The 72,089-nt window shown below is 47.3% G+C and overlaps 1 protein-coding gene and 1 non-coding gene across 2 annotated transcripts; one reads left to right on the forward strand and one right to left on the reverse strand.

The window, feature by feature from the left end:
• Nucleotides 1–40,257: 40,257 nt before the first annotated feature.
• Nucleotides 40,258–44,882, forward strand: LOC123110032 (protein NRT1/ PTR FAMILY 2.11). The gene is made up of 2 exons (XM_044530434.1): nt 40,258–40,673; nt 43,065–44,882. The coding sequence occupies exons 1-2, from the start codon at nt 40,502–40,504 to the stop codon at nt 44,714–44,716; spliced, it is 1,824 nt and encodes a 607-aa protein (XP_044386369.1). The 5' UTR covers nt 40,258–40,501; the 3' UTR covers nt 44,717–44,882.
• Nucleotides 42,850–42,922, reverse strand: TRNAR-CCU (transfer RNA arginine (anticodon CCU)). Its single transcript has one exon. It is a non-coding gene; the product is annotated as a tRNA-Arg (tRNA).
• Nucleotides 44,883–72,089: the final 27,207 nt, after the last annotated feature.

A 72,089-nucleotide genomic window follows, 5' to 3' on the forward strand; every position in this document is an offset into this window, starting at 1 on the left:
GGCACGGACCCCGTCGCCGAGCCAGAGCCAGACGGGGCACACGACAATGAAGGGGATCACGTCGACGAGCCAGAGCGCCAGCAGCATCCCATCAGGACATGCGCGCGCGACGGGATTGTACAGCCCAACAAACTCTACGAGGACTACGTGCTGCTGGCTCATGACGACGAGCTCTACCTCGGCAAGATCAACGAGCCCAAGACCTTCGCTGAAGCAGAAGAGGAGGGAATGTCGCGCCATGCAATGGACGAGGAGATGGCGTAGATCGTCGCCAACAAGACGTGGCGACTGGTCGATCTCCCTGCTGGCCACAAGCCAATCAGCCTGAAGTGGGTGTACAAGGCCAAGCGCGACGCGACTGGAGTCATCCAGAAGCACAAGGCCCGGTTGGTTGCAAAGGGCTTCGTCCAGAAGCAAGGGATCAACTTCGGGGAGGTGTTCGCTCCCGTGGCGCGCCTCGAGTCTGTCTGCCTGCTGGTCGCTCTCGCAGCACACGAGGGGTGGCAAGTTCACCATATGGACATCAAGAGCGCCTTCCTCAATGGCGAACTGAAGGAGGAGGTGTACGTGACGCAGCCGTCGGGGTATACCGTCGCCGGCGAGGAGCACAAGGTGCTCAACCTCGACAAGGCGTTGTACAGACTGCGGCAGGCGCCGCGGGCTTGGAACGAGAAGCTGGACAAGTGCCTGCTCGGGCTCGGCTTCACCAGAAGCCCGGCGGAGCATGCCGTCTAAGGACGGGGCAATGGAGCAACACGCCTGCTCGTCAGCATCTACGTCGACGATCTCATCATCACGGGAAACGACGACGATGAGATCAGAAGATTCAAGGTGGAGATGCAGAAGCTTCTCAGAATGAGCGACTTGGGGCTGCTAAGTTTCTACCTCGGCATCGAGGTGAAACAAACAGCAAACGGCATCTCCCTGAACCAAGCTGCATACGCCGGCAAGATCATCGACATGGCCGGCATGGTCGGGTGCAATCCCAGCCAGACTCCCATGGAGGCGCGCCTCAAGCTCAGCAGGGTGAGCACTACACCTCCCACGGACGAAACGGCATACAAGAGCATTGTGGGTGCACTGCGCTACCTTGTGCACACGCGCCCGGACATAGCCTATGCCGTGGGCTATGTCAGCCGCTTCATGGAGGCCCCAACGACGGAGCACCTCGCCGTCGTCAAGCAAATCATAAGGTACGTTGCCGGGACGCAGCAGCACGGCTGTTTCTATGCAAGAGGGGGCCACTGGAGCTACCTTGGTTGGCTTCAGCGACAGTGACATGGCGGGCGACGTCGACACACGCAAGAGCACGACCGACGTCTTCTTCTTCCTCGGCCGGAGCTTGATCAGCTTGCAATCGCATAAGCAGAGGGTGGTAGCTCTATCCACCTGTGAGGCAGGGTACATCGCCGCCGCGACGGCGGCCTGCCAGGGCGTTTGGCTCGCCCGGCTTCTCGGCGATATCAAGAATGCAGAGGCATAGAAGGTCACACTGAAGATCGACAACAAAGCTGCCATCTCCCTCAGCAAGAACCCAGTGTTCCATGAACGCAGTAAGCATATTGATACAAGGTTTCATTTTCTTCGCGAGTGCGTGGAGGATGGGCGCGTTGAGGTGGAGTTCATCGGCACCAGTAGCCAGCTTGCTGACATCCTGACGAAGGCACTTGCGCACGCCAAGTTTCAGGAACTGCGGGAGGCGATTGGTGTTGTTCAGATTCAGTAGATATTTACGGTTTAGGGAGGCATTGTCAGATAAACCCTGAATCGGTAGCTAGACCGGGTCGGTTTCCCAGGTCCGTTTTCCCTTTCCGCAAGAAATAAGGCACGAGGCCGTGACTTGTGCGTTCCCGAGCACGACTAGTTCAGGAGGTGGCCATGGTGAGCACGCCCAGTCTGCGAGTGTGGGATGGCACGTTCGTTCTATGCGGGTAGTGGTGTGCGCATCGGCCGGCCCCATTTCGATCCAACTGAATAAGAGGATGAGAAAGAGAGAAAAGCAGCAAGGCATTCGTTGCGCAAAACCTCAAGTGTCTACCCTTGTTCATCAGAGCGAGAGAGAAAGAGAGGAAACGAGCGAGCGATCGGCTGACAGTTTCTTCCAGATCCAAGATCAACACGTACGGTAGGCACGCCATGGCTGCCGACCAGGACTGGTCGTCGAAGGTCGCACTTGTTGAAGGCACGGCGGAGGACCGGCTGCCGGTTTTCCTGCCGGGAGATGTTCTCGCCGACGTCCTCCGCCGCGTCCCGCCGTGCTGGGTCGCCGCCTCGTGCTACGTGTGCAGGGTCTGGCATGAAGTGGTCGACAGCCACCGCCTCCTGCGGGCCGACCTGCTCACGCTCTCGTTCGCCGGCCTCTTCGCCCACTTCATGGAGCACAAGTATCCCGAATTCTTCGCCCGCCCCTCCTCCTCGGGAGTTGCTGCCCGTGCCATCTGCGGCGATCTCAGCTTCCTGCCCTCCACCGGCCCTCGTGCCGGCACCATATGGGAGAGCGGCGATGATGGGCATGGCTACAACATCGAGGATCACTGTAACGGACTACTATTGCTCAGCAAAAACTGTGTCATTAACCCTGCCACCTGTCGGTGGAATGCCTTCCCGCCGTGCCTGGCCCAAGATTTTACTAGATGGAACATGTCGTACCTTCGTCATTTGGTCTATGATCCGATGATATCCCCACACTATGAGGTGTTTATGATCCCATGTTTGCGTGACAATAAGGATCGTATCTGTGATGAAGACGAGTTGGACCTCTTGATGGATTGGATGTTGAAGGATGACATAGACCTTAATCCCATGCTAGTTTGCCACCGGTTCAACGAACGAGTCTGTGGACACTGGATCTTAGAAGATATTAACTACAACAGGTTTCGTTCTATTCGTTATCTAAATGACTTCAAGGAAGCACCAACTGAACAGATATATGAATGGGACTCTGACAATGATGATGTTCAAGATTGTCATTACCAGAGTAAAGAGAGGTCATCGGATGAGTTTCAGTGAAACTGAAAAATTGTTTTAGGGGATACCATTAAGTCAGGTTTCGGCACATGCCTGATAATTCTTGGAGGATGCCAGAATCATTCTGGAAGCTTTCTGGAATTTTCTGGGATAATAACCGGATATGCTCCAGAGCTGCCGGAACCACTTTAGATGCTTTTCGCAGATGAAAATCACTAAAACGGAATTGTTTTGGAACGCGTTGAAAATCATTATGGTGGGTACTGGAAATGTTCTAAGCCCACATAAATATTTTCAGTTTGAACGAACGCTGAAAAATGTCGTCGTGAATAGTGAAAGTGCTTTTTGGGATATTTATGGAAAGCCACCTTTTGGGGCTTTTCCCAAAAGGCTTCTAAATGAACTTGGGGACTAAGGAACCCCTTTTTTGGGGCCCCCATGAGGGGTGTCCGGCCACACATATGGAGCTCCATGGAGCTCCACTTGCCTTCACATTTTACCCTTATGAAGGATCCATGTGATGGGTTTTTTGGGTATTTGTCCCCATGGGCTTTTCCTATAAATAGAGGTGGAGTGGTGCTCTCCACTCTCATTCCATTCTCACATACACATGCCATTGCGATGATCTGGCTTCTTCTCTCCCTTCCAGCGAAATAGTTTCGTAGAGCCGAAAGGCTGTCTGGGTTCCAGCAGGAACTAGTTCTGGACGGTGAAGCCCTGCCGGATAGATGACACCGTATGTGTGCAACCCCGTAGAGAAGTTGTAGTTTCGATCTTTGTGCCCGAGGGGCTGTTTTGAGAGTGCCTCCCGAAGGGCTGTCCAAGTGGCGGTCCGAGTTCTGTGAGTCCTCCCGAAGGGCTGTCCGAGTGACCGCCCGAGCTTTGAGAGTACCTCCTGAAGCGCTGTCCGTGACACCATCCGAGGGACTGTCCGACCGCTTCCGGGAGGGCTATCCGTGGGGCAGATGAGGGAGTACATCCTCGCGGTTGGGAGGTTGTAAATCCTAGCTGCGGGGATCTGCACCGCCGATCGTCTCGACTCTACTTCCCGCTGCGCTACGAGTCGGTAACAAAAAAGATCAAACCATGTATGCGTCTCCATAGTGGTCCTGGGCTGGTGCGTAGGTCGGAAAAATTTTATTTTCTGCTGCGTTACCCAACAGTGGCATCAAGAGTCGTGCTTTGCGTAGATGCAGGTTACAATCTAGAATACATGGAGATGTATGGGTATTGCATAATATAATTTTGGAGTAGATGAGATCTATTGTTGAAAATTATTTATGCGGGTGACAGATGAAATCTGTTACCATACATGAGTTCTCTCTCTAAATTAACATTGTTAGGATCTAAAGAGATGTCTTCTGATTCTGTATGCCAGCAACATAATTGACTTGGCTTCTCAACTAGACAGCCCCCCTTGATATTTCATTCACCTCTGTTTCCCATGGCTTGGAGATTAACATCCTGGTTAACCACTGTTGGCATGTGCTGTCCTTTTCAGATGCACTGCACGGCGTGCTGAGACGGTTTGGTGTCATTGGGATTGATGATGCGTGATGATGTCGCAAGGCGCCAAGGAGAGAAGTAGCTCTGAGATCCGAGATTTGCGAGCACCAAATGAAATGGCACGGCGAGAGGGAGGGGCGTGTTAATATGTGCATTGTTTGTTGTCTGGTTGTTTTCTGGCAAAGTGGTAATTGTTGATATGGGTGCTTGATGTAGTGTTTTCTGGCAAAGTGGTAATTGTTGATATGTAGTGTTGATATGGTTGTTGCCTGCTGCTTTCTTTGTGGGTTGGCTGGTGGTGTTGAAGGAAATTCAAGTATCCTTGTTTTGTGTATGTGTTTTCCCCAACCATGCAATGAAATGAATTTTTTGGCGGAAGGTATGAATAGCTCATGTTGTTGCTGACGTATTGTGTGAAAAAATGAATCTCTCAAATGGATGCTTTGGAGTTACGGGGACTATCTATCTGCAACTAGTTGGTTAAATCAGGATGGTGGTGAATATTTATTTTTAAGGCCTGACTCATGCACCAGTTAGGTTGGAAGATCAACATGCATATCATATAGTGTGTGGTTTTGCAAGCAAATATGATGCTAGTAAGTAGATTACTCTACATCAAGAGGCATATGGGAAATTGCCTTGATTAGTCGTCATGTCCAAACCCTGAACACAAGTTAAAATTTGAGGAGCCAAAGAAATTAACAACCTTTTCTTTTGACATGAAAAGGAATTAATAACTTGTACTGCAGTACCGAAGAATTATTGCCAGGCGGCAAAACCATACAAGTCATCGGCCTATCATTTACCACAAATGTCTCCCCCCAGCCACCGAATTTTATTTTTTTAGTTGTCGACCTTCAGTAATCTATCTAGTGAGTAATCATGCATGTCAGCCGCAAAAGAATGCCGACAATCTATCTATCCAGTAAGTAAACAGCCAGCTGCGAAAGAATGCCAACGATCTAATCTACTACTAGTAAGCAAGCATGCATGTCCCTTTCCCATGAGAAATCGTGTGGCACTTAATTCTCTTTTTTCCCTGAGAAATCGTGTGGCACTTAATGCCCATGAGCCAGCTATCGAGGGACTGGCTTGCGCCACCTCACCGATCCGCAGCACTCCCATCCCTCTGTCATGATGCCTTCCATCCAAGGCCACCTCTCTATATATATATACTAGAGACGGTCGCCCATCCGAGTGGGATGCGCGTGTGACTTAGGACTATTATTCACCGTTTTGGGGTCACAAAGCGATTTTCATGATTGCTAATCCCTAGGGTGCGTTTACATGTCTGTCATCAACACTCACAGTTTTGGGCAATTCTGACCCGTTTCATGGACTATTACTCACCGTTTTGGGGTCCCGGAGCGATTTCCTTAGTTCTTGAACCCCAAGGTGCGCTTACGTTTCGGTCATCAACACTCGAAGTTTTGGCCAATTCTAGCCCGTTTCATAGACTATTACTCACCGTTTTGGGATCCCAAAGTGATTTTCATGGTTGTCGAACCCCAAAGTGTGCTTACGTGTGTGTCGTCAAGACTCGCAGTCTGGGCCGATTCTGGCCAGTTTCTTGGACTATTACTCTGTTTTGGGGTCCCGAAGTAATTTTCACTATACGAATCACGGTGTGCGTTTACATGTCGGTCATGAACACTCACAATTTTGGCCGATTCTGGTCCGTTTCGTGCACTATTACTCACCGGTTTGGGGTCCCAGAGCTATTTCCACGATTGACAGTCACCGGGGTGCATTTACGTGTCCGTCGTCAACACTCAATGTTTTGGCCAATTCTGACCCGTTCTGTGGACTATTACTCACGTTTTAGTGTCCCGAAACGATTTCCATAGTTGTCTTATTATTTCTTGGACGGACGAGCGGAGCAGGCGAGCGAATATCCTGTCTGCACCACAGCAGCAGGGAGAATTGACCATTTTATTTTATTTTATTGCTTTTTGCAGGGGAGAATCGACCAAGTTCAAGTTCGGCGAGGCCCTGCCTTGCTGCTCAAGCTCCCCTTTTTTTGGTCCAGGCTTCTGTAAAAAAAAATTGCGAGAACATGCTTCTGTACGTTAACTACTAACAAGGAAAAATAGCCCAGTTGCTACTTGCTATATATACATCCTTTTGTCAAACAAGTGTCGGATTTCTTATGCTCTATAGGGAGGAATTTCAACCGTTGTGTCTTGGAACAAGTAAATATTCCTTTTTCTATAGTATAATGAGCAAGGTTGGAAAAAGCGCTAGACGTAAGCGGGGCGGTTGGCCATCGCCTAGCGCCTAAGCGGCGGTTCAGAGCCCTAAGCGTGGCGTAGGTGGTCCTGTAGTTTACCTGACGACCGGTGTACTTTCGGTTTTATGTGCATCGGCCTGAATTTTGTAAACATGTAGATAAAGGAGGATGACCTTGTGTTCTAACCTCCTGGACATCCTCCCTGAAACGGAGGTAGAGGCAGAACCAATTGTAGCGCGAGGAAAACAAAGGTCGGAGATGAAGACGCAACGCCTTGACGATTGACAACCACAAAGGAGGCGGAAAGGTGGCGAACTAAGCAGCAAGAATGAGTACGAAGTGCGCCGCCCCGTATGTAAAATAATAAAACAAAGGGAACCACTATAAAAAGGGAATAAATAAGAATTTCAGTAAATAAATGTAGAGTATGAATAGTTCGTAAAAAATGCATGGTATGTCATCACCCATAACACCCCAATAATTAACCTACAGTAATCTCATGTTAATGGTGCCATGTCATCACAACTGCTGTTGCTAAATCTCACTTAGATTCAAATCCAGTTCAAATTCAAATTTAAGTTAAAGTCAAATAATTAAGTTATTCAAATCTCAAAAATAAAATGTTTTAAATGTGGAAAATAATTCACAGATGGTGGAGAAGCCACATTTTTATGAAGTGTTTAAATGCCCAAAAATAATCAAAAATAGTGGCTAAACAATTAACTAAATGCCTTTTAAAAATTATAAAATTTCAAAGTAAATTATTTAGGTGTCAAACTTTTTGTGAAAGTGGACTAAATTATAACACTAGTTTAGGACCTGGTTTTTTATTTAATAAAAAATAAAATAAACTGAAAATAATTTTTTTTGAGGTAAACCTAACTTTATTCACTGGGAGTACGGTTTACAGGAATGACGAGTGTCATGGGGTACAAACAGCCACAAGTGGCGCCCCACATCTAACAACGCAGAAAATTTAGCTAAATTTGTGTGCATCAAAATTTAAACTACGGCCTTCAAAGATAAATTTACAACTTGTGAGTTCTCTCGAACGTTCTGAGATTTCCTTAATGATCGCACTGTATCTTCCTTCCGTGCCACCTTTTATCTCTTGCACCACTGATTTGCAATCACAAGCAATGACCACTCTAGTCAGAGACAAATCTAGAGCAAGGGCCAACGCTTCTCGGCATGCTAGTGCTTCAAGAGTCATTGGGTCTGTTATTCCGCTGAAAACCATAGCCGAAGATCCCAGAAAATTTCCCGTATGATCACGGCATACAGCAGCCGCAGCACCCCTTGTACCATCCCTTGTTAGGCCACCATCCACTTGAATCTTTGCTTCACCGTTACCAGGCACATACCATCTGTTTGTGCTTGTTGGCCTTGAAATTTCATGTGGCGTCTCCTGCCTAGTGTCCCTTCTATGCAACTGTACTGAATTCAACTCATAAATATAATTAGTTATAAACGCATGCGTAGCATGTGGACTCTGCAGCACACCTTCATGTATTGCTTTGCGCCTGGCCGACCATATAGCCCACAACGTAACCACGATCTTGATCATACTGTCATGTGGTAGTTCTTCCATCATCTCAAACAGCCACTGTTTGGCATTTGTGTTACCTGCAGCTTGGACGTAATCTGCTACATCCTCGTCGACCAAGGCCCACACACATCTGGCAACAGAACATTGTAAGAGGGAATGTCGCCAAGAATCTTGCATACCACATACTCCCTTCATTCCGAATTACTTGTCGCACGTATGGATGTATCTAGATGTATTTTAGTTCTAGATACATCCATTTCAGCGACGAGTAATTTGGAACGGAGGGAGTAGTTGGCAGCGGTCTCCATCTGACATGTTCCTAGAATGTCTGACATCTTCCGTAGGTATCGAATGCTTGGCCAACCTCCATAAGAAGTTCCGTATCTTACCCGGGACCTGGACTGACCAGAGAGATGTCCATGCCTTGGATTCAGCTTCAAAATCTGAGGACCCTGCATTACCCTCCAACCAATTTTCCCTTCGCCTTTTTGTGTCAATCAGCATGCGATAGGCTGATATGACCGAGAAGTTGCCATTCCTTTCAAAGTTCCAAGCCCAATAATCCACCATCGGACTCGTGCATAAGGGTATACTGAGGATGGCATTCAAATCAGCCGCTATAAAATTCTGCTCCAGAATTCCTCTATTCCATACTGCATTAGTGTGATCAATAAATTCGGTAACCAACGTTGGAGGATGAGCCGAGAGGCATGCATACGGCCTCAGAGAAGCCGCTCTCGGCATCCAATTTTCTGTCCATATGCTTGTGGATGACCCATCTCTCCAATTCGCTTAATTAGCCCCTGACACATGACGTCGCGTTCCTCTAGGATCGCCCGCCAGACTTGGGAAGGCCGGCTTCCCAGCTCAGTGGACAGTATAGTTCCATTAGGAAAATAGATGGCCTTCAACAGTAGAGCACACAAAGAATTAGGATGTCTTAAAATCCTCCATGATTGACGGGCCAGTAATGCTAGATGGAACAGCTCGAAAACGCGAAACCCAAGTCTGCCCATATATTTTGGCCCCGTCATAGTCTGCCATGATACCCATGCCGGCTTCCTTTTCCCTTCCTTACTTCCCCACCAAAATTGCCTAATAAGCTTGTTTAGGTGTTCAGATAGGTCCCTTGGCAATTTAAAGCATGACATTGAGAATACGGGCACAGCTTGTGCAAGTGATTTAACCAATGTAGGAGATATGCCCTAGATACAATAATAAATGATATTATTTATCTCCGAGTTCATAATTATGTTTATGTTCCATGCTATAACTGCAATGATTCTCGAGTCTGCAAAATCCACGAGGCTCGAAGGAAGACTCATATGCACGTGTGGAATAATAAACGGTAAGAAGTATTCCTAGTCTGGCCTCTAAGACTAGCTCAAGTGTTGCATGATGGTTCTGTTTTCCTGATCATGGGCATGTCTATGCCAGCAATTTTGAGGGCACAATATTAAGAGAACAATTTGTTTTGAATCGACCCGGATTGATGTTATGCTATGAGATTCATTCGTCACAAGTTTATGGTAAATAACACAGAGATGGTTAACGTTTGCATGATTCCTTAGACGATGAGAGTATCGAGTTTCTTCATGCTTGCGTCATGAACTTTGGGGTTTGTTAAACATCATCCGTAAATGGGTGGCTATCACGGTGGCTTACGGGTGCATGGAAAAGTATGTCAAGTAACGTAATAGCTCAAGATTGGGATTTGCTCCTCCGACGATGGAGAGATATCTCTTGGGCCCTCTCAGTGTTATGGTATCCATCATCGTCTGGCCAGACACTTTGTGACTTGATCACAGGGATGCCGGAACACGATAACGAGAAAAGAGAACAATGACGGTAACGAGGTAACTGACATAGTAGACAAGTTGTTGATCCACGGGAATGCCACCATGTCTCACCTCGGGTATTTGTAACATATCGCGAAGCAACAGGAATAGCACACGGCAACTCGAGGTTCACTCGAATATTCATTCGTGTGGGTATAGGGGTCAATATGGGTGTCCACGGCTCCGATGTTGATCATTGATCGGAAAGGGTTCCGGTCATGTCTATACTTCACCGAACCTATAGGGTCACACGCTTAAGGGTCATTGTCGGTGTCAAAACCGGCGGATCTCGGGTAGGGGGTCCCGAACTGTGCGTCTTGGCGGATGGTAACAGGAGACAAGGGACACGATGTTTTACCCAGGTTCGGGCCCTCTTGATGGAGGTTAAACCCTACGTCCTGCTTGATTGATATTGATATTGTGGATGTTTACAAGAGTGGATCTACCACGAGATCAAGGAGGCTAAACCCTAGAAGCTAGCCTATGGTATGATTGTAATGGTTGTTGTTGTGTCCTACGGACTAGAGCCATCCGGTTTATATAGACACCGGAGAGGGCTAGGGTTACATAGAGTCGGTTACAATGGTAGGAGATCTACATATCCGTATCGCCAAGCTTTCCTTCCACGCCAAGGAAAGTCCCATCCGAACACGGGACGAAGTCTTCAATCTTGTATCTTCATAGTCTTGGAGTCCGGTCGATGATGATAGTCCGGCCGATGATAGTTCGGCTGATGATGGTAGTCCGGCTATCCGGACACCCCCTAATCCAGGACTCCCTCAGTAGCCCCTGAACCAGGCTTCAATGACGATAAGTCCGGCGCGTATATTGCTTGGCATTGCAAGGCGGGTTCCTCCTCCGAATGATAGAAGATTGTGAACACCAGGATAGTGTCCGGCTCTGCAAAATAAATTCCACATTCCACCGTAGAGAGAATAATATATACACAAGTTCAATCTGCTGACGTTTTTTGCGGCATGGCGTCACGCCACTACCAAGCCATTACTTGAATCGTTTTTTACTCTACCACCTCAGCGCATTTAGCGAAGCGGTTTCCTTGGCACGTCTTGTCGAAGCAGAGATCGTGTTCCCCCTTAATCCGGGATTCTCATCAATACGGACGTGGGTAACCCAACCGCGTCATTGATGGTGACGCTTGGGGGATAAGCGAGTTTTACCAGGCCGGTGGGGGACGCGTAGACTTCGCCTGCCCATATAAGGGATAAGGATTCACCTTTTCACCTACGCCTTCTTCCTCCTTTGCTTATCCATCTCCGCGCACTCGAGCTCCAGCGCCCAAGCCCGCACATCTCGTCTCAACCTTCCCCAGTTATGTCCGGAGCGGGAGGCAAGTGGATGACCTCCTCCGTTACGGAGGAGCACATGGAAAGACTGCGCAGCGCCGGCTACCTGCGCATCGCACTCAAGCGGATTTCGGAGGCGCCATGTTGGGCAAGATGCCCAATGTCCTTTGGTTCGAAGGGGCCTTCATGGAATCCGTCAAGGGGTGGCAATCGGGGTGGTTCTATATCACTGAGCCGCGCGACCCTACGTGGGCGGCGGCCCCCGAGTTCAGATCCGGTATCCCCTCGTAGCTCACCTCCTGGAAAGAGAAGGGCTTGCTGTGGGGTAGTTCGGAGGAGCTGACGGGACTCCAAGCCTGTATCCAGAAGCTGGTGAAGAAGCTCAGGCTGGTTAACGTGGTCCAAGTCATGCTCGTCCGCCGGATTCTCCCATGCCAAGAGCGGGCATTCAATCTGTCGGAGTTCAATCCGGAACAGCACCAGGCGCTGAGCGGCTCTTCGACACGACGTACGAAGGCGCCTGGAGGGTGTTGTTTAAGGGCGCCGAAGCCCCCGCATCCGTGACTGAAGATCGCGGATTTCGCTCGCAGCGCCAAGCCGATGAGGTAAGTGATTCTACCCCTTTACGGGACACTTGCTTTTCATAGTTTGACTCTATGCATGTTTTAATTTCCCCTTTTCCATTGACAGGACTGGATGAGGAAGGCGGAGCAGATTATCTGCCCGGCTCCCATGCCAGAAAACCTAGTAGACGCCCATCTAGCGAGGCTGCTGGTTCCGGCACCGCACGTGGTGCCGGAGAAGAAGGCCAAGAAGGAGGCCACGGGTGCTTGAAAGAGTTCCCGTTTTCAGGTGTCCGACGACTCCGGGGCGGACTCCTCCCCCGAAAACGAGGAGGAGAAAGAGGACTCTCTCCTAGAGGAGGGAGAGAGGAAGAGGAAGGCTTCCCCAACAGGGGAGGCCGAAGGGTCCAAGAGGGGAAGGACTATTCCCCCAGACAGCTCCGCCAACATCAACGTTGGCGAGGAAGAGTGGCCTTCAAGGGCCAGGCCTCCAGCGAGATCGTAAGTATCCGGATTCCTGAGTGATTTATAATTTCTTTTTCTGCGTCACATGGTGTCATTCTGATGCCGCATGATGCCTGTAGTCCGGCCAATGATGATCTCCCCGCTTCGTCGAGCGGGTCGTTGGCTCCGTCGGATGTAGACTCCATCCCGACCGCCTCCACCCCTCGCGACACCGAGGACGCCGAGGTGGGATCCCAAGAAGGGACCCATCAGGGGGAGGCTCCGGAGGCGCCACAAGGCGTCCTCCCGGACTATGCGCCGGACTCCATATCAGAACCCGCAGTGGTTCCGGAGTCCGGCCGGCGGCACCTTCGCAAGAAGGGCAAGACCGTGACGCCGGCGGCTTCCGTCCAACCGGAGGCGCCGGACAATTTGTTGGAGGCGCTCCAGAGCGCTTCCATCGAGGAAGAACACCGCACTATTATGAGTGCGGTGATTCAGAAGGTACAACTTGCCAAGAGCGGGCTGACCGAAGCCTGCAGTAGCCTTCTATCAGGCTTTGAGGTAAGAAGTTAAAAACATGCAATGTAATACCGCATAGACAGTAGCCCCTGATGCTCGGTTCGGTGTTCAGAAAGAAAAGCCGGACTGAGGATCTGAAAAAAAAGAAGATATACGCAGGGTTGCTAAAAAATTATGTCAATATGGGTTGCAGGCTGCGCTGCTGACCTCTGTCGCACTGACTGCGGAGGTCGGTGCTTTGAAGCAGGAGCTCGAGCGGTCCGAGCAAGAGCTCGGCCGCGCCAAGAAGCAGCTCCAGGACAAAGAAGGTGAGTAACACCACTTTGAACTTGTACCTTACAGAAAAGGATTTAGGTTGCAACAAAAAATAACAAGGATAACATGGGTACTGCGGGGGACACGAACGAGGTGGCGACCCTGAAGGAGGCCGTGTCTGCGGCCGAACGCAATGCGGCCACGGAATGGGCAGAGCGAGAAAAGCAGGAGGCGCAGGTGGCGGTGGTTCGGCAAGAGCTCCAGGCTCTCATGGAAAAGCATGAGAGTTTGGAACGTGACTCAAAGACTCGAGAGTCCGAGCTTGCCTCGGCTCTCGAAAGTGCCAAGACTGCCAAGGCCGATGCCCATAAGGCCCTTCAGGAGATTGAGTTGGTGAGGAAGATAGCGGCGGGTAAGGCATTTTTCATGCAAAGCAAGCATGTGAATGTAAATTACGTGTTACTTACCCGAATTCGGAGCTCTCCAGGGGCGTTTGCAGATCTGCCTCGAAGCGTGTCTGATGCCGCCGCATTCTACCGAGCCGAGGAGGGGAGCTCAACGGAGAAGGTCTTCTGGTCTCAGTATGCTGAGGCCGGCCATCCGGTGCCCCCTAGCGACCAGCTGAAGCAGCTGGTCGAGCTCCACAAGGCGGCCGAGCAGGCCATGAAGGGCCTCATAGTCCGGCTGTGGCCTGGAGAGGCCATGCCTGGGAGCTACTTCGGCCTCGTGCGACGGTTGGTGGATGCGTGCCCCTGGGTGGAGGTTATCAAGCGCTCCGCCTGTATTGAAGGTGCTCGTCAGGCCCTTGCCCGCGCAAAGGTGCATTGGGGCAAGCTGGATGCGGAGAAGCTAATCACTGACGCGCCACCAGCGGGCAAGGAGTATCGTACGCCCGAGATGTACTATAAGACTGTCCTGAAGGGTGCCCGCAAGATTGCGGATGAGTGCCCCAGGGATGTAATTATTGAGTAAATTCGCAATGTGTTATCCTGTGCGCTGAAAACTTTGTTCATATGCACTAAGCAACGCTTGTTAATTTAAAATATTACCTTTTGTGCGGCCGTTTATTGAATCTGAGAGATGGCAAGTCGTCGGCTTCAGCCCCCATACCACGAGTGCTGGGGTGTTCGGGATAAACTTGAGCACTCTTGTTCCCATTTTTGGGTCCATCTAGGGAGGCGCTCAACACAACGAACAAGGCAACCGGACTTATAGTGCTTGAACACTCTCACTTAGCCATAGAATTCTATAATTTTAAATTTCGGCGAAGCCCCTAGTATTCGGAAGACCGAATTAGGGGCGCTATCCACGCCTTCGTCGGACATTATCCGGAACTTCGCTCGAAGCGGCGTAGGTCTTTAAGGACCCGAAAGGACCTCTCGAACAGCGACCAGTCTCTCGCCTTATCATGACAGTCAGTTTTAGCTTTCTCCACTGAGGCGTTAACCCGGCTCAACCGGGGCGCAATCGCAGTGGTTCTCCCAGTGCTACCTTAGCCGATAGAACGAAACGTAAGGTGCCAAACATGGGAGCCGGGCAAACCCAACTATTGACCCAAGACATGATTCGGAGCCGATTCATATAATGCTATAAGTTCGGGGTGCCGCACTTGTGAAAGTGTTCGGACTTTATCACACCATAATGCGGGGAACATAAGCCCCTGGTGTATTTGGCCGTACCAAAATGTACGGATGCAACATGTCATGAATGAACATATATATATATATATATATATATATATATAAGGTAATGCAATTATGGGCAAAAAGTGCTGCATTTTATTCGAGAAGATCTGCTATGAGCGCGGAATGATACAAATAGTGCGGAAAGTAAGAGATTGGACGAATTAAAGGCGTCTCTCTCCAGGGGTAGGCCGCGGAATGGTGTATTTAACAAATTTAATGCTCGTAATGGAGACCACCTGAGTGTTCGTCGCAGCCTTTGTCCCTCCCTGGCTGTTGCATCATGAGTTCGGCAGGTTCGCCGCCGGACAGAGTTCTGTATAAAAAAGAGAGAAATAAAAGATAAAAAGAGCGACACACTTGGGAGCCCCTGGTGTGGTCGAACCGCACTCTGGGTCTGTTGTGGTTGTGCCTTTCCCCCTATGCCCATGGTATCTCCAAGGGCGTAATTATGTACGCGGAGAGTTTGTCTTACAATTGTGCGAGGGCTGGGGTTGAGGCCGCATTGCTACGCGTGCTCGGAACGTGCCAGGTGGTCTTGGTTGATGTTGCTCCGGGCGCGTTTGGCCGTGTCCGGTCGTTTAACGGCCGGACTCGAAAATTGCCTTAAAAGGCTGCTCTGTACTTCTGCCGCGAGAGCCGCTGTATGTTCCTCCGTTCGGAGGGAGCGTTCCGTGTTTCCATTGACCGTGATGACTCCACGAGGGCCTGGCATCTTGAGCTTAAGGTATGCATAATGCGGCACCGCGTTGAATTTTGCGAACGCGGTTCGTCCGAGCAGAGCGTGATAGCCACTGCGGAACGGGACTATGTCGAAGATTAACTCCTCGCTTCGGAAATTATCCGGGGATCCGAAGACCACTTCCAGTGTAACTGAGCCTGTACAACTGGCCTCGACACCTGGTATGACGCCTTTGAAGGTTGTCTTTGTAGGTTTAATCCTTGAAGGGTCTATGCCCATCTTGCGCACTGTATCCTGATAAAGCAGGTTCAGGCTACTGCCGCCGTCCATCAGGACTCTCGTGAGGTGAAATCCATCGACGATTGGGTCTAAAACCAATGCGGCGAATCCGCCATGGCGGATACTGGTCGGATGGTCTCTTCGATCGAAAGTGATCGGGCAAGAGGACCATGGGTTGAATTTTGGGGCGACTGGCTCCATCGCGTATACGTCCCTTAGTGCACGCTTCCGCTCCCTCTTGGGTATATGCATTGCGTATATCATGTTTACCGTCCGAACTTGAGGGGGGAATCCCTTTTGTCCTCTGTTGTTCGGCGGCCGGGTCTCTTCCTCGTCATCGCTGTGTAGCCCCTTGTCATTGTTTTCGGCGATTAATTTGCCTGCCTGCTTGAATACCCAACAATCTCTGTTGGTGTGGTTAGCTGGCTTTTCGGGGGTTCCATGTATTTGACAGGAGCGGTCGAGTATTCGGTCCAAATTGGACGGGCCCGGAGTGGTTCTTTTGAATGGCTTCTTCTGTTGACCGGGTTTGGAGCCTCGGAATCCGGCGTTGACTGCCGTATCCTCATTGCTGTCGCCGTTAATGCGGCGTTTGTTTTTGTTTTGACACGACCTGCCATTGCGGTCCTTGGTATCCGGACTGCCAGCGTTTTTGCTGAGGTTGTTGCTGCGAGCTAGCCAGCTATCCTCTCCCGCACAGAAGCGGGTCATGAGTGATGTGAGGGCTGCCATGGATTTCGGCTTTTCCTGTCCTAGGTGCCGGGCCAACCACTCGTCGCGAATGTTATGTTTGAAGGCAGCGAGGGCCTCTGCATCCGGACAGTCGATGATTTGATTTTTCTTTGTTAAGAACCGTGTCCAGAATTGCCTGGCCGATTCATCTGGCTGCTGGATTATGTGGCTTAGGTCATCTGCATCCGGTGGTCGCACATACGTGCCCTGGAAGTTGTCGAGGAATGCGGCTTCCAGGTCTTCCCAGCATCCAATTGACTCTGCGGGCAGGCTGTTAAGCCAATGCCGAGCTGGTCCTTTAAGCTTGAGCGGGAGATATTTGATGGCGTGAAGATCGTCGCCGCGGGCCATATGTATATGGAGGAGGTAATCCTCAATCCAAACCGTGGGGTCTGTTGTGCCATCATAGGATTCGATATTGACGGGTTTGAACCCTTCAGGGATTTGATGATCCATTACTTCGTCAGTGAAGCATAGTGGGTGTGCGGTGCCTCTGTATTGAGCAATATCGCGACGTAGCTCGAGAGAGCGTTGTCTGCTGTGTTTGGCCCGGCCGGAGTAGTTGTATCCGGCGCGACGGTATTCGTCATGGGTCTTGGGGCGCCCACGTGATCCATAGATAAATCTGGATTGTCTTGCCTTGTCCTCCAATATATCCCGCAAGTCTGGCCCGTTCCCCCGTGGCTTCATGCTTTTTGAGCGATGCCGGGGTACGGTTTTGGTGGAGGGCTTGCATGCCTCTCTGTCGCGGCCACGAGGTGGTCGGTCTGCCGTATTGTGCGCTGGTGATGCAGGTTTGTATGCTTCCTCCTCTTGTCGGGGGAGCAACTTGCGTTTTGGGTAACTTTTGGAGGGGCGTTCGAGTTCATACTCTTCGGCCGCGAGGACCTCGGTCCATCTGTCGGACAGTAGGTCTTGATCAGCTTGAAGCTGTTGCTACTTTTTCTTTAGGCTGTTTGCCGTGGCCATTAGCCTGCGTCTGAAACGCTCTTGTTCGACGGGATCCTCAGGCACGACGAATTCGTCGTCGTCGAGGCTTGCCTCGTCTCCGGAGGGAGGTAAGTAATTATCATCCTCGACCTCTTCGTCTGCCGCCCTCTCGTGAGGGCTTGCTTCTGCCTCCTCCTGCGCTGGATCGTGCTGGAGGGGGTTGTCTTCGGCACTTTTTGGGGTGTTATTATCTCCAGTGCCGGAATCTCCATTCTTGCTGTGGCGGGATTTAGAGCGGCGCCGCTGACGTCGGCGCTTGGGCTGTTTCTTTAAGGAATCGGCCTCCGTTGTTTCTTCGCCGTCCCCATCTTTTGGGGTGTCCACCATGTATATGTCGTATGACGAGGTGGTCTTCCAGTGTCCTGCAGGCACTGGTTCTTGATAGTCTCCGGCATCGTCGTCCATACCGTCGATGTCTTCGGAGTCGTAGTCGAGTACGTCGGTTAGATCGTCGACGGTGGCTACGAAGTGGGTGGTGGGTGGGCTTTGAATTTCTTCGTCGTCCGCGTTCCAACCATCCTGGCCGTAGTTCGGCCAGGGCTCTCCGGATAGTGAGAGATGCTTCAGCGAATTTAAGATATTGCCGAAGGGTGAGTGCTGAAAGATGTCCGCAGCGGTGAATTCCATGATCGGCGCCCAATCGGATTCGACTGGCAGTGGCGCGGGAGGTTCGGAGTCCGGCAGGGAGTCCGGCACCTCGGAGTCATGTGCTTTATGCGGGGCAAGGTAAGTGTTCGGCTCCATCGCCGTAGAAGTTGCAGCTCCCGAGGCGGTGTCCAGCCATCCGTCCTTGATCTGAGCGATCGGCTCCGGACTATGGGTCGGAGCGGATTCGTGTGCAGCCTCCAAGGTGCTGTCCGGCGGCAGAGTTAGGTCGTGCCCATCGTGACAGCGCGGCACGCTCAGCTGTGGCTCAGATCCATCGAAGATCAAGTCCCCGCGGATATGGGCCATGAAGTTTAGGCTTTCAAACCTAACCTGACGGCCAGGGGCGAAGCTTTCGATCTGCTCCAGATGGCCAAGTGAGTTGGCCCGCAGTGCGAAGCCGCCGAATACGAAGATCTGTCCGGGGAGAAAAGTCTCACCCAGGACTGCATCGTTGTCGATTGAAGAGGCCATCAAGCCTATCGGTGACGACACAGAGGAACTCTCAATGAAAGCACCAATGTCGGTGTCAAAACCGGCGGATCTCGGGTAGGGGGTCCCGAACTGTGCGTCTAGGCGGATGGTAACAGGAGACAAGGGACACGATGTTTTACCCAGGTTCGGGCCCTCTTGATGGAGGTAAAACCCTACGTCCTTCTTGATTGATATTGATATTGTGGATGTTTACAAGAGTGGATCTACCACAAGATCAAGGAGGCTAAACCCTAGAAGCTAGCCTATGGTATGATTGTAATGGTTGTTGTTGTGTCCTATGGACTAGAGCCATCCGGTTTATATAGACACCGGAGAGGGCTAGGGTTACATAGAGTCGGTTACAATGGTAGGAGATCTACATATCCGTATCGCCAAGCTTGCCTTCCACGCCAAGGAAAGTCCCATCCGGACACGGGACGAAGTCTTCAATCTTGTATCTTCATAGTCTTGGAGTCCGGTCGATGATGATAGTCCGGCCGATGATAGTTCGGCTGATGATGGTAGTCCGGCTATCCGGACACCCCCTAATCCAGGACTCCCTCAGTCATCTATCTGTTGAATACTAGACAAGAAGTCTGAGAGAAAATCACCGAAAAAGATTCGGACAGCGGAAAAGGTTCCGCAGAGAGAGGTCATCGGATGAGTTTCAGTGAAACTGAAAAGTTGTTTTAGGGGATACCATTACGTCAAATTGGTTGGTGCACATGCCTGATAATTCTTGGAGGGTGCCAGAATCATTCTGGAAGCTTTCTGGAATTTTCTGGGATAATAACCGGATATGCTCCGGAGCTGCCGGAACCACTTCAGATGCTTTTTGCAGATGAAAATCACTAAACCGGAATTGTTGCGGAACGCGTTGAAAATCATTTTGGTGGGTACTGAAAATGTTCTAAGCCCACATAAATATTTTCAGTTCGAACGGACGCTGAAAAATTTTGTCGTGAATAGTGAAAGTGCTTTTTGTGATATTGATGGAAAGCCACCTTTTGGGGCTTTTCCCAAAAGGCTTCTAGATGAACTTGGGGACTAAGGAACCCCTTTTTGGGGGGCCCCCATGAGGGGTGGCCGGCCACACATATGGAGCTCCATGGAGCTCCACTTGCCTTCACATTTTACCCTTATGAAGGATCCATGTGATGAGTTTGTTGGGTATTTGTTGCCATGGGCTTTTCCTATAAATAGAGGTGGAGGGGTGCTCTCCACTCTCATTCCATTCTCACATACACATGCCATTGCGATGATCTGGCTTCTTCTCTCCCTCCCAACGAAATAGTTTCATAGAGCCGAAAGGCTGTCTGGGTTGCAACAGGAACTAGTTCTGGACGGTGAAGCCCTGCCGGATAGATGACACCGTATGTGTTCAACCCCGTAGAGAGGTTGTAGTTTCGATCTTTGTGCCCGAGGGGCTGTTTTGAGAGTGCCTCCCGAAGGGCTGTCCAAGTGGCGGTCCGAGTTCTGTGAGTCCTCCCGAAGGGCTGTCCGAGTGACCGTCCGAGCTTTGAGAGTACCTCCCGAAGGGCTGTCCGCAACACCGTCCGAGGGACTGTCCGACCGCTTCCGGGAGGGCTGTCCGTTGGGCAGATGAGGGAGTACATCCTCGCGGTTGGGAGGTTGAAATCCTAGCTGCGGGGATCTGCACCGCCGATCGTCATCGACTCTACTTCCCGCTGCGCTACGAGTCGGTAACGAAAAAGATCAAACCATGTATGCGTCTCCATAGTGGTCCTGGGCTGGTGCGTAGGTCTGAAATTTTTTGTTTTCTGTTGCGTTACCCAACAGTGGCATCAAGAGCCATGCTTTGCGTAGATGCAGGTTACGATCTAGAATACATGGAGATGTATGGGTATTGCATAATATAATTTTGGAGTAGATGAGATCTGTTGCTGAAAATTATTTATGCGGGTGACAGATGAAAGATCCCCGCACGCGGATGAAAGATCATCTCAGGTATATATAGAGAGATGGCCTTGGACGGCTGATAGATGGAGGAAAGGAGGACGCGACGGTGCTGCAGATCGATGAGTTGGCACAAGCCAGACCCTTCATATATGGCTGATGGGCATTTCTAGACGCGCATTCAATTCTTACAGCAAAAGATGATTAAGTGACACGCTTCTTCTCATGGGAAAGAGAGTCAACGTGACATGCCTGCTTACTGGACAGACAGACTGTTGGCATTCTTTGCTGCTGGTCCCATGCATACTAAAGGATGATAATAACTAAAACATTTAAATAAGTGCCAGAGGGAAACACATTTGTGATAAATTTTTTGACTTGTGTTCATGGCTTAATCAAGACAATTTCCCCGATGTCTCTTGATGTAGAGTAACTTACTACAATCTTATTTGCTCGCAAAAAGCACACACACTATATGATATGCATGTTGAACCTCCAGCCTACTAGCTCATGAGTCGGCCAAAAAATATATATTCAATATTCACTCATCCCATCCAGATTGAACCAAAGTATCCATTTGAGAGATAGATTCATCCACACAATGCGTCAGCACCACCATCAGCTATCCAAACCTTTCGCCAAAAAATTCATTTCATTCCATTGCATTGTTGGGGAAAACACATACACAACCAGCTAGCTAGTTCATGAGTACAAACACTTGGTCATGTTGATCTTCCAACCTAAATAAACTAGCTCATGATGAGTCGGCCACAAAAAATATTCACTGCCATCCTGATTGAACCAACTAGTTGCAGATAGGCCCCATAATTCCAAAGTATCCAATCTTAGAGATTCATCCACACAATGCGTCAGCGGCAACATCAGCTATTTAAACCTTTCACCAAAAAATTCATTTCATTGCATTGCATTGTTGGGGAAAACACATACATAAAACAAGGATAATTGAATTTCCTTCGACACTAGCGAGCTAGTTCATGAGGTCAACACCACCAGCCAGCCGACAAAGAGAGGAGCAGGCACCAGCCATGACATTTCATTTTATGTGTATGTGCACAACACTACATCGAGCACCACAATCAACAGTTAGCGCTTTGCCAGAAAACAACCAGACAACAAACACCAAATCTGGTGCTTGCAAATCTTGGATCTTGCAAATAAGACATGCACAGATTAGCACGCCCCTCCCGCACGTCGTGCCATTTCATCTGGTGCTTGCAAATCTTGGATCTTGGGTCTACTTCTCTCCTCCGCACCTTGCGACATCGTCATGCATCATCAATCTCAACGACACCAAAACCGTCTCAGCAAACAGTTTAATACATACGCCATGGCATGCATCTGAAAGCGCAACACATGCATCAAGTCAGCAACACTTTAACACCACCACAAACCCTATAGTTTATAAAGGAGATGTGTAAAATCATATACTGAAAAAGATACATCTTGAATCTTAAAAGGACTCACGCTAGTCTTCCAGCTCTAGACAGAGCAACGCACTGAGCATACATCACCCCAATATTTAGATGTGTGACAAATAGTCCATTTTGAAAGATGAGATGACTAGGGAATGTTGGCCACCAGCAGAACTTGCAACCCCATGTTAGCTAATTTTAACCTCATAGGTCTTTTTGTGTTGGCTCTTTGTCTAGAGCCCATATGTCAATCGAATCATGTGAGCTAACAACTTGTGGTGGATAATCAGAAATGTAGTGATGTCTGACGCCAATTGAGTTCGAATACTCAATATACCTTGTAGTGACATGGTATTGTTATTTAGAGGAAGTTGCCCTTTTAGTTCGGCTAATTGGTTGGTTCATTGCTGCAATAGACATGAACTGGAACTAGGTGGGATTTAGGATGAAAGAAGGAAATAACATCAAACATGCATGCATACATGGTCAGGATAGAAGTAGATCAGGTGTGTAACCATCCAGGGAGGGCTTGAATGTATCAAGACTCTTTCTTTAGCATGCTGCACAGCATAACTAAAATGGTCTCTTGCCTCTGTATGTACGTAGTCTCTTTCTTTAGCATAGTTCACAGGGAAGAACAGTTGAAATGAACCAAGGTGTGGCATTTCTCTTAGAGAGTAGAGGGAAGGGAGAGGGTAGGTACCTTGAAGAGCTCGTCAAGAGCAGCCAGATGCAAGCCTCCTAGCTTGGACGAAAGAAGAAGCACACAGGGAGGGAGGATCCGCCTCCGGTGTAAGTCGGCACGGGGAAGCATCGGCCACCCTATCCTCCTCTCCTTGCTAGCGATTTCGGAGAAGGTCGGTGTCGTCAACCTCCCTGTGCACGTGCACGTAAAAAAACATTGATGTTATGTTGTAGAGACCAAACGCCTTGGATGATGCTACTAGAGAATTTTGATCAAAGCTATAGCAAGAATATAAATTTTATGAAGATAACAACATGATATGAAGCAGGTCACAACAAGATTGGTCCAAAACGAAACCAAATGGTAGAAATTATTGTGAAGATGTACATAAACCATCCATCTATTTGTTTCTGTTATTGCTCATACCGCAGGTTATGGATGTGGTGAATTTCGTATACCAGGCAAGCTTATTTCAACTAAGTATATGAATATGTATGAATTGGGAAGTTGGAACAACAAAGACAGTCATTTTTGGAAGTTTCCCTCAACTTGATTATTGAAATCAACAAAGCTTGCTATTGATCATCAAAATCGAAGTACACTAGTGGTCAAAAGTATTTGGGGCATATGATTTCTGTACAGAATTGATGAATGGTTCCACATTGACAAAACAATGAGACTAGATTTGATGGATCATCGAATCATCAACCTAGCTACACCAAGATAGAGCCCTTGTTCTATAAAGACATGGAATCTATATCCCTCAATGAAATCATGATCACAGAGCTCGAGGATATGATCCTGCCCCAATGGATGAAAGATGTGATATAAATGCACAGAGAAATTAAAGGTCTAATAACCAAGAATCAACATACAATACCTAAAAAAAGAGAATCAGATAGTGTCACTGTCACCAAATCAGGTCTGGACCGGAATGAAAAATACAAACCTTTACAACAAAACTCTTGGCATGACCACGAGACACGAGAAAGTTCATCAAGACAAAATCCATATGGCATCTACATGTTTGCTACTCCCAAGTTATCTTCGTCAATGAATCCATCTTTGTCAACCTAGCTAGTCCAACTTAGAGCCCTTGTTCTATAACCTCAATCCCCCAACAAAATCATCACCACAGAGCTCGAGGATATGATCCTGCTCTGGTCAATAGAGGTGATATAAATGCATGGACAAATTAAAGGTCTCATAGCCATGCACTTGGTGTAGGATTAGAAAAGAGTCTATCCTACCATTAAACACATGAAACCCATATCTTACTACTATCTATTGTTTTTGACGAAACATTATTGCTTACCAAGAATGAATATTCTTAAAAAAAGAGAATCAGATATAGTGCCACAGTCAACAGATCAGGTCTCGGCTAGTGTGGAAACTAAAAAACGCTTACAACAAAATTCTTAACATGACCATGAGACACGCAAGAGAAAATTCTTGAAACAAAATACATGTCTGTGGGCAAGATTGCAGGAGGAACCTTGACAGTAATACATACAATAATAACAAGCCACGACAATAGGAGGTTGAAACGATAAGAGAAAATTCTTCATCCATGCCCATTGACAACTGAAATAACATGCAGAGCAATAGGGTAGACCACTCGAATGAACTGGACACACATATACTTGTCACCAATACAATAATAACAAACCACAACGATAGGAGGCTGAAAGCAAAGTAAAATAAGGTTCAACGACAAGGAGACGATAACAAATCATAAACCCTAAGATGCTGGCTAGTAGCATAAACTCTAGTTCATCTTCTTGGGCCTCACCCGGTTGTTGTGGCCATAAACACTTCTAATGTATACAGCAGCACTACACCAATTAATAGGTAAGCATTATAGAAGTAGTTTCATCATAAGTATCATGCATAGCATAAGTGGCATCATCAATAACATGCGACATATCAGAATTAAGAGTAGAAGCAGGTTTAGGTGTCGCAAGCTTACTCAAAACAGAAGGAGAATCTAGTGCAGAGCTAGATGGCAGTTTCTTACCTCCCCTCGTAGTTGAGGGGAAAAAATTAGTTCTTTCGTCTTTCAAGTTCGTCATAGTGACCAGCAGATATAAATCCCAAGTGACTCAAAGAGTAGAGCTATGCTCTCCGGCAACGGCACCAGAAAATAGTCTTAATAACCCACAAGTATAGGGGATCGCAACAATTTTCGAGGGTAGAGTATTCATCCCAAATTTATTGATTCGGCACAAGGGGAGCCAAAGAATATTCTCAAGTATTTGCAGTTGAGTTTTCAATTCAATCACACCTGGATAACTTAGTATCTGCAGCAAAATATTTAGTAGCAAAGTAGTATGGAAGTAACGGTAACAGTGGCAAAAGTAACAGTAGTAGTTTTGTAGTAATTGTAACAATAGCAACGGTAAAATAACTAAGCAAAGCACAATATGTGAAAAGCTCGTAGGCATTGGATCACTGATGGATAATTATGTCGGATGCGATTCCTCATGTAATAGTTATAACATAGGGTGACACAGAACTAGCTCCAATTCATCAATGTAATGTAGGCATGTATTCCGAATATAGTCATACGTGCTTATGGAAAAAAACTTGCATGACATCTTTTGTCCTACCCTCCCGTGGCAGCGGGGTCCTAACGGGAACTAAGGGATATTAAGGCCTCCTTTTAATAGAGTACTGGGCCAAAGCATTAACACTTAATGAATACATGAACTCCTCAAACTACGGTCATCACCGAGAACTATCCCGATTATTGTCACTTCGGGGTTGTCGGATCATAACACATAATAGGTGACTATATACTTGCAAGATAGGATCAAGAACTCACATATATTCATGAAAACATAATAGCTTCAAATCTGAAATCATGGCACTCGGGCCCTAGTGACAAGCATTAAGCATAGCAAAGTCATAGCAACATCAATCTCAGAACATAGTGGATACTGGGGATCAAACCCTAACAAAACTAACTTGATTACATGGTAAATCTCATCTAACCCATCACCGTCCAGCAAGCCTACGATGGAATTACTCACGCACGGCGGTGAGCATCATGAAATTGGTGATGGGGGATGATTGATGATGACGACGGCGATGAATCCCCCTCTCCAGAGCCCCGAACAGACTCCAGATCAGCCCTCCTGAGAGAGATTAGGGCTTGGCGGCGGCTCTGTATCGTAAAACGCGATGAAACTTTCTCTCTAATTTTTTCATCCGCGATAGCAAATATATGGAGTTGGAGTTGAGGTCGGTGGACGTTCAGGGGGCCCACGAGGCAGGGGGCGCGCCCCCCACCCTCGTGGATAGTGTGTGGGCCCCCTGACGCTATTTCTTTCGCCAGTATTTTTTATTTATTCTAAAAAGTTGCTCCGTGGATTTTCAGGTCATTCCGAGAACTTTTGTTTCTCCATAAAACTAACACCATGGCAGTTCTGCTGAAAACAACGTCAGTCCGAGTTAGTTTCATTCAAATCATGCAAGTTGGAGTCCAAAACAAGGGCAGAAGTGTTTGAAAAAGTAGATACGACGGAGACGTATCATCCTGCTGTTATGTGTACAAGTGGTGGGTCCCACGCATACATGGATAAGTGGTGGGTCCAACCACTAATAGGTAACGAGGGCATCAGTTGAGTTTAAGGGTCATGTTGTGCCTGGGCTATTTATGGCTCAAATGTGTTACACCAGAGACATTTGCTCGAACAACGTCGTATCCCTTCCAATTCACATGAAATGTGTCGCACAGGAGCTATTGACCCGTTTCTACCTTAACCCCAGTCCCGTTGGCGACCGGACCCGTGTTTTAACCACTTGGTCTTATTGGGGCTATTATTGCCATGTAAAACGGCGCACATGAGCTATTTCTTGTAACTACATCGCACTCCTTTCAATTCACATGAAATGTGTTACACAGGAGCTATAAGCCCCGCTTTATATATATAAAGCACCATAACATCGAGCAAGAAGATACAAACACACGCCACTACCGCACTCAACGCACACAAACATCGGTCCATGTAATCAATCTGGGTATGTGCCTACTGCTCCTTATTGCCAACATGAAGCACTGGCAGCAGCCTGTGTGCATCGTGTGATGCAGAGAGGCTAGGAGACCCTACCTTCAGAAGAAAAAAACACGATCAATGAGGCGATAGCAAATGTTGTTATTTGTGCACGCACGTACATATGCTCACCTATGGATGATGTGGATAGAAGAACAGACTGATTAAAATGCCACTGCACCACCTTCACTCATTCCCCAGACCTGACATAATTATCATCGTCTCCTCCATTTTTCTATTCGTTTATTGCTTTCATTTTTTTGTCCTTCTTTCTTTTGAAAAATCATCAATTTTTTAATCCTTATGGTTTTAGTGCATGACCATTTTTCTACATGGCATGAACATTTTGTAAGAAAATGCAAAAAACAAATCACATTTTATAAAATTTGTGCAAAGACTTAGTTTACAATTTCATGAGCATTTTTAAAAAGATTACACAAACATGTATGTTTTCATGAATATTTTATTAAACATGTGGAAAAAAATTGGCATTATGAAAAATTCTTTGAAAACGGCACAAATATTCCTTATATGTTATGACCATTTAAAAAAATTATGTGAACAAATTTTTACGTTTCATGGTCTATAATGAGATATTTTTAAACATGTGAATACTTTTAAAATGTCATGAACAATATTTTAACAGCACGGGCATATTTTAACTCTGGTATTATCATTAATATTTTTTGAATGTCATATACATATTTCGAAACGTGTGAACAATTTTAAAATGTTTCGCACATTTTAAAAAATTGCTCAAATATTTTTTTACACTTCATGGACATTTTTCTTTAGTTAGTAAAATAAAAAGTACAAACATATATTTCAAGAATATTTTTGAATGTATATAGACTGGAAAAAAATGTTTCATAGAAGAAAACCCAACGTGCTTTGTAGGAGAGAACTGTGGTGTGCTTTCCTGGAGATAATCCTGGCGTGCTTTCTAGAGAAAAATGTGGTGCGCTAAACTGCATGCTTTTTGGGCCAGGCCCAATGTATTTCTTCGTAAGCGAGGCGAGGGTCGCGCTCGCTTCAAGCGGGACATAACACTGCCCATCATTTCCTAATTGTAAGGACAATGATGAAAATGGGCATGCAATACTACTTTTACACGCGTGGATGCCATGGTTAATTTGTTGGGAAGAACCAAAACGTTTTTTATATTTCGAGCCAATGCTTCCTTTGCTTTACGCAGATTCGATAAAGTTAAATTTGTTGTAATGGTTGTAAGAAAGTACAAAAAGAATCCACAAATGTATCATTTGTTTTTGTTTTTCTTTTGCGCAAAAAATGTATCAATTGTTTGAACACGTAGATCGGAGCAGAGATAAAAAGACTTGGTGGTACATCTTGCAAGACAAAAGAAAGGGTACCACCATCCTGAATAACATTCGAATTTTAATCAAAACTATGTCTTGCTAGATTATGCGCCACCTCTTGTTTGCCTCCCACAGGCAATGTTGGAAGGAAATTGCACCAATATGTCTAGCCCTTCGGAAACAATCAGCTAGGATCACTGTGTATGGACTCCACAATTTCAATAGTACCAGTGCATGCCCTAATAAGCTTCATATAACCTGATTCAACAATCACCCAGGAACAGCCCAGACTTTCCAAAAAACCCAGGCCTTTCTTCAAAGCAATGGCTTCTGTAGTTGTTGCGTCAAGTAGGTTCTGCGGTGACCAAGATCCACCTGGTACTGCTTCACCATGATCCTTCCGGCCCTGTTGTGTTGAGTTTCGCCACGGGATCTATCACATAAAATAATCATGAACACATGTGATCAAAAACTTTTAGCCAAGGGTCTTATGTGATGTGATTGATCTTGTTGGACTCCTTTCCTTTTTGTGCCCCCCACTTCTACCATGATCCATGACTCTTTCTGTCTTTCTCTCTTATGCGTGTAGCCATGCAGGACCAGCATGATCCAACAAGTAGAGAATGATCCTTAGACTTGTACTCCCTCTGTCTCAAAATGTAAGACATTTTTTGATACTACCTAGAAGATGGACTCCATGTGATAGATCCACCATATATCTCTTGGATCTTAAGAGACCTGTCACTTAATGTTGCTGGCTAGTGGCTGAAGGTTGGCATTAGCTAACTAGGTTTTGCTTACTCAGTTTTGACTTACTGCATACTAATCGATCTCTTGTCTCTTTCATTCAGTTCAACTTGCCCCCGCCCAATCGATCTTCTGTAGGAAATTAAGTTGATGTATACTAGTGGTGGTGTTCAGTTTGCAACCGTGTGCATAGATCAATGATAGATGCAGGAAATTAAGAGGGAGGGGGCTGCTTGTACAACAGTACGACAACAATGTATATATGTATGACCTTAATTCCATTAGCTACTAGTAAATGACGACTATTACATGATTAATTGATTGATACAGAGGTCGACCGGCCGATCGATTTGGTCTGCATATTTTTCATTTTGGAAAATAAGTGTAATTGTTTCCCACGTGCATGGAAACACAAATACACCGTTCTTCCCTGGCCTAGAGCAGACTAGTCATATTTACGTGTTGGAATTTGTGTTGAATATATTTAGGTGTAAAAATTAAAATTGAATTTCAGGTATCTGGATAGGATTAGACCGGTGTTTGAGTCAAATGCATTTAGTTAAGGGAACCCTAGGTCGAGTGCCTTTGAAAAGGAGATGGCAGGGTTTGGTTTGGTAGGAGAAGTAGTGGAGACATACTATGCTACTAGCTCATCAATCCATCTCAGTTCTCATAGTGCAATGATCGATGTGGTTGTGGGCATCTTTGATTCACATAATTCTACGAAAATGCTCATTCTGATACAAGACTTGGGTTGCTTTGATGGCGTCATGGAAAAAGAAAATGAAGGAGTCCTTTAATGAGGTTGAGTGTATGCAAAATTTCCTATAAAAATGATATGCAAAGGAATCATTAGAACAGCTTCCTAAAGATTCCAATTCTTCAAATTTATTTTGAATGGGATAGGCCCTGCACCTCGGTACATGCATATGTTGGTCCTTGAGTCCTTGTCGCCAACACGTTATGATTGGGCGATCGACGATGTGATGGCAAGTATATATATATATATATATATATATATATATATATATATATATATATATATATATATATATATATATATATATATATATATATATGCACGTGATTTAGTGTTGCACTCGCCCTTGATGTGGATCCACGATCAGACAAGTGAAAAATGCAAGCGCACGGCACAATCTGCACTCACTCCACCTGATCTCATCAACTGATAATGATAAGGGACCGGGAAAAGTTGGACATGTGGTGATGCATGGATGTGTTGTGTGCACTGCTGTGCTTTGTTCATGCTCGTTGTGCCCGGCCGGTTCCAGAAACTGCCTGCCTGCCTGCCTAGGTGTGAAATCCTACTATCTGTGCACTGTGCTTACCTACTTCAGGCAAGCTTGCTTCCAACTCCGGCCAAGGAAGGAGCAAACTGAATATGGCGGTCTGAATTAATAGTGGCTGGCGTGTAAGGGGTCAGCATCAATCAATCAAACAAGCCAGTCCTCCCTCAGCAAACTAATACTCCCTCCGTCTCATAATATAAGATTGTTTTGCGAGCAAAACAATCTTGTACTCCTATTAAGTATAAGATCTTTTAAATTACTACGATCTTGTAGTATTAATTAGGGAGTACGTACCTCGAGAGCATGGATATATATGTGTCCAGATGAGTTGATACCACATGAGCACCGCAGAACTACGTACTCAAGTACGTACGTCTCCAGATGAAGATGAATGTAGCCCTGCTAGCTTTGACCCGTTTTGGACTCAAGCTTGGTCTGAACACGTACGCACGCAGCTGCCCTTCAGTCGGTGTCCACACGAGCTCACATCACCCATTTACCCCTTTCACACGAGCTGAATGATTCATAGTATACCTGTACCAATTACTTTCTCGATTCGAAAATACTTGTGGGAGAAACAAATGTATCTATACATATTTTAAGTTCTGGATATTATTCATTTTTATCCATTTCTTCGACAGGTATATTCAGACGGAGGAAGTAGTTAGGACCGCTTTCTAATTAAGTAAGGAAATGTCGTACCTAATTGTTCAGCCCATTATTACTACTTGGACGTTGCGTGGGCGTTGCAGCCGACGGCGCGGAGCGGTCAAATTAAAACTCATTTGTTTCGGTTTGTGTTACGACAGCCCAAAAAAAGAATGTTTATACTCGCGGCATGATTGTTTCCAACTTCTTAGCACCCACCCCCCAGCCCGGCTCTCGCGTCGCCCCTCTCGGGCGACTCGGGAGCGACCCCAAACCCTAGCCGCCGTCACCTCTCCTCCCCCCTCCCCCCGCCTCGCCGCCACCCGAGGATCCCGCCGGCTGCTGCGCGTCTTCCGGTGAAGGTGGCGGCGAGGATCTGCTGCCTCACGCCGCTGTGAGGGGCTCTGGAAGCCAGGGCGGCGGCCCTGGTTGGAGATGGCGGCGTCGATCTCTTCGGTGGATGGCGCGCGCAGGTGCTGGTCGTCCCTTTCGGCCGCGTGGGTGGCGTGAGGGCGGCGAGGCCTTGCTGCTGCGGCGGGCGGCTTTCTTCCTCTCGGCCCCTTCCCCTCGCAGTGGCCTCCTCTCCTGATTTGGTGGCTGGCCCGTCGGATCTGGTCGAGGATGGGGTGGTGGATTCTTGGATCGGGGGAAACCCCTGGTCGATTTTGCATCGACCTCGACGCCGGCGGCGCTCCGGTGCCGTTCCCCTCTTGAGGGCGGGTCGAGCTTCCAGATCTGTCCCCCTCTCCCACCTTCCTGCTCCAGGCGAAAGTCTTGACCTTTTGGCCGGACGGCGGAGGCGTTCTGGCGTCTTGATCCTCCTTGGAGGCGCCGTTCAAGGGGAGGTTGGAGGTTGGGCGTGCTGCTTGGTGGTGGGTGGCAGCAGCTGTGCTCGGATCCCCTGGTTGCCGGCGTTGGTGGTGGGATGTTGGCTCTTCCGCATCTTTCAGTGGCTCCCCGCCTTGTCTGCTGGTTGGCGGCCGGCCGGTGGTGGGCGTCCGGCACGGTCTGGGCGTAGGGGAGATAGTGGTCTCCCCTCCGGCAGTGGCCCGAGGCAGTGGGCGGCGGAGTCGATGGTTTCCTTCAAGCGGTCTGGGCCTTCATGTCCACGGCAATTGTCGGCGTAGGGTGGCTTCGGCCCTGCTGTTCTGTCTGCACAAGATCTCCGGTGGCTTGATCGTTGGTTCTCTTAGATGCTTTGTTCGCTGCTGCTCCGGTCGTAGTGGATTTGGCATGTATTTTTCAGGTTTTGGTCAAGTCTTTGCCTTTGTAATTCAGCATCATTGTATCCTAGCCGGTTGATGGCTTCATTAATTTGAAGTCGGGCCTTCGTGCCTTTTCTCTAAAAAAAAACCTTCTTAGCACCCGTGGTGACCCAAGTGAATGCTTATTAAATTTTAATGTTGGAGAGATGAACCATCGGCAGGGCACCCACGACATTTCTTTCGTCCCAAGTAGTCGTCGATCCAGCATGGATATGCGACTAGTGTTGTTATGTACGCAACTAAGTCACTCATACTGCAGCATCCAAATAGTATAGTGTGTACATGGAGTGTAGTAGTACGTTGTCCCTAGTCCATTATGATAGTGTGACTTGAGCTAGGTATCTCAATCTTTTGGCTTTCAGCGCCGGCCTCATCCACCGGTTTCAAAGATGGATGCAGTCCAAGCACACAGGAGCTACAACGATTATTTTAGATAATTACATGCATGCAGGACAATGCAGTCAGTGTCCGCATCAACCCAATGAATAATTCACATATTATTATTATTATTTTGAATCAATGGGAATAAATAATTCATGTTAAAAATGCTACTCAACTAACTAGGACCTCTTCCTAATAATCAAGGAAACGCCGTGCGTAATTGTTCAACCGATTATTATTGCTTCGACGTTGCGTGCGCGTTGCAGCACATGGAGAAGTCAAAACTCATCGTGTGTACAGTACATGCAAGAAACAAAACTCTTGATACATGTGGGCATGTGGCTAGAGGTGGACATGCATGCATGCATGTCCATGTCAAACAATCAAGGTGCAGCATCTAGGCTAGGCAGCATTTGAGGTCTCCGTCCACGTCAAAAGAATGGGAGACGCGGCAGCAACGCATGCAGTAACTGAACACTGGCAGCTGATAATATTAAGCCTTGCTGGCCGGCTGCGTAGGTATTCCTCCATGGCTCCATCCATGGATTTATACTGAAAATCTTGATCGATGGCTACGCGCAGATCTTCCGTCTGACTTATTTTCTTCCCTGGCTGAGGTTTAGTTTTGATGGTCTACCACCTCACATAATTTTTTATAAATATTATTCCTTCAAAAAAAATTCATGAATATTAGTGGTGCACGAGCACAACTACGTATCACTGTATATATATCAATGATAGATGCAGGTAATTAATTAATAAGTTGTGTGTGCATCATGTGCATGTAGAGTAATTGGATGATGAATAGCGGATGCTTGGCAGATGCATTGATCCAGACTTTCTGGTACTTTGAGACTTTTTAATAAGATGGTTGCATGCATCGTTCAGATGCAGAGGCCGGGGGCAAGCCTCCTATTCCAAGAAAAAAGACACAAGATACCTCGAGGACACATATTTCTTTTGATTTATACACATCTGGAAAATCTAGAGACCAATCATTCACTCGCTGGTCTTAGGGGGTGAATATGCCATTGCCGCCCATATAGGGGACATGTGGACGAGAAAGAATGTGAGAGGAGGAGAAGAAAAAGGAGCAATGCAACACTACACACGGTTTGTGATGTCAATCGGTATCATGTATGACTTGTCAGTTGTTGATGAATTTTCTCCTAGCACAAAATTCATTTATTTGTCAAGTACCCACTAACTTCTAAATGAGTAATAAGCACCTTCGCACTCTCATTGAAATTATAGTCGCAGCAGGCGATCATGCGCTGACTTATGCCATCTACGGTGGCAACGAGGAATGAAGGAGGACTGGAGGAGGTGGGCTGCTGATGTAGCGGAATCAAAGGAGAAAAAGAAAAAAGGGGTGAGCAAGAGAAGAGATTGATAAAGCATGTTGTAGGTGAAATCACACAAGGATCTGAAAAAATTGACAGTGAAAAGAGGAATAAGGAAGTGGGTGGTGGATGTAGGTTATGGAGGAGGTCAGGGTTCAATCGGTTGGTCTGTTCATACATAAATTTTTTAATAAACGGTCCGAATTTATTGATAAATTAGACAATCACATCAAATCGAACAAATACGAGACAACGGAGGGCCAAGATTGAACATAAAGTTACATATAAATAATCCGCTATGTCCTTGCTCTAGATCCATCTCCTGCATCTCTACTTTTCTCCATCCATCTGGTGAAGAAACTACAGAATAAAAAACCTACACAAACTGGACTAACCTCAAGGCTTTAAAAAAGCCACATGAGCCGCTCAACCCAAAGGTGAGAGCCTAACATCGTTAAACACACAGTGGCCGGGGACACAGTCCTTGCAAGACTGGTCATCGAACTGCTGCTTCTTTCGACATACTGTCGGGAAAGAAGACCGGGAGCACAAAAAATGAATCAACATACGTAGTGACAAGAGCATGCTTGACAATACTATTATCGCCCACCACCGCCCACATAGGCTAAAGTACTGGACGTCACTTCGCTAGAACGGGAACCGCCGATCTGAGGGACTGAAACAGCATAGGCTCCTCGGTGTTGGTCACATTGGCCACGACAGCCACACCAGGACGGGGATAAAACCATGGGACTTTTATTCTTCATACAACACTGCCTCGGCCGCCAAGAGTTTGTTGTCAAAGACACAAAAATCAAACAAAGATGAAAAAGAAATAGGACTCTGATTGTTAGTCCCGCCACCTCCGAAAGCTGAAAAGTCGGCCGGAGGTGAAGTGAACCAGCAGAAATCACAAACCTAGTCGCCGGCTGCTAGGGTTTTCTCTATCTCCCATCATAAGTGGGTATACCTATGCATAGCCCAGGCCGGTGCAGGTTTTGGGACCGGGTTTTGTAAAGCCTGACCGGAAAATGCGAGCTTTTAAAAATATATTAAAGAAATCATTTTATGCTAAAATAATGAAGGATTATACCTAATTCTGTTTTAAAAATGAATAGAAGAGATCACACATGATCTCTCCGCAACTAGACACATACACTTTCCCGCAAAAAGAAAAAGAAACTAGACACATACACGCATTAATTCACACAGCGTCGCCAAACAACTGGAGAAAGAAGAAGAGTAAAAAGACAAAGATGATATATATGATGTCGATCGATATACCCCCCCCCCCCCCCTCTTCTCTCTCTTTTTGCGGGGCGTTGGTCTGTAAGTTAACTGCATAGAGGCAGAGTGGCAGAGAAGTAGCCAGATAGAGATGAGAGAGAGAGAGAGAGAGAGAGAGAGAGAGAGAGATCATGCATATAGATAGAGATGCACGACCATGATCGATCGTTGTCTCACAGCCGAAAGAAAATGCACTCGCCCCACTCGATCATGAACTAATGATAACGGGGCAAAGTTGGACAGGTGTCGACGACCAATGTTTTATCATGCTCTGATTAATCAGATTCTAGAAACTAGTGACCTGCATGCATGGAGCAAAATACTTGAAAGCCGACAGGCGTTATCCAATCTATCTATGTATGCTAGTCAAAGATTTGGAGCCGCCAAGCTAGTTGGTACTGTTACAGACGTCTCCCCTATAATGCTCTATGTACATTCTTTTTTTGTGTTAATATGTACATGCTTTCTTTCCCTTAATTGCTCACTAGTTATATTTGCGTTATTAAATAAAGCCAGACAAAAGTTAGAGATTGGGTGCCGCCTAGCTAGTTGGTATTGCTAGAGCATCTACGCACTAGTAGAAAAAGAGGCTTCCGTCCAGCCCCATTAGTCGCGAAACTGTAGGAACCGCGACTAATGAAGTCTTTAGTCGCGGTTCGGCAGATGAACCGCGATCAAATGCCTGGGCCCAGGGCGCTCGCGGGCTTTAGTCGCGGTTGGCCAGGCCAACCGCGACTAAAGGTGCCCAAAGGCCTTTAGTCGCGGTTGGCCAGGCCAACCGCGACTAAAGCTCCTCCCTTTTAGTCGCGGTTTGTGGCACGAACCGGAACTAATGGGGTTGAGACCTTTAGTCCCGGTTCGTGCCACGAACCGGTACTAAAGGTCCCATTTTCAAACTCTACCCCCCCCCCCCCCCCGGATCGCCTTTTCAGTTTTAAAAAAAATAAAATAAAATAATGGAAATGTCAAAAAAATAAAAGAAAATAAGTTTCTCATGTGATATGTGGTCTAGTTGTTGGGAAAATTTGCAAATGTGAATTTTGACTTTATTTGCAAAATCTCTCTGAAATTTGTAAAAATGGGCATAACTTTTGCATACTAACTCGGATGAAAAAGTTTTTTATATGAAAAATCATCTACTCGAAAAGTTACATCCAAATTTAACGGGGGGAACCCCGTTAAACATTTTCAAAATCCTCAAAAACCTAATAGAAAAAAAGTTACGGGGCTTGTAAGATCTAGAGTGGAAAAAATTGAAAAATATTCAAACAGTGGGCAAACTATGGTCAAACAATGGTCAAACTAATTATTCTAGAATATTAGTGTTACTAAATAATTATTTTAATTATTTCAATTTTGGTCAAATCTGGTCAAACTGTGGTCAACTGTGGTCAAACTGTGGTCAAACAATGGTCAAACTAATTATTCAAGAAATATTAGTGTTACTAAATAATTATTGTTTTTTAAAACAATAGTTTCAAACTCAAACAGTGAAATGTGTCACTTCATGCTCAAGCAAAATTCCTGAAGGTTAATAGGATTGACATCTTATTATTGTCAGGAAAACAACAAGTGCAGACTTGGAGCGTGGGAGAATAGAACCCGGAAGTTAAGCGTGCTTGGGCTGGAGTAGTGAGAGGGATGGGTGACCGGTTGGGAAGTTAGATGATTTGGAATGATGAGGGGTGATAAAAGAATAAATTGAGAAGTGATGAGCGGTGGTGATTAGAGACTAGAGGTTAAAATAATTCAGAAATTTGAAAAAAAAAATCCAATTTTTTTTTCAAAAACCTGTGGCGGCCTTTAGTCGTGGTTAGCCACAAGAACCGCGACTAAAGGTCCTCCGCCCACGTGGACGGGCCTTTAGTCGCGGTTCTTAAGCAACCGCGACTAAAGGGGGGGGGGCCTTTAGTCGCGCCCGTCTGGTCGCGGTTGCGCAACCGCGACTAATGGCAGTTGCGAACCGCGACCAAAGGCCCTTTTTCCACCAGTGACGGTCAGGTGCCTCAAACACCCAAGTGGGCCGCCCGATCACTGGTTGGTCAATAAAATCTGACCAATCCGGGTGCTTCAAACCGGACTGAAACGCCCGGATTGACCGGCACCCCTCATATCCAGCACAAATCTAGGGCGGATATGGCGTCGCTCGGACGCGACCCGATGCTTCGGACTGATGTGCGGGTCCCCCACGGAATTGCCCTAGAAACCCAATAGTCTAAAGGGCGTCTCCTTCGGTGAGGGTGTGAACGCCGCGTGTCGCCGCTCTGGCTCACCGTCCGAGGCCAATGTCCGGATAATTAAGCCGGACAGCATCCCCCAGCCCTAGCCACATCCTTTTCCTTCCTCTTCGCACCACCAGTCCAAGACCATCCATTTCTCCCCATCTCTGCCTCCCTCTTCCCTCGTTGTCCGCGAACATCATGGCCCCACAGAAGAAGACCACTTACACCGCCGGAGCGCCACTTCAAGATCCAGGAGGAGATCCGGGCGAGGCGCGCCTCCTGGATCGCAGTCGGCCTGCCTCCGGACTCGCCAGTGCCAGAAGTGCAGGAGGAAGAGGAAGAAGAGGGGGAGCAGCGGCTGGAGCCCATGGAAGGGACATATCTGGAGGACGCGGCTGAGCCGGAGGAGGAGCCGTCGCTAGTTGCGGGCTTCACCATGGCGGAGTTTGAGGTCGCCAAAGCGGTGGAGATGGTGGAGCAAACCGTTATCCTGGAGTCCATCCAGGATGAGGCGTATGTGGAGTCCAACCGGCGCGCAAGAACAAGCGAAGATTGATGCGTTTTTCGACGAGTTGGATGTGGAGATGGAGGTAGAAGCTGACGTAGAGCCAGAGTTGCCTCTGCCGCCCATGTACCCGGAGCTCCGAACAGAGGTAGTGGACATCTCCGACGGCTACAACTCGTGTAGTGTAGGTTTAGTTGATCTTCGTACTGCGTAGATGTTTTCTTTGCATGGTTTATATGGCTTTGAGGGGTGAACTATGAGGTATTCGAATGCAGAGATGAAATTTAAAGGCTCCACGGTCACTGCCCGCGGACGCGTTCGGACACATCTGCTGGCGTTTGAGTGGTCAGATTTGGTGTATCCGGCAATAGATGCTCTTACGTCTTCTCTAATACACTAGGCACGTGTTTTCCTCCCTTAGGCCTTGTTTGTTTGGGCTTATACAAACCAAAAGTTGTAAAAACTGAAGCATAAACCCAAACAAACAGGGCCTTAATTGCTCACTATTTCTTTTTTTGGGGTTAATTGCTCACTACTTGTGTTGACTTTATTTATAAAGCGAGGTGAAAGCCAAGGATTATTAACTAGAAACATTGTTCACTAGTTATGTTGTCTTTTTTAATAAGATTGCACCATGCGTTGTGTTTTCTAATTTCACGACAAAACTACTTTTTTTTGGGAAATATTTGGTCGTAAATTGTTATGGCACCTTGCACAGGATTTTGCTGATTCATCCAAGTATGTCCCTTCTCCCTTGGAATGCCCTTTCAATTTGTATGTCTGATGACCTAATAATTCTATTTATGAAGATACACGCATTTCATCGACAAGTAATATGGATCGAAGATGGTAAAAGAATAATTACAGTTTCTTCAAAAAGATTATGCAGACATGGATGGATGTCTTTTACACATGTTAAAATTATTTATGAAAGGATACGTTCATTTGTAGGCCACAAAAGAAAATATAAAATTGTGGTCTGGGAAGCTGCGATTTGGTCCGGATATTTGTTTTCCTATATGTACACCACAGATGAGAAGATTCGCCGATGTATTAAATGCATACACACTACGGTGGATATCTATGGATTTTTTTTTATAAAACACTGATTTTCATCATTATTACATCCTCCGTCCCGGTTTATAAGGCCCCATTTATTTTGAGCCATAGTTTGACCATGAGTTTAACTAATAAAATATAAATTATATGCCATATAGATCACTTCTGTCAAATACAAATCTAACAGTATATTTTGTGTAGCATATACTTTATATTTTTTTATCAAATACTTGGTTAATCTTGAACTTAAAAAATGCAAGGGGGCCTAATAAATCTGGATGGAGTATGAGAAAGAGCTAGCCTGGAGCTGTTTTAACTCTTGTGAGTGTATATAAAAACAGCTCAGACGTACTACGGCCGACTTGTAGGTTGACGTGGAGCCGGCCGATCTAGGACCGGTCCACTTGAATCTCATCCCAGGTTTTCACATGGGATTGTCTGCATCACGTGCAATAATCCAATCTAGTCAGGCTCACTCACTCTTAACGCGCAGTAGCCAGCCAGCCAGCTGCTCCCTCTCTTCATGCTTGCTTTCCCACTAGCTAGCTAGCTAGCTAGCGACCTTGTCGTGTTGCACGCCCGTGCAATCCAGCGTATAGGCTTCTCACCTCGTTTACTATCTCCTCCTCACCTCACCGCAACTCTAGCAGAGTCGTCATATTTATAATTCTAGGATACATATAGAATGCGCCTCATAATATTATGGACATTGTCGAAACGGCAGCCATTAATTTGACCGCTCATTTCAATTCAAATCGCAAAATGGATGATTATTTTATCGATCGGGCAATATGGTGCATCCGCTGCAGTTGCTCTAATTATACCACGAAATCGGGCTAATGTCTCTCTTTCAGCGTCCTCTCTCTATATGTAGCTAAAATACAGAGGAGAGAGCCTACGGTTGAGGGTCGATAAGGTTTTTAGGAGCATTTCATTCAGCGCGACTGTTGCTTAAGTTTGACTACATCGTCGATGTTTGTCCGCATGGTTCCACTTCTTCCTTTATGACCCATGACCACCTCATCTTCACCACCATGGCCGACGACCCATGTTGTTGCATCGGAGTTCGGGTGAATTCGTATGTTGTGAACCTTTGTCTGTTGGCACGCGTGTTTGGTCCATATGATATGAGTATATATCAAATGTTCCAAGTCTCTGTCTACACGGTTTGCCGTACAAGTAATCATGTGATGTTGCTAATTTAGATTAAAGATTAATCAAAAACTGCGTGATATCCGAACAAAAACCTGGCCACATTTTAAGAGAGAAGCAAAGACCCTCTACCGTGGCTACCTCAATGATTTGCCTCCGGCTACAGCTAGCTGCATTTTTATGGCGCGAAAAAACGACCACATGGAGGTCTCTCTCTGCTCATCACGCCGTTGCTTTCTTGCCGTCTCTGTACTGTATGAATGTACACGCAGCATCAGCTGCCCCGTTTCACTACTGAGAGAGAAAGATTGAGCGAGAAAGAAAGAGAAACTTAATTTGCTCCCTCCTTGTGTCCGTATACCTCTCTGAAAAGTATCTTTGGAAGCAAGATCCTATATAGGGCCGGCATCTCCTCCCCTGCTTCCTCACAAGCGCCACCACACCATCTACCTACCTATGTGCGCCGGCTGCTAGCTTGGTGCTTGCGTAGTGTTCAGCGAGCAAGAGATCGATGGACGCGCCTCGGCAGCAGCAGGAGGAGGAGCGCAAGGAGAAGACGAAGGCGGTGAAGGCCGTCTCCGAGGAGGCCGGGGCGTCGTCCTCGGACACCGGCGACGATGGCGAGGAGGAGGCGGGCGCCGTCCACAACCACCGCGGATGGAAGGCCATGCCCTACGTCATAGGTGATTTTGCCTTTCCCAGCATGCACATGTCACACTCGCATCTTGTCTTCCATCTCTCGCTCTACTCAGTAGTAGCCATTAGATCCTGCTGAATTTGCTGCTGCTTTCTTCTTCTTCTTGTGCCTGGATCTCAGCAAACTAATTTGTGCACACCATCAGTCTGATGAGGAAACGGCTGAAAAGGCAAACAGTAAAGGCACGAGGTCTACGTAGGGACGGATGATGACAATAATTCAGTTAGTTGTTTACCTTTGCGCTGCTACTAGTTGTTGCTAGCTAACGACATATTGCCATGGCGTGCCGTGCCATGCCAACATGTGCTTTGCTTTGCTTTGCTTTGCCTGACGACTGATGAGTGCCCACAATCCCATTAAAATCAGCTCCCATGCCATGTGTGTGCTGCTGTGTCTGCAGGTGCACCATATATATATATATATATATATATATATATATATATATATATATATATGAGAGCTATGTACGCGTAAAATTTCAGTGGTAAATCTTTTCACGCACACAAAGAGCGAAATCATGTGCGTGTAAATAGGATGTATACGCATACTATGTATTAGAGCATCTCCAACAGCCGCGCTAAACTAGCGCCGCGCCGCAAAATAGGCCTTTTTAGCGCGCGCGCAACGCGGCGGCTCGATCCAGCGGGCGCGCAAAAACGGCGCGCGCGCGATAACGGATTGGGCGCGCGGTCAAAAACACTTATCCGCGCGGTGTATTTGGAGCGCCAGCTACAGCGCGCGGCACACTCGAGCGCTCGCGCCCGCACTCTCTCCCTCTCCTCGTCCTACGCCCCGCGCGCGCCGGCGCCGGCGCCCTGCCCCCCGCCATGGACGCGCACATCGGCGCCCCGCTCACCCCGCTGTACATCCGCGACCCCCGCGCCGCCGCCGCCGCCGCCGGAAACCCTAGCGCGGCGAGCGCTGGCGTCGCCACCGCCGGAGCTCCGCCGAGCGTCGGCCTCGCGCGCAGCCTCTTCTTGCCGCCGCGGATGACTACGGCGCCGGCGCCGGGTGGCGTCGCGCCGGCGCCATCCCGTGTCGCCGCCGCACCGTCGAAGAAGGTACCCAATGTGGCGCGGGCGAAGAAGGGCAAAACATCGTCTTCGGAAGATGAGGACGAAGACGAAGAAGAGGAAGATGAAGATGAAGCTTGATGTGTCTTTCATGTCTTGAACTTTTAGTTTGCATTTGAACTTGGTTGGATGAACTTGTGGGCATGATTTTGATGAACTTGTGGGCATGAACTTTTATTCATCAACTTGTTTGTGTCAAATTTTACATGTTCATTTTTGTTCAAAATATCCATATATGCAAAATGCCCGGCGAGTCGCGCGCGCTGTATTTTTGCGCTCTGCTGGAACGGCGCGCGCGCGCTGCATTATGGCGCGGCTGCTGGAGTCAGCGCAGGCGGACGCGCAAAACCAGCCGCAGCGCGCGCGCTAAAAGGTTTTTTGCGCGTGGTGCTATAGCGCAGCTGTTGGAGATGCTCTTATGGATCCACACGCCTCTCTTTCCTGTGTAGCTAAAAGTTTCAGAATTTACCCGCAAAAAGAAAGCTTCAGAATTTACCAGCAAAAAAAGTTTCAGAATTTACAGTAAAAAAATGCATACAGCACATCTGTGTGCACGTGGGCTATTTTTGTAGAGTTTTTGGAACTACTAAATTTAAATCCTACACTTTTAAAAAGCACTGGGCTCCATGGAGCCACCGGGTCCCCAAATTCCACTCTTCTAGGACTAGTCACTACCCTATCATTTTTTTTCCTTACCTTCTTTATTTTTCCTAGCGCTTTTTTTTGGCAAATTACACTTTTTGTGTAGTAGTCCAAGAACCTTTAAAGAAACAACTTTACGTGGTGGAAAAATAAACTTTTCCTCTTCCTTTGGGGCATGATACCGGGTTTTCAGCTTTTTTTGTAACCTCCGTCCAGAAATTAACTGTCGCTGAAATGGGTGAATCTAGACCATCGAGTAATTATCAATCTTGTCGTCACAGGACGACTTCAAAAATAAAATCACGCTTGTACAGTAAAAAGCAGCTAAATATACATATAACACACTAAGCCAAGAAGAAGATCAGTAAAAAGCAGCTAAATATACATATAACACACTAAGCCAAGAAGAAGATCAGTAGTCTCGTGTGGTATAAAGGAAAAAATTACCGCGCCAGGTAGGGGTCGAACCTACGGCCTTCCGCTTAGGAAACGGACGCTCTATCCACTGAGCTACAGGCGCTGTTATGTCTACATTTTACTTTACTGGATTGTAGAAACAGCATAGGAAGTGGCAACTGAATTTCACAAAAGTTGAATACCGTTAGTCTTTTTGGATTTAATCTGAGATAGTAAAACCAAGAGATATGGATTTGTTGTCGCAGGGAACGAGACGTTCGAGAAGCTCGGGACGATCGGCACGCTGTCAAACATGCTGGTGTACCTGACAACGGTGTACCACATGCCGAGCGTCAACGCCGCCACCCTCCTCAATGTATTCTCCGGCACCAGCAACCTCGCCACTGTCTTCGGCGCCTACGTGAGCGACACCTACCTCGGCCGCTACACCACCATCGCCGCCGCCACCATGTCCTCCTTCATAGGCATGCTCATCCTCACGCTCACGGCCGCTATCCACACCCTCCATCCTCCCGCGTGCAACGCGTCCAAGGGGCAACATTGTGAGGGTCCCACTGGCTCCCAGCTCGCCGCCATCCTAGTGTCCTTCTTCTTCCTAGTCATCGGTGCTGGAGGCATCCGGCCCTGCAACCTTGCCTTTGGGGCCGACCAGTTCAACCCACGCACTGCTGATGGTCGCCGCGGCATCGCCAGCTTCTTCAACTGGTACTACTTCACCTTCACAGTCGCCATGATGCTCTCGGCAACCGTCATCATCTACCTCCAGAGCAACGTTAATTGGGCGCTAGGGCTCGCAGTGCCTGCCGCGCTCATGGGCCTCTCATGTGCCGTCTTCTTCATGGGCACACGCCTCTATGTCCGTGTACGCCCCGAGGGCAGCCCCTTCACAAGCTTCGCCCAAGTCCTCGTCGCCGCCGCCCGCAAGCGCCACATCCGGCGAGCTCGCGGCGATGCCGAGCTGTTTGACCCACCGCACCAGAGTAAGCTCGTCTCCAAGCTGGCATACACCGACCAGTTCGTGTGCCTTGATAAGGCAGCCGTGCGGACCCCCGACGACGCGTTGTGCGTCGACGGGAAGACGCCGGCAGACCCATGGCGGTTGTGCACGCTGCAGCAGGTGGAGGAGGTCAAGTGCCTGGCGCGCATCATTCCGGTGTGGTCGTCGGGGATCGTCTACTTCATCGTGCTCACCCAGCTGGGCACCTACGTCGTGCTCCAGGCCGCGCAGATGGACCGCCGGATCAGCAAGTCCAGCAGCTTCCAGATCCCGCAGGGCTCCTTCGTCGTCTTCCAGATGCTCGCCCTCACGACGTGGATCCCTGTCTACGACCGATTCGTGGTGCCGGCCCTTCGCCGCTTCACAAAGCGCGAGGGCGGCATCACCCTGCTCCAACGGATCGGTGTCGGGTTGGCGTTGTCTGTGGCGACAATGGTGGTGTCAGCGGCTGTGGAGCAGCGACGACGAAAGATCGGCTCGTCGATGTCGTGCTTCTGGCTGGTGCCGCAGCAACTGCTGGCGGGCCTGTCGGAGGCGTTCGGCGCCATCGGGCAGATTGAGTTCTACTACCGGCAGTTCCCGGAGAACATGCGGAGTGTGGCAGGGGCGCTCTACTTCCTGGGGTTCGCGATGGCGAGCTACGCAAGCGGGCTGATGGTGATGGTGGTGCACCGGGCGACGCGCGGGCGAGGCGGTCAGCCTGACTGGCTGGCGCAGGACCTGGACGAGGGTAGGGTGGACCTGTTCTACCTGGTCACCGCCGCCATCGCCACCGTGAACCTCGTCTACTTTGTGATCTGCGCACGGTGGTACAGGTTCAAGAAGTCCGACGATGCCGGTGCCGGAGATGTTGAGCTCGACGACGACAGCCCGAAGAAGCCTAGTGCTGGTTTAGCTTAGTTATTATTGCCTCCTTTTGGGGCTTAATATACTCCGATGCATGCATAGGATGGTAGAGTCTAATGGATATATGTGCATATGTATGTATGCTCATCGATCGATCCCGGGGAATGTATGTAATACAGATTTGGAACTAATCAAAAAGCCCAACAAGGGAGATTGAATAGCAGCAAAACACAGCAATACGTCTCCTGTTAATCTTTTTTTTTGGGCAATGATCTGCGCCGGCGCACCGGCCGAACGGTTGGGCCGGTCGAGCCCCAACCGTCAGATCTGGTTCCCTGCACCGTCAGATCTGGTTCCCCACCTCCTTCTTCAACCTCCCGCACGGGAAAGGGACGGGCCCCCTCGTGCGCGTCGACGCCCCAGCACGCGCCGACCGCCTCGCCTCGCCTCGCCTCCTCACCACCGGTCGCCCTCGCCGTCGGTCGCCTACGGCCGCCGCCCTCGCCGTTGGTCGCCCGCCCTCACCTACATCGTCTTCGTTTGTTTCTGAAAACCTCCGTGGATGCAGTAGCCGTGGTTACGGCCAGTCGAGGTTGCAGCTCGCCGTGACCCCGTAGCAGCTCGCCGGCGACCGGTTGCAGCATCCGCCCCTGCCCCCCCATGCTGGATCTCGCCGCCGGAATTCACAGAAACCCACCACCGGCATCTCGCCGTCGTGACAAAAATGGATGTAGCAAAAACTGTGGACGGTAGTAGCAAAAATCCACATGGTTGAAGCAAAAGATGTCACAAGGTCGTAGCAAAAAAAAAGCCGGTTCCAACACAAAAACAATGTCGCCGGTTGAAGCTTTTCACGCATACAATTGAAGCATTTTCTCTTAGCGGTTGCAACTTTTCTGATTTGCGTATTGTCTATTTGTAGCTTTCTATCTCAACGGTTGGAGCTTTTTCCAACTACGGTTGAAGCTTTTCTATCAATGGTTGTAGCTATTTTTCTTTTTAGCAGCGCTTGGTCAAGGCTTTTTGTGTCGTTTCGGTTGAAGCCTTTTTCATTGAAGGTTGTAGCATTTCATGTCAACGGTTGTAGCTTTCCCCGATGGCGCTGGCAGCTTGTAGCTTTCTCTACATCCGGTTGAAGCTTTCCATCAAGGGGATGAAGCTTTTTGTAAAAACGGTTGCAACATGAGGGGTTGCAACGGGTTCTGCAGAAGCCTCTAGTGTCGCCAATCGCCGCCCGGCTCGTCGGCGGCGACGGCAGAAGCACGAGGCGCGTGGGAGTTGCAACCGCCGGGGGTGGGGGATTGGTCAACGGCCTTGCTGCATCCAATGGCGAACTGGGCTTTAATGCATGGCGGGGTGAGATCTACATCCATGGACGCACGGGGGATTTGACCTTCCATGGCCGACCGCAAGATGCGGGCGTCGGCGCTGCAACGATGGATGCAGGAGACAAGGATGAGAGCGAGATCCGTGGAGCTGCGAGACGGAGATGAGGCGAGATCCGCGGGATCCGCACCGCCATGTGGCTGCTCACGAGTGGGTCGCGCGTGCGCGTGTGGAGTGGACCGGCCGAAGCTTCGGCCGGTGCCCCGGCCCCAAACACTTACCTTTTTTTGACAAAGAAACTATGTATCTTGTTGATTCATCACACACAGACACACAATGACACAAACTGGAGTATCTTGCCTCATGATTACCTGCATCCATCATTGATGCAATCCATGTAACTACATACAAATACGGTGACAATTGAGCGGTTTCATCAATTACTACTTTTTGTTTAGCAGTTCCTCAATTAGTACCAGTAGACTACTAAAATCAAGTAAACCATCCTGTTTACAGTACGTTGCAGAAATCAACAACACGGTATGAGGCTCTGAGCCGAGCCTGACCAGCTGAGAGAGGCCCATTTTAATTTGCGAATCCCGCATGCAAATAATTGAGGCGGAGGAGTAAAATGCACGAAAAGCCATCATTTTACAAAACTTCTGCAAAAATCACCACACTGAAATTTTCAACAAGTGCAAAAAACACTGATGATAAATGCTAAGCGCTTTAATGACATCACTAATTGGTCAGGCCCGCCCGTCAGGCTGAGTCGGCAGAAAAAAGTATGCCACACAGACAGATTGTGCCAATACCACATCACTAGTAGAAAAACACCTAATAGACCCGGTTCGTAAGGGCCTTTAGTCCCGGTTCATGAACTGGGACTAATGGGTCGTTACTAATACCTCCACCCATTATTCCCGGTTCAAACACGAACCGGGACCAATGTGCCTCCACGTGGCCCTGTGCGCCGAGCCCAGTCAGGGGGCCTTTGGTCCCGGTTGGTGGCTCCAACCGGGACCAAAAGGCATCCACGCGTCAGCATTCCAGTGGTTGGGATTTTTGTTTTTTTAGAGGGGGTTTGGGGGTTTTGGGGGGTTAATTTAGGTGTTTCATATATTGTGTTAGCTAGCTAATTAATAGAGAGAAGTGTCCTCTCTTATGTCCGTGCTTGGTCGATGCTGCGTACTATATATACATAAGTGATCGAGAGAACCATTCAGTACAGAAGTTCGTCATGCATACCGAGAGAAGTGATCGATCGACCTCTCCTTCTCCGAGAGATTGGTCGAACAACAAGTTTTCGTATCATGTATCCGACGCTACTGGCTACATACATGTACAATATGTATAAGATCTCTTAATTACAAACCCCTAGCATTTGAAATCAATTTCCACATGGTATTCTCCGGCTTTACTAATGACGTGGTCAAGAAAGAATCCCGCTAATTCCTCTTGAATTCCTTTCATGCGATCTGGTTCTAGGAGTTCATCCCGCATCTGCCACGTCTAATTTGAAGAAGGGGGTTAATTAATACATATATATGAATGAAACTCAACAGAAATGATAGTGTAATAAAATGAAATTGTGAATATTATTGCTTACGCACTTCATATTGTCTTCTAGAGTAGCCCCGCTTCTTTTTTCAACGTCGTGGTGTGGATGAACTCGCACACGTAGTATCCACAGAAAGCATTCCCTTCCTCCTGCCACAAGCACTTTACGAGAAATAGAGGTCAATCAAACTGATAATGAAGTATTATAAATGGCATTGATGAAAGTATAGCTATAGAATCAACGGGAGATGCACGCAACTAGCTAACCAGTAGTACTTACTTTCGGGTATGTATATCGCAGCTCCTTCGGCAGTCCCGGAGCTTCTGCGGTGAACTGTTTCCAAACCCTGCAAGATAAAGAAAATAATTATTATTACTTGAGATATCAGGAAATTAACAAAAAGTTGCCGATATGGTGCGATAATGATCGATTGAACTTACTTGCTGAGCATTTTAGTCATGTCCGCATAGGTTTCAGGATCTTTCCGTCTCGAGTCTAAGACGATTACTAGTCCATGCTCAAGCTTAATCTCCAGAAGAATATAATGGTACCTGCACACGCATGCATAACTCATCAATTACATTACTATAACCTCGCTCGAGTAATAAGGAAAATCGAATATGCACATGACAGTAACACTCACTTGCCGTTGTAAGGAAAGAGTATGGTATCTTTGTTTTGATTTTTGATCAACGATCGTAGCAAGTTGTCCTCGGCCTCTTTGAAGTTCTTTTCAACCAGAAATACATCTATGATATTTGTGTTAATGAACCCAATATCATAAATTTCTTGTTTTTTGCACTCGACGATCTTCAATCTGCATAATATATTGAGGATAATTAATTATAAATACATGCAATGAAAGAGCCGAGCTATATATAGAGACTTAATGACAGAAATAGTACTTACAGACAGTAGCAAAAGACCATTAATTTATCGAGGGCCTTTTGATTGAAGAACACGAAGAACTCATCAAATGGAGCACACAACAGATCATTTGAAACGAGGTCGTGCTCCTCTTTAATGTTCAGATACAAACTGTTCATCCCCTCAGACTCTCTGCAGGTTTTCATGTACCAACTATGGAATCTTCGCATCATTGTTGTCAGAGATTTTTCATCTTTGACGAGAGGCTTCTCGTACTCGTATCTGTGTTCGTCCACCTCCATGAAATCAGGAAGTGCATCGTCAGGCAGGTAATCTTCAAGATTGCCATAACCGGCCACCGTCCCCGGAGCATTAGACACATTGAGCGGGGGGCACGATTGCTGTGCTTGTTCGCCGAGCTGGGCAATTTTTTCCCCTTTGCTCGTTCTTTTAACCTTTTATCACTGACAGTAGTTCCCGACCGCTTGGCTTGGAGATATGTCTGTTCAGTAATGCGCATATAGTTGGTTCTCGGCGTAGACTTTGGTGGTTTCCTCAGGGCATCGATAGTGCGCTTTGCTTTCACCGGATCTACCTTCTCCTCCGGAGGTGGATGTCTCTTTGCTTTCACCCCTTCAAAGAACTCCTTGACGTGGGTCCGCACAATCGTATCGTTTTCCTCCCCGGACCTCTCGTACGGTAACTTCTCTAGAGGCTTGAGAGATGATGGACCATATTTGTATTGCCTCCCGCCTCTGGTTGTGCTGCTAGACGCCGGTGCAGACGGAGCGGCTGCGGCGTCTGTCTTCTTTCGCGCTTGCTTACAAGGCGGAGGAGAAGGAGTACGACGCGCCGGAGCAGCCGGGGCGGCGGCGGGTCTCTTCCGCCCTTGCTGGCGAGGCGGAGAAGGAGGAGGCTGCTGGCTGCTCGGGAGCGCCGGCGCAGGCGGAGAAGGAGGCGAAGTGCCGCCACGCGCCGGAGAAGGAGGCGGAGTGCCGCCACGTGTGCCCTAATCGTCACTCGTCGGAGGAGGAGGCGGTGGAGGAGGCGGAGTGCCCTGACTCGCTGGAGGAGGAGGAGGAGGCGGAGGCGTCCAGTTCGGAAGAAGAAAGGAATAGAGGACAAGAAGAAAAAATAGAATAGAGGACAAGAAGAAAAAATAGAATTTTTTTCTATTTTTTCTTCCTCTCCTCTATTTCTTTATTCTTCTCCTCTTCTTTTTCTTCTTTTTTCTTCTTCTTATTTATTTCTCCTCTTCTTTTCCTCTCCTCTTCTTCTTTCTTTCCTCTTTCTTATTTTCTTCTTTCCTATCCATCTTTTTCTAAAATTGTAACTTTTGCATCCATATAAAACTTTTCTAAAATTTTAACTTTCTATAGATGAACAAAAAACTTTCTATGAACAAAAAAACATTTTTAACATATATTATTTAGCAAATTCTAGCCACATACACATATACATCACATATGAACAAAAAAATAAACTAATAAAAATAAAAAAACATATAGCAACATATGAACAAAAACATATAGCCACATACATACACATACATTATATATATATATATATGAAAAAAAGAAACTAATAAAAAAAACAGATGCAGGAGCGAGGCGCCGGCGGGGCGGGGTAGGGGTGCAGGAGCAGGCAAGGCAGGGGCGCGAGGCAGGTGCTCACAGGGGGGTGGCGGGGCACGGCGGGCGGCGTCGGGGCGCGGGGAGTGGCGCCGGCGTCGGGGCAGATGGCGTCGAGGGCGGCGGTGACGGTGAGGTGGACCAGCCTGACTATGGCGTCGGAGGCGGCGGCGACGACGAGGTGGAGCAGCCTGACGGCGTCGGAGGCGGCGGCGACGACGATGTGGAGCAGCCTGACGGCGTCAGAGGCGGCGGCGACGACGAGGCAGAGCAGCGGCCGGGCGTCGCGTATCGGGCGGAGAAGAAAGGGATGGATTTTGGAGAAACTGCTAAGTGCTAGTTATATATGAAAAGAATTGGTCCCGGTTCGTGAAACCAACCGGGACTAATGCTCCCTTTAGTCCCGGTTGGTGCCATCAACCGGGACCAATGGGCCTCTTTTCAGCAGCCCAAAGGGCGGGAAGCGGCGACCTTTGGTCCCGGTTGGTGGCACCAACCGGGACTAATGCCCCCTTTAGTTCCGGTTGGTGCCACCAACCGGGACCAAAGGCCCCTGTGCTGCCCGCCTCGGGGCCAAAGTTTAGTACCATCTCGCTAGTTGAGAGGGGCGCGCAGTGGTTTATAAGCCCCACTGCCGCACCCCTCTCGATCTCCTCTCCACCACAGGCTTTCGGGCCTACTTACTATAGCTTTGCCTGATGGGATTTCTGGGCCTTCTCCGGGCTAGAATCCTGGCCCATAGTAGGGTTTCATGTCGTATTCAGGCCGTGGGGGCCCAGTAGGAGGATTTTTTTTGTTTTTTTGTTTTCTTTACTTATTGTTGTTATTTTTATTTTTTTCCAGTTTTTTTGTTTTGTTTTTTGCATTATTTATTTTCTTTTGTTTTTTTGCTTTATTTTTTAATTGTTTTTGCTTTTAGTTTTAGGAAAATTATAAACTTTCTGTTAGTGCCATTAGTTTTCAAATTTGAAAACACTTTTTTTGTTTTTTGTTTTCTTTCTTGCTTTATTTATTTTATTTTGTTTCTACTTACAACAAAATACTTATTGTTGTTTTTTTGTTTTGTTTTCTGCATTATTTATTTTCTTTTGTTTTTTGCTTTATTTTTCAATTCTTTTTGCTTTTAGTTTTAGGAAAATTATAAACTTTCTGTTAGTGCGATTAGTTTTCAAATTTGAAAACACTTTTTTTGTTTTTTTGTTTTCTTTCTTGCTTTATTTATTTTATTTTGTTTCTACTTACAACAAAATACTTATTGTTGCTATTTTTAATTATTACGAGGGCCGAACCATAAGACATTAAAGCATTTCAAATGAACTCTGAAAAATTTAAAAGTTGGCATGGTATCATAAATTGACCCACATAGCATGTGCATGTACAAAACGGACAATGGTATCATACTCGTCAGTTACAAAGTTGACATGGTATCATCATAATAGTTGCGGGAGAAAGTCTTCACTTTTTCTTCGCTTGTGTCATTTGCTTATTGCGCCGTAACCATGGATAATCTTCATCGTTTATCAGGATGCTGGGGTCAGCCTTGACTTTGAAGGGAGGAATTTCATGAAACTTTTCATAATCTTCAGACATGTCTGTCTTGTCCTCCACTCCCATGATGTCCCTTTTTCCTGAAAGAACTATGTGGCGCTTTGGCTCATCGTATGATGTATTCGCTTCCTTATCTTTTCTCTTTCTCGTTCTGGTAGACATGTCCTTCACATAGATAACCTGTGCCACATCATTGGCTAGGACGAACGGTTCGTCAGTGTACCCAAGATTTTTCAGATCCACTGTTGTCATTCCGTACTGTGGGTCTACCTGTACCCCGCCTCCTGACAGATTGACCCATTTGCACTTAAACAAAGGGACCTTAAAATCATGTCCGTAGTCAAGTTCCCATATGTCCACTATGTAACCATAATATGTGTCCTTTCCCCTCTCGGTTGTTGCATCAAAGCGGACACCGCTGTTTTAGTTGGTGCTATTTTGATCTTGGTCAATCGTGTAAAATGTATTCCCGTTTATCTCGTATCCTTTCCAAATCAATACAGTCAAAGATGGTCCCCTGGATAACAAGTACAGCTCATCACAAACAGTGTTGTCACCTCTGATACGTGCTTCCAACCAACTGCTGAAAGTCCTGATGTGTTCACATGTAATCCAGTCGTCGCACTGCTCCGGGTGTTTGGAGCGCAGACTGTTCTTGTGTTCATCGACATACGGGGTCACCAAGGTAGAGCTCTGTAGAACTGTGTAGTGTGCTTGAGACCAAGAATATCCGTCCCTGCATATTATTGAGTCCCTTCCAAGCGTGCCTTTTCCAGTCAGTCTCCCCTCATACCGCGATTTAGGGAGACCTATCTTCTTAAGGCCAGGAATGAAGTCAACACAAAACCCGATGACATCCTCTGTTTGATGGCCCATGGAGATGCTTCCTTATGGCCTAGCGCGGTTACGGACATATTTCTTTAGGACTCCCATGAACCTCTCAAAGGGGTACATATTGTGTAGAAATACGGGGCCCAGAATGACAATCTCGTCAACTAGATGAACTAGGACGTGCGTCATGATATTGAAGAAGGATGGTGGGAACACTAGCTCGAAAATGACAAGACATTGCACCACATCACTCCTTAGCCTTGGTATGATTTCTGGATCGATCACCTTCTGAGAGATTGCATTGAGGAATGCACATAGCTTCACAATGGCTAATCGGACGTTTTCCGGTAGAAGCCCCCTCAATGCAACCAGAAGCAGTTGCATCATAATCACGTGGCAGTCATGAGACTTTAGGTTCTGAAACTTTTTCTCTGCCATATTTATTATTCCTTTTATATTCGACGAGAAGCCAGTCGGGACCTTCATACTAAGCAGGCATTCAAAGAAGATTTCCTTCTCTTCTTTGGTAAGAGCATAGCTGGCAGGACCTTCATACTGCTTTGGAGGCATGCCGTCTTTTTCGTGCAAACGTTGTAGGTCCTCCCGTGCCTCAGTTGTATCTTTTGTCTTCCCATACACGCCCAAGAAGCCTAGCAGGTTCACGCAAAGGTTCTTCGTCACGTGCATCACGTCGATCGAAGAGCGGACCTCTAGGTCTTTCCAGTAGGGTAGGTCCCAAAATATAGTTTTCTTCTTCCACATGGGTGCGTGTCCCCCAGCGTCACTCGGAACAGCTAGTCTGTCGGGACCCTTTCCAAAGATTACGTGTAAATCATTGACCATAGAAAGTACGTGATCACCGGTACGCATGGCGGGCTTCTTCCGGTGATCTGCCTCGCCTTTGAAATGCTTGCCTTTCTTTCGACATTGATGGTTGGTCGAAAGAAATCGACGATGGCCCAGGTACACATTCTTCCTGCAGCTTGCCACGTATATACTATCGGTGTCAAGTAAACAGTGCGTGCATGCGTGGTATCCCTTGTTTGTCTGTCCGGAAAGGTTACTGAGAGCGGGCCAATCATTGATGGTCACGAACAGCAACGCCTTTAGGTTAAATTCCTCCTGTTTGTGCTCATCCTACGTATGTACACCGTTTCCATTCCACAACTGTAAAAGTTCTTCAACTAATGGCCTTAGGTACACATCAATGTCGTTGCCGGGTTGCTTAGGGCCTTGGATGAGAACTGGCATCATAATGAACTTCCGCTTCATGCACATCCAAGGAGGAAGGTTATACATACATAGAGTCACGGGCCAGGTGTTGTGATTGCTGCTCTGCTCCCCAAAAGGATTAATGCCATCCGCGCTTAAAGCAAACCATACATTCCTTGGGTCACTTGCAAACTCATCCCAGTACTTTCTCTCGATTTTTCTCCACTGCGACCCGTCAGCGGGTGCTCTCAACTTCTCGCCTTTCTTACGGTCCTCATTGTGCCATCGCATCAACTTGGCATGCTCTCTGTTTCTGAACAGACGTTTCAACCGTGGTATTATAGGAGCATACCACATCACCTTCGCAGGAACCCTCTTCCTGGGGGGCTCGCCGTCAACATCACCAGGGTCATCTCGTCTGATCTTATACCGTAATGCACTGCATACCGGGCATGCGTTCAGATCCTTGTACGCACCGCGGAAGAGGATGAAGTCATTAGGGCATGCATGTATCTTCTGCACCTCCAATCCTAGAGGGCATACGACCTTCTTTGTTGCGTATGTACTGTCGGGCAATTCGTTATCCTTTGGAAGCTTCTTCTTCAATATTTTCAGTAGCTTCTCAAATCCTTTGTCACGCACAGCATTCTCTGCCTTCCACTGCAGCAATTCCAGTACGGTACCGAGCTTTGTGTTGCCATCTTCGCAATTGGGGTACAAACCTTTTTTGTGGTCCTCTAACATGCGATCGAACTTTAACTTCTCCTTTTGACTTTCGCATTGCGTCCTTGCATCGACAATGACCCGGCGGAGGTCATCATCATCGGGCACATTGTCTGGTTCCTCTTGATCTTCAGCAGCTTCGCCCGTTGCAGCATCATCGTGCACATCGTCTGGTTCCTCTTGATGTTCAGTAGCATCAATGTATTCAGGGGGCACATAGTTGTCATCGTACTCTTCTTCTTCGCTGTCTTCCATCATAACCCCTATTTCTCCGTGCCTCGTGCACACATTATAGTATGGCATGAAACCCTTGTAAAGCAGGTGGGTGTGGAGGATTTTCCGGTCAGAGTAAGACTTCGTATTCCCACCTATAGGGCATGGACAACACATAAAACCATTCTGCTTGTTTGCCTCAGCCACTTCGAGAAAATCATGCACACCCTTAATGTACTCGGAGGTGTGTCTTGAACCGTACATCCATTGCCGGTTCATCTGCGTGCATTATATATAATTAAGTGTGTCAAAAATCATTACAGAACATCATGAATAGATAATTAAGTGACCAAATTAATAGAAGTTCATCATCACATTAAAACCAAAATACATACATAGTTCTCATCTAACAACATAAAGCTCTGCAGAGCATCTAAATTAATTAAACCATACACTGAAACTATGTAAAACATTTCAATGCGAAAACAAATGCGATCATAATCGCAACCAATGTAACAACTGATCCAACGGCATAATGATACCAAGCCTCGGTATGAATGGTATATTTTCTAATCTTTCTAATCTTCAAGCGCATTGCATCCATATTGATCTTGTGATCATCGACGACATCCGCAACACACAACTCCAATATCATCTTCTCCTCCTCAATTTTTCTAATTTCTTCCTTCAACAAATTGTTTTCTTTTTCAACTAAATTTAACCTCTCGACAATAGGGTCGGTTGGAATTTCCGGTTCAACAACCTCCTAGATAAATAAAATCTATGTCACGTTGGTCGGCATAATTGTCATAAACAATAAATGAACCAATAGTTATGAAAAGATAATATATACCACATCCGAATCATAGACAGGACGAGGGCTGAAGGGGGCGGATACCAAAACCATCGCACTATATAAGATGCAATAATAAAAGTAAGAAAATTATACAAGTATCTATATAAACATACAAGTAAGAATTTTTTTTCCTTTCAGAAAGAAGATAAGAACAAGAGGCTCACCACGGTGGTGCCGGCGACCAGATCGGCGCGGGCGATCGACGGCGGTGAAGACGGGGACGGGACGTGACGGACCGCTAAACCTAGACAAATATTGAGGAAAATGGAGCTTGGAGGTCGAGCTTGGAGAGGAGAAAGCTTAAGTAGTGTGGCTCGGGCATTCCATCGAACACCTCATGTGCATAAGAGGTGAGCTAGAGCACCACAAAGCTCTCCCCTTGTCGGCCACGAAAAACAGAGCACTGGGAGTGCTCTGTTTGCGGGCGAGGGGTATATATAGGCAACTAATTGGTCCCGGTTCGTGCCACGAACCGGGACTAAAGGGCAGCCTTTGGTCCCGGTTCATGCCTCCAACCGGGACCAATAGTTGTGGGCCAGGAGCGAAGCCCACTGGTCCCGGTTCGTCCCACCAACCGGGACCAATAGGTCCTGTCGAACCGGGACCAATGGCCCACGTGGCCCGGCCGGCCCCCGGGGCTCACGAATCGGGTCCAATGCCCCCATTGGTCCCGGTTCTGGATTGAACTGGGACTAATGGGCTGACCCGGCCTGGACCATTGCCCCCTTTTTTACTAGTGCATGTTGGTGGTGTGGTGTCATGAGATGGTTGGTGTTGATATGGTCATTGTTATTTTGCCAATGTCGTACGCTCCGAGGCCACCATCTTGGCTCGTACGACAATGCCGCCGCCTATGGCGGCCGCCGTCGGCCATCTCCTGAGGCTTGCTTAGGTTTGTAAGTCCAAGTGGCGGCTCTCAAGATGGTTGTAGGGTGTTGGCTCTGGTTGATGGTTGTAGAGTGCATGCAAATTCTTTTGCACAACATGGATGTGTGGGTCCTTGGCATCTTAGGAACAGTTCTTTTTTCAAATAGGAGAAAGACAAAGCAAGTCCTACATTTATTTCAATTAAATATTTATGGACTAAATGGTCAATTTTTCTTATGTAACTTCCGGCCAAATATATTTTAACATAAATACATTCATAATTATATGCATGTGCAAATATAAATAAACTGCCTGCTGCTATTTTCTCCTCCTTATAATATGTCGGCAGAAAAATGCCATTTCCTCGGAAAAACAAGTGGCAGCTCGTCTAGACGCATGCATGGGCCATCAAATATGGATATCCAACTTTGACCTGCTGTATTGTGCTTGCATCCTAATTATCTGTTGGGGAGCAACACAAGGAATTCTTAGACGGGTACAAAGTATGTTTGTATGCATCAAAGAAGCCGAGATCATCCTCATTTTCAAAAGGGAAATGAGTACTTCCTGGAGAAAATCCAATCAAGATAGACAATAATGCGGTCGGCGTGGTCAGAAACTGAGAAAAAACATAATTATTGTTGATGGCGAGAGATGGACATGTAAAGCATGTTGCATGCATGTCCATGCAGGGGCGGCACTAGGGTATTCTTGGGTCCTCGTGTTAATACCCATGATTTTTACAAAACAGTGTTGATTTTGACAAAATAGTAACAATTTTTGAAAAATAGCAATGATTTTGATAAAATGAACACACATAAATATTCAGTTGCAAATTCCTGGAGCCGCCACTGTGTCCATGTCAACCAAGATGCAGCAGTATCCACGCAGTAATTGAACGCCGAAACTAAGCACAACTACTAGCTATCACTTCACTTGAGGTTTGCACATGGATAGCTTTGCATGTGTCGCTTACATCTTCTACCTTTAATTTTCAAGACTCTGTATTATCGATCCACTACTAGATACCTATCAATCTTTTTTTTCCGAAAGGGGGCTCCTCGGCCTCTGCATCAGAACGATGCATACGGCCACATTTATTAGATAGTAAATAAGGTTCAACAAGGTCTTAAAGTCTGCAAACAAAAGCAACGGCTAGCTCACACAGAGCCTCAACGCCAAAACAAAAAGCCCAAAAGCCACAACCGGCAGGCAAAATAAAAGATAGGTAAACTAATTGTCTATCCTATTACATGACCGCCATCCAAACCGGTTGAAGATATCCCGTGCTATCATCTTCCACCGGACAGATCCAGTAATCAAACGCTCCCTGGCCTCCGTCGGAGTGAGTAAGGACCACATACGGATCAGTGCAGTAGCCCGGAATAAAATCTGCAAAAAATGAATAGTTGTTGTTCTGTTAAAAATCAAATCATTTCTGCAATTCCAAACTGCCCATAACAACGCACATACTCCTACACGAATGTGTCTAGCTGTTTCGGACTCTATCCCAGCAAGCCACGCCCCGAATAACATGTTGACCGAAGTCGGAGGAGTAATGTTAAAGGCAATTTGCACAGAGCGCCACAACCCTCGTGCCAACGGACAGTCAAAAAAGAGATGCTTGATAGTCTCGTCCCGATCACAGAAACTACACTTAGTATAACCTGTCCAGTTGCGCATTGATCTTGGTGATGCGTAGAAAATTTTGAATTTATGCTACGTTCCCCAACAGGGGATCCCCATTGGCTAGCAGCGATGCAGGAGGAGTTCGACGCCCTACAGCGCAAGCGCACGTGGCAGCTTTTTCCGCGATCCCCTCGTGCCAACACCATCTCTGGCAAGTGGGTGTTTCGCCACAAGACTCGTTCGGACGGTTCTCTCGAGCGCTACAAGGCTCGGTGGGTGGTTCGTGGTTTTCGGCAACGCGCGGGCGTGGACTTCACCGACACCTTCGCCCCGGTTGTGAAACCGGGCACGATTCGCGTCGTGCTCCAGCTGGCGGTCTCGCTCGCCTGGCCTGTGCACCAGTTGGATGTCTCCAACGCCTTCTTGCACGACCATCTTGCCGAGCGGGTGTTCTGTGAGCAGCCCTTTCGTCGATGCCGAGCACCCCGACTTCGTGTGCTTGCTCTCCCGTTCTCTTTACGAGTTGAAGCAAGCGCCTCGGGCTTGGTACCAGCGTATCGCAGCCTTCCTGCAGTCTCTGGGATTTCAATCCAGTCGCTCTGATGCTTCACTCTTCGTGTATCATTAGGGAGCTGACACTGCATATCTGCTACTCTACGTCGACGACATCATCCTCACGGCATCTGCCCTTGATCTCCTTCAGCGGCTGATTGCTCGTCTTCGTGATGAGTTCGCCCTCAAGGACTTGGGGCCCCTGCACTACTTCCTCGGCATCGAGGTGGTCCGACAGCCTGACGGTTTCTTTCTGTATCAGCAGAAGTACGCCCACGAGCTCCTGGAGCGTGCCGGTATGCTTAACTACAAGCCGGCGCCCACCCCCGTTGGCACGAAGGCGAAGGTCCCTGCTCTGGAGGGGTCTCTCGCGTCCGATGCAGTGTTCTATCGCTCCATCATCGGTGCTTTACAGTACCTGACACTGATCCGACCCGACCTGCAGTATGCTGTCCAGCAGGTGTGCCTCCACATGCACGCTCCGTGTGACTCTCACTGGACCTTGGTGAAGCGTATTCCCCGTTATATACGTGACACCATGTCTTTGGGACTCACCCTGACGGCCTCCGCCTCCACCGACCTCGTGGCCTACTCAGATGCCGACTGGGCTGACTGCCCCGGCACTCGACGCTCTACGTCAGGCTACTGTGTCTACCTTGGACCCTCGTTGATCTCTTGGTCATCAAAGCGGCAGCCCACGGTCTCCCGCTCCAGCGCCGAGGCAGAGTATCGCGCCGTGGCTAATGCCGTGGCCGAATGCTCTTGGCTACGTCAGCTGCTCCAGGAGTTGCTTTGTGATGTTCAGAAGGCCACTCTTGTCTACTATGGTAACGTCAGCACGGTCTACCTTTCTGCCAACTCAGTGCACCATCGACGTACGAAGCATATTGAGCTCGATATTCACTTCGTGCGCGAGCAGGTTGCCCTTGGCCGTGTTCTTCACGTGCCGACGATGCAAAAATTTGCTGATGTGATGACTAAGGGATTGCCTACTCCCGTCTTTGAGGAGTTTCGGTCTAGTCTCTGTGTCTCCGACGCCCCTTCGACTGCGGGCGGGGGGAGGGGGGGTGTTGAGTATGTATTTTGTATTGCACGTGTATTGGAGTTGTGGCCCACCTCCTAGTCTTGTATAGTTGAGGTAGATGCTTTCCCTGTATTATATATATGTGCACCAGCACTCCATCAATACAACGTTCATTTTATTGCAAATATCTCCGTCTACACTCATGGCACGTGGCGCATGGCCTGGCGGCACTCGGCCCTTCAATGCTCCTGGCGAGGGCAGTCCCGCAGAATGGCTGCCGACGCCAGCGGCGGCGCGCTACTCAGCGCGACGACATCTGACCCCTGCCACCGCTTCAATGATGGATGACCTCCTTTTGCAACCACGCTCTGCTGAAAAGGTGAGGGAAAAAAAATGACATTTTGTTTCTGCTACATCATTGGAAGATTTCATCCAAATTTGGTGAGGTGTTGAATCATGATCATCTAGAGTTCGGTAAGGTGAGAGAGATCCCAGAATTTATTTTGCTGAAGGCATTTTGTTCAAAAAGTTTGCCATGGTATTCTGGATGACGTCAACATTTAATCAGAAGAAGATTCTTGGGCAGGTATTAAGAGGTGCGTAGCATACTTTTGTTTTTCTGACGTGAGTAGCATACTTTTCAATGTAGTAATTCATGCATTTGGTTGAATACCTCCATTTTCGAGACTATCTTCACCTGTCAAAATGCGTGGTGTGGTCCTTCATGTTCAGGGCATTAGGTGGTGTGTAATTTATGTATGCTGGGTGCTGGCCTAGCTATACAGGAGACAGTGACATTATTCGGATTTTTTTTCAAAACTATAACTTTTTGTGCAGCAAATTCGGAAACTATAGCACTTAACGCGAAAAAACCCAAACTATTACCCCGTCGGTCTCGCGGTGGCCGAAGAGGCTGTTTTCGGCCCAGGTTTGGCCGAAAAGGACTTTTCGTCCAGGCTTTGACCGAAGTGGGGCTCGGCTGGGCCGAAGAGGTGGCGTCGGTGGTGGGCCGGCCAAAAATCGTAGCTTCGGCCCACGCGCGACCGAATTGGGCTCTTTTCAGCCAGCAGGCGGCCGAAGAGCTTTTCGGCCAAGTGTTGACCGAAGAGTCCGGATAAGGCTCTCGCGCGGCCGTCTCCTTCCTCTCGCTGCTCGCACTCTGTTTTCTCCTCTCTCTCTCTCTCTCTCTCTCTCTCTCTCTCTCTCTCTCTCTCTCTCTCTCTCTCTCTCTCTCTCGTTCTTCTCTGTAACCTCACAAGCCCGCGCCGATCTCCGCCAGTTTGCATCCATTTTCACATCCAAAACACAGAATAGATAGATCATAGCATTCTCCAATGGCCTACGGTGTTTTTTTTTGATATGGGATAGTGGTGAGGAGGAGCAGCGGTTGGGAGGGAGGAGCCATGGTGGGGTGGAGGAGGTGCGGTTGGGAAGGAGGTGGTGGTGAGGAGGAGCAGCAGCTGTGGAGGAGGAGGTGCGTCTTGGGGGGTGACCGGAGTTCAGCCTCCGGTCGTCGAGGGGGCGGCGCTGCCGTTGTCCGATGGTGCAAGTACTCCGCGAGGTGGCCGGTGCCGCTGAGTGAAAGAGAGGAGCAAGAAGCTAGGGACACACGCTTCGAAGGTATAACCATGCCGTCACAAATTGATTTTATCTAAATTGTATAGTTTACTTAGTGTATATAAGTCATATTGTGAATTTTAGTATTAATATATTTTGTAGGCATTTTAGCGCATAGTTCGTGTAGCGGGTAATATTAGTGTTTGTTGTGATTAATGAGAAGATGACATTGTCTGACAGGTCAAAATGTCCGAATCAGTAAATCTAACTGTTTACTACGGCGCTGGTAATGTTCGATATAATGAGTTGGGGGTTGATCTTGGCGAGTTTAAAAATGGCGTCATGACACTAGCAAACCCGGACAGACTGGACATTAGACAGTTGAAGTACTGGGTGACAACTAGTTTTGGTCTGGATCCCGAAGTATGTTCCGTCAGTATTCAGGCATTGTGGACCAAATCCTATAAAAATGTCAAGTGGGGGTTGATGCCGGTAGATAGGAGCCAGCATTGGTTGTCCCTGTTAAGGCGCTGCCGAGACCGAAGAATCCACCCATATGCACTTGTGCAACCTGTGCCGAAAGAGGAGAATACCGTAGAACTCCACAGGGGGTATGAGTCCGGCCAAGGCAGTGAAGTGGCTAACAAGATTATTTTATCCGGGTCACAACCAGAAGATGTGGATGCTAGCCAACCCAAGAAAGAGTCAGGGTACGTGCCACACAATGTTTGTGGTCCTGATACTGGGCAAAGTAGCCAGCCGATAATATTAGCTGGTTCTAGTTTTGCTGATGGGGATGAGGAAGGGGATGAAATGCAGAGGGTGATGGAGGAAGAGGATGAGGATGGATTGGCGGAGGAACTGGATTCTGAAAATTCTGAGGATGAAGTGGAGGTACCAATTCCTTCTTCATGGGATCGGGACATATCCACCGGCCTTACGGTCAACGATGGCCATGAGACTCCATGGCAGTATAATCTGAACCAAGTATAGATAGGGGTTATGTTTGATACAAAGAAAAATTCGAAGTATGCGGTGATAAAGTGGGCTATGTGTACGCAGAGGGTTTTCCGGACACACATATCAAGTCCAACAAACTATACCGTGAAATGTGTTGAAACAGGTTGTCCTTGGAAGGTGCACGGGCACGTGCCGAAGTATGACATCCACTGGGTTGTCACCAATGTCGTCCCACATAATTGTGTGAGGAAGAACCTGCTGGTGAAGCATCCAAACCTGACTTCAACTCTCATTGCACAACTCATGTATACTGAGATAGTAGAGAAGAAAGATATGGAAGCAAAACACATCCAGACAGCAGTGAAGGTCAGATGGAATTATGTCATTCCTTATGGGAAGGCTTGGAGGGCTAAACAGAAGGCTATGGAGGAAAGGTTTGGGACGTTTTTCGACTCATATGATAATGTTGTCCGTCTCCTTGGTTGCCTGAAGGAGAGGAATCCCGACACTTATGTGAAGGTACAACACATGAGGTTGCTGAGTATACCAGATTTCAAGGTGTTGAAACGAGTGTTCTTCTCTTTCTCTATGTGCATCGAAGCTTTCCAGCATTGTCGTCCTGTTATGTTTGTAGATGGTACATTCCTGACCGGTCAGTATAGAGGGCAAATCCTGACTGCTATTGGTGAGGATCAAGTTATCTGGGAGCCATACTCGCCTCAGGCTATATCATCGAGGTGCCCAGTTGGGATTTCTGGATTGTGCACTAGAGATCGGCACTATTGGATGACCAAGGCCAAGTTGGTGTTCGACGTGACGGTTGAGGAGATGGCTCTTCATAGGGTGATGAGACAGTTCAGTCTATATCAAGAGCCTACAATTCCAGATATTCCACACTTGCCAGAACACGTGCACAAGTAAGTACTAATACTATTTTAGTTGTCAGCTCTTCATTCAGAATATACCTAATCATGTATCGCGCATGTCAATCTCAGGGAAAGTCGCTTAGGAGGAAACAAGTCCATGGCTTATTGGCTTAAGACCATTACCCCTTACGTTGACAAATGGACTACCGCGCCGACAAATATACGAGGTGAGGTTCGGGCCTTTAACTGGGAAATGCTTGGGTTGTATATGCAGTGTTACCGGCATACAATGAGGATCTACTTGGTTCCATCAGCTGCTCCTGATTAGGTCGAAGCCCCTCTCACCAGCGATATGTACCCAACTGCCTCTGTTGTGGGAAGCAGACACCATGCAGTACGTGCTTACATTCTCATATGTTAAGTCATTTGTTAACCTGGACATATTCGCTTGGCTATCTATTCATGGTGTATATCATACGAAGAGGATATAATTGATTAACTCTTTGTGTACAGGGTGACTTGACAATACAGGCGCGAGAGGAGGTTTCCGCCTTAATGCAGCGCTTTCAGAGGGGAGAAAATATCCCACCGCGAGAGAGCGTCTCATGGTTGAGGCGTCTTGATGAAAAGCTACGCGGGATTTATGCAGATGTTACGTTTAGACAGTCTTCGGATGTTGCACTTCCTCCTCCAGCACATCATCCGCCACGTCCCTCGGTATAGCATTCAGAACCACGACCCTCTGTGCAGCATTCAGAACCATGACCCTTTGTGCACCGTGCAGAACCTCATCCTTCACAGCCAGGGAGCTCTTCCTGGCATCAGCCACCTCCTTCACAGCCAGGGAGCTCTTACTGGCATCAGCAGATGGAACTAGGTAACACTACTCACTACATTTATGATGCCAGGGTGGTGCTTCGTTCATGCATTTGTATCAGTTTTACATGTTTTACTTTACCGCAGGCGGCAACCAGTCGCAACCGTTCATGCATTCAGTGCAGTCACCGATGCTTAGTGGTGATGCTTCGCACTTTGAGGGCGATGGCCAGGATGATGACCAAGCTGCAAACATTTATGACTTCTCGCACACAGTGTTTCACACTCCACCACCACCACCGACGCAAGAGACACAGACCGTGACAGACGAGGTTAACTATGGTCGTAGTTATCGCGAGCCTCGTCCACCGCCACAGCGCTTATCGCCTTCTGGTCCTTGCCCGAGGAAGACCCAGACTCGTCGTCGTCCCCCGCAGTGATATGGTTATCTATGTATGAGTCATTATCTATGTTACTTTCAGACTATTCGTAGTTGTGAGTCAGTATTTATGTATGAGACATGCTTCATGTTCATGTATCAGGAGACATATATTGTTTTATGTATGCGAGAGACATATTACTATTAATTCACATTCTTATTCCAGTTACATTTCCAAAGATACTACAACCGATAATTAAGATACAAGTACATCTGAATTAAACGGTGCGGCTGAACTGGTGCAATACATCTTACATGCTACAAAATGAAATTCAGATAGAACATAATGCCCTACAATAATACAGTACAAACTAATAATGCAAGTACATCTGAATGAAATGGTACAACTGGAATACATCTTACATACTACATGAAGTCATCATCGTCATCCTCCGTTGATGCAGCCCTCTTGCCCTTCGACGATGCGGTCCTTTTGCCATCCGTCGATGCAGAACTATTGCCCTTCGAGGATGCAGAACTCTTGCCCTTGGACGATGAAGAACTCTTGCCCTTGGACGATGCAAAACCCGAAAGCGGTGGCATGAAGATATCATCTTCGTCCTCGCTCTTCTCAATCCATAAAGATTGATTATTTGCTGAAATCCTTCTGAAAGTTTCACTCTTCGGCACCACCACCTTCTTCCACCTTTCATGCAACCTAAGAAGTTCTTTACGTACCTCCTCGTAGGTCCTTTCAGGCCACCCAGACCTACGTAATTGGTGAGCCAACTCATTCATTATGGTGTCATTAACGGTGAGTTCGTCCCATGGAACTATCCTATTGTCCATCCTGAAATCGGTAACTAGACTCAGAAGAGTCCTGCTCATCCCAGGGTGAAAACTAAGATCGAATGGATAATGGGACATCTCGACTACAATAAACTGGAATGCTTATCCACCTCCGCCTAAAGGGGTTTTTATAGGTACCACTAGTAGAAAAAGGGTCAAATGTGAGACACATTAGTCCCGGTTTGTAACAGAACCGGCACTAATGTGTCCATTAGTGCCGGTTCCAATGGCTAGCCGGGAGGAGCTCTTTAGTACCGGTTCATGGCAAACTTTTAGCACCGGTTCGTGCCACGAACCGGTACTAATGAGAGTGGTGGCAGGATGTTGTCAGCGTGGGGCCCTTCCAGCACCTTTAGTACCGGTTCGTGGCACGAACTGGTACTGAAGGTCGTCCTATATAAACCCTTTGTCCACCCGCACTTTGTTCTTCCCCCTTTCCCCTCTCCCCCTCCTCTGTTCTTCCCTTCTTCCTCTCGAGTTCATCACAAAATTTACCTCAAATTTGTCAGGCCCTCATCCATTCAAATGATCACCAAGGTTAGCAACTTTGTCCTTTCATCTCTCATTGCTAGATTAGCTCTTGCATTGGTTTATATAGTGATTAATTGTGGGTTTTAGTAATTTGGGAGGAATTATATGTGGTAGTATTTGATTTATATGCAATTTGAGGTCAAAATAACACTTAGTTTGCATATGTAGGTGTGGTTTACTTAGTGCCTTCTAAATCTCCGTCGTAACCACCGTCGATCGCCCGCACCGTCCCGTCGCCGGCACCACCTTGTGGTGAGCCTCTTGTTCATGAAATTTTATATAAAAAATTGATGTTTGTGTGATTTGGATATATAGTTACTCGTATAATAATTATCTTACCCGTACGTTGTTTGTTATACATAGTGCCATGGTTTTGATATCCGTCCCCGTCGGCCCTCGTCCTTGTTATGATTCGGATGTGGTATATTCTCTTTTAAAACTATTTGTTGCATTTCGTGTTTATGACAAATTATGCCCATCAAGTTGACATAGATATTTTTATCTAGGAGGTATGTGAACCGGAAATTCCAACCGACCCTATTGTCGAGAGGTTAAATTTAGTTGAAAGAGAAAACGAGTACTTGAAAGAAAAATTGAAAAGAATTGAGGGGGAGGAAGATGGAATTGGAGTTGCATGTTGCCGATGTCGTCGATGATCACAAGATCAAGATGGAGAAAATGCGCTTGAAGATTAGAAAGATTAGAAAATATGCCATCGATAGTGAGGCTTGGTATCATTATGATGTTGGATCAATTGTTACCTTAGTTGCGATCTTGATCGCATTTGTTGTTGCATTTAAATGCTTTAGCTAGAGAGTTATTTGTTTGTTGCATTTAAGTGTTGTATGAACTTTATGTATGAACTTGTATTAATTTGGTCTATTCGGTGTTGTGTAATGAAGATGAGCCGGCAATGGATGTACGATGACCGATGCTCTCCCCAGTTCGTTGAGGGCGTGCATACTTTTCTGCTTGCGGCTGAGGCAAACAAGCGGGCGGATGGTTTTATGCCTTGTCCATGTGCTGGCTGTAAGAATGGTCGCAATTACTCTACGTCAAGAACCATTCACGTCCACCTGTTTGAGTCCGGTTTCATGCCCCACTATAATGTTTGGACCAAGCACGGAGAAAGAGGGGTTATGATGGAAGACAATGAAGAAGAAGAGGACGACGACAGCTATCCTGGCCATGGGTTCCCTGAATACGATGATACAACAATGGGGGAAGAAGCTGAGCCGGTAATGCGGGAAGAAGCTGAGCCGGCAATGCGGGAAGAAGCTGAAGAAGAGGCATCAGATGAGCCCGTTGATGATCTAGGTCGGGCCATTGCCGATGCAAAGAGAAACTGCGCAAGTGATTTGGAGAAGAAGAAGTTGCAGCGCATGTTAGAGGATCACAAAAATTGTTGTACCCGAATTGCGTAGGTGACAAGAAAAAGCTGGGCACCACACTGGAATTGCTGCAATGGAAGGCAGAGAATGGTGTATCTGACAAGGGATTTGGAAAGTTGCTGGTAATGATAAAGGATATGCTTCCAAAGGACAACGAATTGCCCGAGAGTACGTACGAAGCAAAGAAGGTTGTCTGCCCTCTAGGGTTAGAGGTGCAGAAGATACATGCATGCCCTAATGATTGCATCCTCTACCGCGGTGAGTACGAGGATTTGAACGCTTGCCCGGTATGTGGTGCATTGCGCTATAAGATCAGCCGCGATGAGCATGGTGATGTCGAGGGCGAGCGCCCCAGGAAGAAGATTCCTGCCAAGGTGATGTGGTATTCTCCTATAATACCACGGTTGAAACGTTTGTTCCAAAACAAAGAGCATGCCAAGGCGATGCGATGGCACAGAGAAGACCGTAAGAAAGACGGAAAGTTGAGAGTACCCGCTGATGGGTCGCAGTGGAGAAAAATCGAAAGAAAGTACGGGAAGGAGTTTGCAGATGACGCAAGGAGCGTATGGTTTGGTCTAAGCGCAGATGGCATTAATCCTTTTGGGGAGCAGAGCAGCAACCATAGCACCTGGCCTGTGACTCTATGTTTGTATAACCTTCCTCCTTGGTTGTGCATGAAGCGGAAGTTCATTATGATGCCAGTGCTCATCCAAGGCCCTAAGCAACCCGGCAACGACATTGATGTGTACCTAAGGCCATTAGTTGAAGAACTCTTACAACTGTGGAATGGAACAGGTGTACGTGCGTGGGATGAGCACATGGGGGAAGAATTTGACCTAAAGGCGTTGTTGTTCGTGACCATCAATGATTGGCCTGCTCTCAGTAACCTTTCAGGACAGACAAACAAGGGATACCGCGGATGCACGCACTGTTTGGATGATACCGACAGTATATATTTGAATAGTTGTAAGAAGAATGTGTACCTGGGACATCGTCGATTTCTTCCGAGCAGGCATCCCGTAAGAAAGAAAGGCAAGCATTTCAAAGGTGAGGCGGATCACCGGACGAAGCCTCGCCACCGTACTGGTGCTGATGTACATGATATGGTCAAGGATTTGAAGGTGATATTTGGAAAGGGTCCTGGCGGACAACCTGTTCCAAAGGACGCTGACGGACGCGCACCCATGTGGAAGAAGAAATCTATATTTTGGGACCTGCCATATTGGAAAGACCTAGAGGTCCGCTCCGCAATCGACGTGATGCACGTGACGAAGAATCTTTGCGTGACCCTGCTTGGCTTCTTGGGCGTGTATGGGAAGACAAAAGATACACCTGAGGCACGGGAGGACCAGCAACGTATGCACGGAGAAGACGGCATACATCAGGGTCATGCAAGCTACGCTCTTACCAAAGAAGAGAAGGAAATCTTCTTTGAATGCCTGCTCAGTATTAAGGTACCGTCTGGCTTCTCATCGAATATAAAGGGAATAATAAACATGGCAGAGAAAAAGTTCCAGAACCTAAAGTCTCATGACTGCCACGTGATTATGACGCAACTGCTTCCGGTTGCATTGAGGGGGCTTCTACCGGAAAACGTTCGATTAGCCATTGTGAAGCTATGTGCATTTCTCAATGCAATCTCTCAGAAGGTAATCGATCCAGAAATCATACCAAGGTTACAGAATGATTTGGTGCAATGTCTTGTCAGTTTCGAGTTGGTGTTCCCACCATCCTTCTTCAACATCATGACGCACGTCCTAGTTCACCTATGCGAAGAGATTAACGTTTTGGGTCCTGTATTTCTACACAATATGTTCCCCTTTGAGAGGTTCATGGGAGTCTTAAAGAAATATGTTCATAACCGTGCTAGGCCAGAAGGAAGCATCTCCAAGGGCCATCAAAATGAGGAGGTCATTGAGTTTTGTATTGACTTTATTCCTGACCTTAAGCCGATTGGTGTTCCTGAATCGCGGCATAAGGGCAGACTGGATGGAAAAGGCACGCTAGGAGGGGAACAAATAATATGTATGGACGGACATTCTCTCACTGAAGCACACTACACAGTTCTACAGAATTCCGCCTTGGTGGCTCCGTATATGGATGAACACAAGAATTTGCTACGCTCCAAACACCCGGAGCGGTCTGATGACTGGATTACACGTGAACAAACCAGGAGTTTCGCCAGCTGGTTGCAGACACGTACCATGCATGACACCTCTATTGAAGATGACCTGTACTTGCTGTCCCAGTTACCATCTTCGAATATAATGACTTTCAAAGGGTACGAGATAAATGGTAATACATTTTACACGATCGCCCAAGATAAGAAGAGCACCAACCAAAACAGTGGTGTCCGCTTTGATGCAGAAACCAAGACGGGAAAGGAAACATATTATGGTTATATACAGGACATATGGGAACTTGACTATCGACGTGGTTTAAAGGTCCCTTTGTTTCGGTGCAAATGGGTCAATATGACACGAGGCGGGGTAACGGAAGACCCGCAGTACGGAATGACAACAGTGGATCTCAACAATCTTGCGTATGCAGACGAACCATTCGTCCTAGCCAATGATGTGGCACAGGTTTTCTATGTGAAGGACATGTCTACCAAGCCAAGAAAAAGAAAAGATAAGGAAGCGAATGCATCGTACGATGAGCCAAAGCGGCACATAGTTCTTTCTGGGAAGAGAAACATCGTGGGAGTGGATGACAAGACAGACAAGTCAGAAGATTATGAAAAGTTTGATGAAATTGCTCCATTCACAGTGAATATTGACCCGAGCATCCCGTTAAATGATGAAGATTTTCCATGGTTACGGCGCAAAGGGACACACGCGAAGAAAAAGTTTCACACCCAAAGATCTGGGATGTGATCGGCTTCACTAGCTATCATCACTTTCTTCTGTGTTTCACACCCAGAGGGGAATCTCTGTAATAGTTAGGGTAGTTATGTGTTTTGGCATTTGAAACGCGAAGAAATTTTATGTGCAAACAAATTCACACTAATTTCAAATAATTCAAAATTTAAACTATTCAAATTTGAAAACTACGGGCACTAACAGAAAGTTTGTAATTTTTTGTACCTAAAGAGGCTGTGTCAGCCTCCGGTTAGGCTATGGCCCCACCATCACCATTTAGTGCCGGTTCGTACCACGAACCGGTACTAATGAGGTTGTGTCAGGTAAGGCTGGGGCCCCACGAGCACCTTTAGTACCGGTTCATGAATGAACCAGACGTAAGTTGTTTTTTAGTCCCACCTCACGAAGTGAGAGGGACTAGGAGCGGTTTATAAGCCCTGAGTGCAGAGACGATGAAGAAGAGGATCAATGCTCACGTTGCTTAGCTTCAAGCCTTCAGGAATACGGTAGACTGCACGGAGCTATGCGCAGTGCAGTTTACACTATTCCGAAAGGCTTGAAGCAAATTAACGAGCATTGCACCTCTTTTTTATTTTTAATAACTTATTACAACTCCGGACTTCTTCTGTTATGGCAAAAACTAATTGCACGTCGACATTTCTTTTTTTTTAAGTTATAACTCCAGACTTTGACCATCAAGTTTTGCAGAAAAGAAAAAATAGCAGAAAAGAAAGAAAAACTATAGCTGAAAAGAAAAAACTATATAAAAAAACTACTCAAAAATAAATAGAAGAAAATAAATATAGCAGAAAAGAAAAACTACTCGGAAATAAATAGAAGAAAAAATAAAGCAGAAAAGAAAAAAAAATATATTTGCTATTTTTTAATCGTTTACAAAATGACCGTGAAATTGAAAATCACAACAAAATAAACTCTGAAAATGTTGAATTTTGGCAAACTAGATGAAAAACTACTCACAAATAAATAGAAGAAAATAAATATAACAGAAAAGAAAAAACTATACAAAAAACTACGCAAAAATAAATAGAAGAAAAAAAAGCAGAAAAGAAAAAAACTATAAAAAAATTGGGGCACTACCCTGTGGGCCTGATAGGCTACAGGTGTGTAATTACAGGCCTTAAAGGCCCAGCAGACTCACAGGGCAGCGCGCAGAGTTTAGGCCCACAAGCCTGCTATACAGAGGAGTTCGAAGTGGTAGCCGCGGCTGGGTTTATAAACCAGTGCGGCTGCCCTTCGCCCGGTGAGGTGGGACTAAACTTTGGGGTGGCAGCGCGAGGCCTTTAGTACCGGTTGGAGCCACCAACCGGTACTAAAGGGGGGGCCTTTAGTACCGGTTTGTGCCACCACCCGGTACTAAAGGGGGTCGCTTCCCGGCGCTTGGGCTGGCCAAAACTGGCCTTTAGTACCGGTTGGTGGCACAAACCGGTACTAAAGGCCCCTCCTATATAAACAACACTTGTGAAAATTTCATTCTCCCTCTGTTTCTTCCTCTGTTTCCGTCGTCTCCGTCGCCGTCGCCGCCCCCGTCCCCATCGCTGCCCTCGTCTCCGTCGCCGCCCCCGTCCCCGTCGCCGCCCCCGTCCCCGTCGCCGCCCTCGTCTCCGTCGCCGCCCCGGGCCCGTCCCCGTCGCGCCGTCCCCGCGTCGCCGCCCCGGCCCGTCACCGCCCCCGGCCGTCGCCTCGCCGTCGCCGTCGCCCCGCTGTGAGGTCTCCCCCTCTAACCCCTCTCCCTCGCCCCCGGCGGCCACCATGGGTGCTGCCCCTCCCCGAGCCCATACACACACACACACAAGCATGATGAACACACACACACACATATGTATGAATTAATGCATGTATATATTAGTATATACGTATTTTGTATGTTTAATTAGTTTAGATTATTTAGATTATTATTTTTTCACTATTATATATGTATGAATGCATGTTAGATGGATATAATTAGTGTTTAATTAGTATGGAATTTTTTTATATAATGTTGTTTTTCAGTTTTTTAATGGATGTATAGAAGTTGTGTTTTCTGTTTTTAGTGTTAGATGCTTAATTAGTATGAAATAGTATATAGATTTTTGAAATAGTAGAAATGCTAGAAATTTTAGTTATCAAAATCCAATCATTAAAAAAATGTTACTTTTTGCGGGCATATAGCTAGTATTTGTTCTCGACGATGCCCGGCCCGCATCCTCGCCGTCGACCCGTCCGCGACGACGTCCAGCCGACCCATGTCTGGGACTGGGCTCCGCCGGGCTGGCACTGGGAGGTGCTTCCTGGAGGGGCGCGCCGCTTGATGAGGAACCCGGCCACGGGTCCCGTCGTCGACCCTGATCTCGTTTGGCGGCGTTCGCGTGGGCCAGTT

The sequence above is a fragment of the Triticum aestivum genome, chromosome 5B (assembly GCF_018294505.1).
Source record: "Triticum aestivum cultivar Chinese Spring chromosome 5B, IWGSC CS RefSeq v2.1, whole genome shotgun sequence".
In the NCBI taxonomy this organism is placed as follows: domain Eukaryota; kingdom Viridiplantae; phylum Streptophyta; class Magnoliopsida; order Poales; family Poaceae; genus Triticum; species Triticum aestivum.

Bases quoted from the DNA above. Each gene is read 5' to 3' on its own strand.
- LOC123110032 (XM_044530434.1), top strand. From the start codon at position 40,502: ATGGACGCGCCTCGGCAGCAGCAGGAGGAGGAGCGCAAGGAGAAGACG. The intron at 40,674-43,064 runs GTGATTTTGCCT...TTGTTGTCGCAG, and splicing joins GGCCATGCCCTACGTCATAG to GGAACGAGACGTTCGAGAAG.